The sequence below is a fragment of the Humulus lupulus genome, chromosome 9 (genome assembly GCF_963169125.1).
Source record: "Humulus lupulus chromosome 9, drHumLupu1.1, whole genome shotgun sequence".
NCBI lineage: Eukaryota > Viridiplantae > Streptophyta > Magnoliopsida > Rosales > Cannabaceae > Humulus > Humulus lupulus.
Genome location: NC_084801.1, coordinates 15,283,934 through 15,356,022, shown reverse-complemented (window position 1 = coordinate 15,356,022; position 72,089 = coordinate 15,283,934).

The window sequence follows — 72,089 nt, the reverse complement described above, 5'->3', positions numbered from 1 at the left end:
TAAACACGAAATTACACATTTTTAGCTAAGTTTGAATGGAGTAAACAGCCTTGACTAAGCCCTCAACGTATTCAAAGCTGCTGACTGACCCTATAACATTCAAACTTTACTCCTTATTAAATTTAATCCTCAAAAATACTTAATCCTTAATTACCATTCATAACATGTGCTTAAAATCCTATTGGTTGATGTCTAATCCTTATAATATAATAAATATAATCCTTAATATCAGTCACATTAATCAGACCTTAGGTTAAACTTAATATCCTTAAACTATAGATTAAACTTAGAAAATCTATAAGTACTACTACGAGTGTCCAAATAATTCCCGGTCTGAACCAAAAAAACAATGATAATACTATACATACTATCATAATACTATCTATCTTAGCTAAGTAAAGTTCTTGGACTCTACAACATGTCACCCATTATCAATAGAAGATCACTCGCTATTTCAATTCAAAAGTCAAGAGTCGTAGACTTGGGTTAGGCGACCTATCCGAAGGGCAAAAAAGGACCCCAAGGATGGTGTATTAGGCCCGAACTGGGAGGGACCATATCAGGTCTTTGAGGTTTTGCATGAGGGAACTTTCAAGATAGCTCGACTGAATGGGGATGTAGTCCCACAGACTTGGAATGCTCTACATTTGAAAAAATATTATCAATAGTACCACCATCCATGTAAGGCTTATTTATAAAAGCTATTCTGATTAAATAATAAATGGATTGCTAAATAACTATTTCTTAGTATTGTATTAGCTTGTGTTCTCATATTTGTAGAAGCAACTAAGAAAGTTTATACATTTTGGTTGCTTGGGGGGCACACAACCCGAGGTTGGCAAAATTAAGCCGCTCGATAAAATTAAAAAACCTAGAAGCTTGGAAAAATTTATTAATCACGACTTATTAGAAGCTCTAGTTTTCAATAAACCTAGCGCGAACTAAGTTTAAATCATTTAAAACCCTCGACGTAACTAGGTCCGAAACTTAGAAGCTTGGAAAAATTGATTATTCAACGGCTTTTTAAAACCTGAGTGTTCAATAAACCAAGCGCAAACTTAGTTTAAATCATTTAAAATCCTGGACGTAACTAGGCCCGAAACTTAGAAGTTTGGGAAAATCGATTAAAGGGCTTTTTAAAGCTCGAGTTATCAATAAACCTAGCGCAAACTAAGTTTAAATTATTAAAAACCCTAGATATAACCAGGTTCAAGGCCTGATTCTTAAAAATGTATGATACAAATAAGCAAACAAAACTTGGACATAAAAAAGTTCGATATAATCTATCTTGATCTCAAAGTCGATTCCTAAATTCTAGAATGTACAAGAGTCTGAGGATTCATAACCATGAGAAGTTAATAAAGGAAAGACAAATGGATCAAAAGTTATATATATATATATATTAAAAGAAGACAAACAAGTATATTGTCATGTCGAGGATAAAAAACCTCGAGCTAAGCCTGAAGGCAATTGTTTAATATAAAAAAAAATTATTAGACAATTGCAAATGAAACTAAAAAAAACAGAGATCACTGGGCTCCATTAGCTCACCCCGCAGAAGTGACCTCCTCGCCTCCCTCTGCCATTGCGGATGCCTCACCAGTCTTTGACTGTTCTTCTGAGAGCCGAGCCTTGAATTTACCAAGGTACAGATCCCACAGCCCGGGCTCCATAAATGAGAAGTTCCAATCCTAGTTGAAGGCTCAACAACTCTCCATGGCCGATGAAGACGCTACCTTTTCCTCCTTGGCTTTGGCTTCAGCCTCGAGTAATTTTTCCTTAAGCTCACCAATCTTGACCTGAAGATGTTCAATGAGATGATTCGCCTCGGCGGTTTGAACTTGGGAGGCAGATAGCGCGGTCTTTGCGGCCTGCTTGCTTTCCTGGGAAGAGGTGAGAGCAGCCTGGGCGGCCTGCTCATTATTTTGAGCATTTTTCAGGGCAGCCTTCACGGCCTGTTCACCTTCCTTGGCAGCATCTAGCTCGGCCCAGAGCTCTTCATTTCTGGCCCTGGCATGAGTATTATCAAGAAAATGATAAATAATCTTGGGGCTTGCTATCTAAGGAAGTCATATGCCCAAGCGACTAAAAGCATATTCTTGAGGCTTGTTATCTAAACAAGTCAAATGCCCAAGGACTACAAAACATATTATACATATACATATCATAGAATAAAACATATCATAACATAAACACATATAATGTATCCTATTTTCCTTACCAAAAACTGGTATATTTGGGAACAAGAACGAGATTAAAACACTCCTATAAAGCAACAGTAAAAATGGTGAGTTTCTAAAGAAAAAGGGATGAAAAGAACACTAAACCATCAAAGAAGAAACTTACCAAGAAGAACCTTAAATACCTAATCAAGAATCAATCTGAATAAAAGAAAACTAAAGAACCATAAAGAACTGAACTTAAGGATAAGAATACCTTGGTTGAACTTATGAATTGATCTAAACCTCAATACCAAAATTTCACTATATCTCACTTCCCAAGTGTTTAGAAAAGCTTAGAATGATAAAGCTTTTTAACCCAAAACCCATTTGTATCTCTCTATAGTAACCTTAGCAACTTAGAGGCTCTGAAGACTTCTTGAAGAATGAAGAAAATGGATGAGTACTAGGTCCTATTTATAGAGTTCAAGGAGTAAAACTAACCCCTTTTAATTTGAATAAATAAATGAATATAAAATGAAAAAGATTGAATTTTCGCTCAATAGACACCCAGAACTCAATCAAAATCGTTCAAAGGCAGATCCAAGTGGTTAAGGATATTTTAAAATTTTAAAATCATCAACATTCAAAAATACATCACCAGGGGCGATATATCGCCTACCCTGGGCGATATATTGGCTCCACCCTAATCTCGAGCCACGTTCGTACGTTCATCCAAAGTCAATGTGTTTTTCGTATCTTCTGTAGTCGATATATCAGCCCCTAAGCTGTGATATATCAACATATGTTGATATATCAAACACGTATTTGCACTTTTTTAGCATAATTTGAATTGGATAAACAACTTTGACTGAGTCTAAACATGATCCTAACAGTTTCTAGAAGGTTCTAGAGGTTCTAGATCTTTGTTTTATTAAAACTATTCATCAAAATACTTAATTTCGTAATAATCATGATTATGACAAGTGTCACACTCTTATTAGCTCTATGTAAACCTTAGGTTATAATAAATACATTTCTAGAACCAGCAATATTAATCAAACCTTATGTTATAATTAATATTCTTAAACTATAGGTTAAACTTATAAAATTCATAACTGTTGCTATGAGTTTCCAACTAAGTCCTGGATTGAACACAAATCCACGGTAACTAACATACTACAAACTACTACTAACTACTACTTCTATCTAGCTAAGTAAAATTCTGGAACACTACAATTCCCCCCCCCCCCCCCTTAAAAGAATTTCGTCCCCGAAATTTACTTACCAAAAAATTTCGGATACCGGGCTAACATGTCTTCCTCCAACTCCCACGTTGCCTCCCGTTCAGAACTATTACTGCATAGGACCTTGACCATCAGAATACTCTTAGACCGTAATTCCTTCATCCCTCTATCTAGGATGCTAACTGGTCGTTCCTCATAACTCAAGTCTTTCTGGAGTGCTATCGTATCATACTTAAGGACGTGAAATGGGTTTGACACATATCTACGCAGCATCGAGATGTGGAACACATTGTGGCTATCTGCTAGAGCTAGCGGTAGGGATAATCTATATGCAACCGTTCCCACCTTGTCCAATATCTCAAAGGGAGTTATAAATCGTGGACTAAGCTTGCCTTTCTTCCCAAATCGCTTCACACCTTTCATAGGAGATATCTTCCCAAATCGCTTCATTTGATCTCTGACTTTGAATTCCACATCATGCTGCTTGGCATCCGCATAACTTTTCTGACGGCTCTGAGCAGCGAGCATACACTTTCTAATCAACACTATTGCATCCTGAGCTTCTCTAATAGCTTCAAGTCCAAGAAGTTGCCTTTCTCCTACCTCGTTCCAATGTAACAGTGATCGACACCTACTTCCATAGAGTAACTCATAGGGTGCCATCCTGATCGTTGACTGGTAACTATTGTTGTAGGAGAATTCTATAAGCGACAAATACTTACTCCATGATCCTCTGAAATCAAGCACACAAGCACGCAACATATCTTCGAAAATGTGTATGGTACGCTAGGAATGACCATCTGTCTGAGGATGAAATGTCGTACTAAGACTTAACTTGGTACCCATGGCTTGATGCAAGCTTCCCCAAAATCTCGATGTAAACACCAATCCTCTATCGGATACTATGGTCTTAGGGAATCCATGCAGTCCTAATATTTCTCGGACATAAACGTTTGCGTACTGATCTGATGTATACTGTAACGCCCTACTTCCTTAGAGTTGTTACTAAGTGAGTTTTAAACGTGATATTAACTCGATAATCGAGGTTTTAAGGCAAACGTGTAATCAAACCATAACCATAGTCTTAAACTTTGAAAATAATTCCATTTACTGAAAATCGCAAAATGTTTAACATTTGGGATCCTAAAATACTGTTTATAAATATTTACAACTCAAAATATATTTAAAGTTGACTAAACGACAAAATAGGGTTCTTTACAAACAACCTCCAAAAAATACCCCTGGCTGTGGCAGCTAGGCAAACCAGACATGTACGCGCCGCCTCACGCTCTCCATACTCATGGTCAGTTGACTTTCTCTTTGCCCTTACCTGCACCACAGAGCGCCCGTGAGCCGAAGCCCAACAAGAAAATTCCACATAGATATATAACATATGCATATAAACCACTCAACATATAACAAATTCATCAACAAGCTAACATCTAGAGAGTACTAAATCAACCTTTTGAATCCTACGTGCCCACACACGTCCTTGTGTGTTTGAGGATTGGTCTGGAAGATCAAGGTGTGAGCTTTCAGTATCTAGATTGGAAGATCGTTGATTTATACAAAAATATTCGTGTATACTTGATAGGCTTCAAGATGTAATCTCTAATATATTTGTATGTGATTTAATATATCTATACATGTATGATCCTGGCTGGTATTAATAAACTTTTTGAAACCCAAATTTTTCTGTTGTGTATCTCTGATTTAAACTTTTGATACCAACACACACACACACACACACACACACACACACACACACACATATATATATTATTTATTATTGGACACAAGAGACAACATTATTGAAAATGATAGAATTATTGCTCTTGTGCTCTTTCTTTTCTTTTTTTCTCTTTTTCTTTTAATGAAGAACATAATAAAAAGGTTCTCTAATAGGATTCGTCTATAGAAAATATTATCCCTAAAATAGCATTGATTCATACCAAAATACCTTGTCTAAATAATTATAGGGTCCCTTGGAAAAATGACCTATTTTTTGAAGTTATTTTACACATTGGCATAGTTTTGATAATTTTTTGGAAAATGTCCTCTGACACTCCACATAGCTAGTTGAAATTTATCTGACAGCTGGTCGAAATTTTAGACAGTGACCATTTTGCAAAAAATTATCATAACTAGGTTAGAGTGCAAAATGAATTAAAAGAAAAAGAGTTCAAAAGTTATTTTCTCAAGTCTCACCTCTCATAGAAATGAATGAATTCTTAAACATGTCAAATTTCTAAGAAAATATGTGTTAACAACCATCTTACCACAATGTTTGGCATTTGCATTATATCACTCTAGAAAAACTCTTAGTAATAAAGATAACAAAAATTGACTAAAAAGTAATATTTTGTAAGAATAAATAAGAAATTTTTAAAAAATTGACCATGAAAATATTAATATGACAAAAATCAACATGAACATGCATGAATATACTCACCACCCCAACCAAAATCAGACAATTTCCTCATTGTTTAAAAATATATACATGAGAAGTATGAAATGAGAACACCTACAGAGTGAGCAAATGCAAAATGAAACGATATTGATTCTTATAAAAAGAAAAATACATGACAAGACAAACTAAAATTAAAGAGAAAAATAAAACAAAAATGAAAAATAATATTCTAATAAAGAAAGCAAGGAAAGACAAAACTTGATTAGTCTCGGCAAACTAGAAAAAAAAACGTCTCCTTAGGTTTGTTCACCAACTCAATATTTTTTACTATCCAGTATTAAAAATTAATTTTCTTTTATCCTGTGTCTCCTAAATAGAAGCATTTAGTTTTCAATATCGTGGAGGAAATAGTGTGATTGATTCTTTGAGAAAAGTTTGCAAATTTCGTCTGCAATAAGGTCTATCACATCAATATGATAACACTTGTTTTCATTCAAAGTTGTTAGAAGAATTTCAACATGAGAATATTTTTCACTCCAAATAGTAATGCATTCATCCTCATCAAATTTGTATGAAATAGGAATAGAGGTTGATGCCATGGTTTCCTCATCTGATTGGAATTGGCTGAAGTTACGTGAAATAACAATGTCGGTCAATTATGAAAGTCGAGTATGATTTTCTCTAAAGTCCTTTACAATGTGTTCATTAATATTTCCTTGATCCTCCATAAATGTGTATAATGTTTAATTTATTTGTCCAGACATTATGTTGAGGTTCATGGTAAGAGTTAGAAAAATTGTGGTCAAAATTCCAACCAGATGGTGTCAATTCCTAACCAATCAGTGCACAATTGTTGAACTTAGACTTCCTACTTAAAGCAACCGATTTTTTCCAGCTAAGATTATTGTTCTTGTAGTAAGAACAGAATTGAAGAGCTTCCTGCCCATCTCTATAAGACTTGAGTGATCTTAAGCTAAAAGGTTGACTCTTTCATAATCAATATATGGTTCATCATACTCTACCATTGTAACCTCGTGACTTTCTCGACCACACTTAGATTTTATGTTTTATTATTCTCTAGTCAAGAATTCTACTTAAGATTTGAGGTACTCTATTTTGCTACATTGGTGGGCACTTCAAAAATTGCTAGTACCCTAAGTAGAAATAGATTTTGGATTGTTTTGAAGAGAAGAAAGATATATTGGATAATAGTACTCAAAACGTTGATGATCTTCTTCATTCATTCTTTTTTAGGTTTAGGATAATAGTACTCGAGACTGCCTTCTACTTTCCTCTCGGGACTTAAGGTAAGAAAATTGCACCTGGGTTATGATCGAGGCTTGGACCTCTGCAAACAAATATGACTATGTGTATGATTATATGTGAGATTATGATTATATCTGTATTTGAGAATGTTTGGTTAGGCATGTTTGATTATGCTTCAACTGATTGCGTGTTATGCAATCTATTTATTTGTTTATGTTTGATCTGAATGTCTGACCTAAGGGACCTGAGGCTGACGATAAGCGTGCGGCATGCAGCCCAGCCTAAGCATGTCGAGGACAGCTATATAACCAGAGGACTCGGCCTAAGGGCGCTCGGCCTGAACGTTACTAAAGTAAACAGAAATGTCGTTGGCACTTAACTAACTGTATTGAATGCTCATATTAAATTATGTGTTGAGTTGAATGATCTAAATCTCCTGTTTATGTAATGTTGTTCATTTGTGTTTGTGATTTAAGTTTTCTTGTTGAGTCTTGGCTCACGGGTTCTATATTGTGCATTTGCAGCTACTCGACAGGGACTAGAGACAACTTAATTATTTTTCCCTTAGGCCGGCTTACCTTGTAATTATTTTGAAGTTGTATATGCCTTGTCAACACTTATTTTTGGGATCCCATGTACAAACTCTGACTTTTTAATAAAAAAACCTATTCCTATGATCAAAATATTTTAACCCTAATCTGTTAATTAACCTTAGTAACATGTTTGTATCCAAATTACTTGATGAGCAAGTCCATCACTATTTAAATTACACAGTATAATAGTCTTGGCTATCCAGAGCATTACAGTCACATAATGAGGTCACCAAACCAGAGGAAGTAGACCCAAGGATAGGTGAAGATCGATTCGAGCTCTAGGATTTAGAGAAGCTAGAAGAAATAATTCTCGATCCAAAGACACCTTCGAGAGTGGTAAAGTTTGGAAAGAACTAGGAGCTGAACGAAAGAAGTAATTGGTAGAGTTTTTGAGGAAAAACCTTCACATCTTCGCCTGGATACATGAAGATATGGTGGGAATCAGTCTGAGTTTGATTATGCACACCCTAAACCTGGACAAAAACAAGCATGCAAAGCAACAGACTCGAAGGCTTGTAAGGAAGGAGCGAGGAGAAGATTTAGAGAAAGAAGCGGCTCGCCTAGTGAAATGCAGATTCATTAGGGTGGCAAAGTATCTGACCTGGATTTCCAACCCTATTCTGGTTCCAAAACCAAATGAAAAATGGAGTACTTGAATTGACATCTTTGACCTCAACAAAGCCTGTCCAAAAGTCTATTTTCCACTACCGAGAATACATTAGCTAGTTGACGCAACAGCTGGTCGCGAGCTCATGTCCTTCATGGATGTATATTCTGATAGATAACTAGATCGCGATGAACCCTGCGGACCGAGGGAACACTAGCTTCATGAATAAATGCAATCTATACTGCTACAATGTAATGCCCCAAATTTCCTAATAAGGTTTAGGACCTTGATTAGGAGGTCGGGAGGGCCATAATTGATTTATTATGGTATTTAATGATTATATGCATGTTTATGTGAATTATATTATTATATGATGGTGAATGCATGCATGTGGGCTCATATTTTAATTGCAAGGGCATTTTGGTAATTTGGCCGTTGGGGGCGTGATTGTGTAATTTCATGCATATGGGTGAATTATAATTTTACCACATTATATGTGGATTGGTTCGAGCCATTCGGCATGAGACGATCATGGGAATGCAAGTTTTCGGTCTAGTCATAACGAGATTAAGTTCGAGGCTCGGGGTGAGTCTCGGGGTCATTTTGATGACTAGAACATTACCGGGAATAAAAGGATAATGGGTTATGATTTATTGATATTTGAGAATATTGGGAATAACGGGAATTGGAGAGTGTTAATTATAATTAACGAGATAGGTGGGAAAGGACGATTTTACCCTTGGGAGACTTTAGAAGCCTTTATTTGACCTAGGGGCAAAATGGTCTTTTCACCCCTAAGTTTTATATTAGCCTTTTGAGTTTTAGAAGGCTGTGGAATTGTTAAAAAACAGAGCATCAATAACCTTCTTCCTCTCCCTCACCCGTGTACCATTTTCCTTCTTTCTCTCTTTGGAATTTTGGAGCCAACTTGAGGTAACAAGCTAGGAGATCAAAGGTGGGAGCTTAGGAACTTGATTCAGCCATTGAAGGGGATTCAAAATCGAGTTTGAGGTAAGTTTCAGCCATGGAATCTCTGGTTTACTCTGTTTTATACTTTAATTTTTAGTTTGTGATTTCTTGGTGGTTAGTTGGAATTAATGGAAGTTTGATTGGTGTTTAACTTGGGTTTTGATGAGGGTTTGATATAGATGATGTTTAATGGTTGAATTGGATGTTAGGTTGAGGTTTGGGACTGGTTTGAAGGGTTGGTTTCGAGGAAAACGCAGGGGAGAAAAATCTGGTTCTTGCTGTTTTTGCTTAATGTGCCACGGCCTGGCTATGGTGAGCCGCGGCCTGAGTGTGCTTCTGGGAGAGCTTTTGCCTCTGTCTGAGGGTGAGCCGTGGCATGGCTATGGTGAGCCATGGCCCATCAGGGAAAATTTGGCCAAAAATAGGTTTTTGACTTGGGGATGTTGGCCTTAGGCCTTGGGGTCGATCCTACTACCCGGTTAAGTGTGGATTGATGTCCCGGAGGCTAGATATTGGTTTGGAAACCTTTGCTTTCATTTTCATTGATGGTATCCTATATTTTTGGTTATGACTAAGTGACCGTTAAAGGACCAAAGGACTGATCATTCTCTAAGGTCGTTTCTTTTATTAATTCTTGCTTAAACCCAAGGTAAGAAAACTGCACCCCATATGTGACATGCATTGCTATGATTGATGCATGTTGGATGTTGAATGTGAACATTGATAGCATAATGTATGCTTGGCAATTTTGCCCATTTGCGTATGGTTATTATTGAGGCATGCTGGATGATTAAGTATGATGCATGTGATCCACGAGAAACATGTGGTTAGGGCATGCCATGAATGATGAAGATGAGATTGGTCAGAGCTTGAGTCTCTGTGTTTGTGCTTGAGTCTCTGTGTTTGTGCATGATCATAATTATGCTAGCAACTATTTAGTAAGCATGCTGAATACCCTATTCTTGGATAATTGGCATATGATACACATTGATAGCATTGCTTACCTGTGCATGGTATTGACTAATTAGTCAGATTTGGCAAAGGTGCTAGTATCAACTGTGAAGCTGTGACTCATTAGTCAGGTTCGGCAGTGGTACTGGGCACTGTTCACGTTGCACTGACTCATTAGTCAGAACGGCCTTAGCGTGTATCACGCAAGCCAACAGAGATTAGATTTAATCGAATTTCTGCATTGAATGACTCAAAGAGCATTAATGCCAAACCGACCCCAAGGTTGATGAACATTATAAGTGCTTGAAGGCTAGAGGCTTACCCAACAGTTACCCTTCCATTCAAATTAGTGACTTGCTTGTCAGCCACTCAGTATGGTTTACCAGAACCTATTGAAGGCTAGAGGCTTACCCAACAGCCACCCTTCCATTTGAATTGGTGACTCGCTTGTCGATCACTTAGCGTGGTTTATCGGAACCTCAAGTGTTACGACACTCATCTGATTAGGATTGACTTGATAGTCCTCCAATTAGAAGGCCAGGATTTCTTATCCTGGATACCCCAGCATTTGTTTGAATTCATTTGCATGCTGAATAGAACTATGATTGCTAGGCATGCCAGATATGGTTTGATATCATGAAAAGACTGCTTATGAGCATATGAGTTTTCTTGCTGGGCTTCGGCTCACGAGTGCTTTGTGTGCAGGTAAAGGCAAAAGGAAGCTGGGCCATCCTTGAGTTGGAGAGCTTAGGTGATGATGTGTACATATGCAGCTGCTCGACCAATACTTGGGCGAGGTTTGAAAGTGGAACTAGGGCTGAACCCTGTTTTGCTGCTTAGAATGGCCTGCTGTAAACACTTTCTTGTAATAAACTCTGAAATTATTTTTTTGGGATCCCAATGTATACAGTAAATGTTCTAGTGAAACATTATATCTTAACCAAATTTTTTAACCCCTAAACCACTAATCATACTTAGTTACACGTTTATGGCCAAACGACTCGATTAGCGAGTTTAGCACTGTTTGCAATGTGCACTGTAGCGGTCCCTGGAGTTGGGGCGTTTACATACAAAGTCATGTCATTTGGACTAAAGACTGCTGGTGCCACGTATTAGAGGCTGGTCAACAAAATGCTCGTGGTCCAGATCGGGAATGACATGCCCGTCAAGTCAAAAACTTCTAGTAACCATGTGTCCAATCTGGAAAAGTGTTTTGGCGTACTAAGAAATTATTATATAAGTTTGAACCCCTAGAAATGTACCTTTGGGGTCTTGTCGAGGAAATTTCTAGGCTTCATAGTCAACTCAAGGGAGATCGAGGCAAACCCTGAAAAAATCAGATCGTTGTTAGAAATTCCATTACCCAAGTCGTAGAAAAAATTCCAAAGCCTAATTGTAAATGTTGCGGCCTTAAATCGGTTCATATCAAAGTCCATGGAAAAATTTCTTCACTTCTATAATCTGCTTAGGGGAAATGGACAGAAGAATGCGGACAAGAATTTCAAGATCTGAAAAAGCATCTTGCTGAACGCCCAGTTTTATCAAAACCAGTTGATGGGGAATGTCTATACCTATACCTTGCAATAACAGAGAACGTTATCAGCACTTTGTAAGTTCAAAAAGAAAATCGGGTGTAGAAGCCATTGTACTATATAAGTAAGTGGATTTTGGGAGCTGAATCATGATATCCTTTGATTGAGAAACTCGAGTGTTGCCTTATTTCAGCCTCGAGGAAACTCAGGTCGTATTTTCAGTCCCACACTATACACGTCTTAACTGATCAACCTTTAAGGAAGATCTTACAAAAGCCTGATGATTCGGGATGACTGTTGAAATGGGCTATTGAACTCAGTCAGTTCGAGATATTGTACAAGCCACGAACAACAAGAAAGGAACAGGCTCTTGCCGATTTGGTAGATGAATGTACTTAGTTCCAAGACGAACCTATGATGGAACTGATACAAGAATTGTGGAAACTCTTTGTTGACAAATCATCCAACAAAAACAGAACTGGAGCTAAAATAAACCTAATTGCACCTGAAGGACATCGTTTCCATATGAATCTCAGATTCTGTTTTCATGCTTCCAACAATGAAGATGGGAATGAGGCTTTGTTAGCTAGAGTTTGGATAGCAAGGGAGCTAAAACTGAAAGCAATTCAATGCTTCGGTGATTCTCAACTCATGGTTAATCAAGTGTTAGGGGAATATACGGCTCGAGGAATCAAAATGGTAGCTCATCAAGCTATGGTAAAAAGGCAAGTTGTTAGAATTTGAGTTCTATTCCATCGAGAAAGTCCCTCGCGAGCAGAACACCAACACTCACGCTCTAGCCTGACTTGCCACCACCAAAGAAGCGGACACATTGAGTGTATTCCTCAAGGAATTATAAGGAAAAATTCACGCATAGAAGAGAAGCTGAGAGAGGTCGGGATGATTTGTGAAAGATCGACCTGGATGACCATAATAGTAGAATGCCTCACGTCCAGAAAACTGCCTGAGGTATGTTATAGTCGAGGGGACGTATGGACGCACCAAAATTCTATACCAGGTCTCGAGGTATGTTATAGTCGAGGGGATTCTATACAGGCAAGGTCACTCCATGCCTCTTTTAAGATGTATTTCTGCTCGAGGAAGTGCAGACTATCCTTAATGAGATCCATGAAGTATTTTGCGGAGATCACGCAGGGGGAAAAGTTTAGCCTTAAAGGTTCTAAGGCAGGGTTACTTTTGGGCCACACTAAAAAAGACTCGACCTCATATGTCCTAAACTGTGAAAAGTTTCAACGTTTTGCCTCCATTTCCTGAGCAGTTCCCATGGAATTAACCATGATTTCCTTGCCTTGGCCATTTGCTATATAGAGGATCGATGTAATTGGCTTGTTGCCAACTGGAAAAGGAGGAGTTCACTACGTGATCGTCACAGTCAACTACTTTACAAAGTGGATTGTGGTCGAACCTTTGGCAAATATAACCTTGAAGAGAGTTCAGGACTTTGTAGTACAGAGCATAATATGTTTTTTTGGGCTCCCAAAGAAGATTGTGTTTGACAACAATTCTCAATTTGATAGCGATCTATTCACGAATATATGCGAGACTTATGACATAATTAAAAGTTTATCTTCTGTGGCATACCCACAGGTCAATGGGCAGGCCGAGGCCATAAATAAAACTCTAAAGGCAAGTCTAAAGAAATGATTAGAGGACAATAAGGGGCAATGGCCGAAACAACTCCCATAAGTGCTCTAGGCCTATAAGACCTCATGTCACGCCTTTACTGGGCATACTCCCTTATCTCTAACTTTTGGATGCGGAGATTTTCTCCCAGTCGAGGTTATGGGAACATCACACAAAAAGAGAACCTTTAACCAGGAACATAACCACAACTTACATAATGCATCCCTAGATGTAGTTGAAGAACGACGAGAAGAATCTCAGTTGCAGCTCGCACATTACCAACAAAGTGTGACGCATTATTTCAACTCGAAGGTCAAAGAGCAGAGGCTCGAGCTAGGAGATTTAGTGCTTCAAAGGGTATTCTTAGTCAACAAAGACCCTAAAGACGATGTACTCAGACCAAACTGGGAACGACCCTATTAGATCATGGAGATCTTATGGGAAGGAACTTTTAAACTAGATTGGTTAAATGGGGAGATGGTTCCATGAACTTAGAATGCCTTGCTTATCAAGAAGTATTACAAATGATAAGAAATCTTTGTTAGACTTTATTTATTTCATCTTTCGTAAGGCCTAAGTCTAAAAGCCATATTTTTGGTTGTTTGAATTTGTATAGTATAAGTTTGTTGTGTAATTTAAACACGGTGCCAGAATTTTTCAATTTATTCTTGTTATTTAGCACGAATTGATTATGTAAAAGTGATCTAGAATAATTTTTAAATTCTAATCGCTTAGGGGGCATATAACCTTTGATAGTCTATGAAATATTTGGCAAACAAGGTAAATTTTTGCAACTTATAATTTGGAAATTTGGAAAATATGCGGCTTTTTAAAGCTCGAGTTTTCAAAGAAATTTTGAATGCGAACTAAGTTAAGAAGACTTTGACCGAAAATAAAAATCCTAGAATTCAACTAGGTATAAAAATCTTTGAGCCAAACCAGGTCTGAGGCCTGAATCCTAACAAGTATGCTCAAATAGGCGGTCAAAACTCGTGCATATAACAAGGTCAACGACAAGAAATTAACTAGTCAAGCCATCAAGCACATGTCTCAACCTAAAAAGCACTCCCTACAACTATGCAAGTGTATAAAAGCTTCAACAGTTTATAAACGTTATAATAATCAATGGAAAGGGGGAGCAGAAAGATCGAACATAAAAAAACTAGCACATATAAGGAAAGTATGTATAGATTGAATAAGGATAATTAAACTCGAAGCAACGTCCTAAGGAAATTGTCTCGGCCTAAAAGGCCACCTTACAATTATTTTTAGTACCCCCAACAATAAAAAATAATAAATAAATAGATGTATGGAAGAGACCTCTCATCCATGAGCTCCAGAAGTTTGCTCCTGCGTTGACACCTCTTCCTCTCCTCCATCAGCCCCGACCCTAGAAGTCGTCTCCACTGTCTCCACGATCTCCTTCACCAACTGGTCCATAAACTTGGTGAGATAAAACCCCTTTATTTTGGCATCATGGAATGAGAAATCCCTATCCTGATTGTAATCCTAAAACCAATAGAACATTTTCTCCAAGGAGCTCTTTATCTGGGCCACGTGGTCCTTCACCTGAAGTTCAAGCTCCTCGATCCGGGTAACATCCTCCTTGGCCTTGGACAGGGACTTCTCCTTGACCTCCAAATTTTTTGTCTTAAGATCCTTGATCACCTTCAGAAGCTGTACGCGACCTTGAATCACCTCCAATGCTTACGCCTTAGAAATGTTTTCATTATTTTGGGAGGTTTCCATAGATGCATTGGCCTCTTCCACCTCAGTACAAATCTGAGCAATGCCACAGATCTGAGCCATGCAAGACTGCAACCAAAAATTAATGAGGGGTTAGTTCGTGAAAACATGGAACTAAAGAAATGTGGGGTTAGTTCATGAAAACTTGGAACTAAAGAAGAAGGACAAGGATAGGACTTATAGTCAGAGACATCCCCAGTGCGGAGTCGAGGATGGTAGCCAAGGGTTTCCCTTATATGGCCTGCAACTTTTTGGTACGGTTTTGGTTTCCATGCCCCATCATGTGGGTCGCCATCTCTTGGAGGAAACTGCGTGGGGGTTCTAGATGTTTCCCCACCTCAATGTGAAGGCCTGGGATCACAATAGTTGGGATTGCGGATTGGACGACCTACAGGATATTCATAGGATCATGAGGAGCTGAGGGAGGAGCCTCTTGGGTCGTAACCACGAACGACAGGGGCTTCTTCTGGCTGGAGCTGGTTCCTTTGGTTTTGGCTGGAGATCCAGCGGTAGCTCCAGTTCCAGAGCTCGAGTTGGGAGATCTAGTGCTTAGAATGGTTTTCTTGGTAAATAAAGATCCTAAAGATGGCGTCCTGGGTCCAAACTAGGAAGGATTGTTTCAAATCATTGAGATTATGCAAGAAGGTACTTTCAGATTAGCTCGATTATATGGAGAAGCAGTTTCTGCGAACTTGGATTGCTTTGCATTTGAAGAAGTATTATCAATGGTTGGGTTTATTTCATGTTCAATTTATGTTGTAAGGCTTATTTATAAAAGGAATTTTTTTATTTCCCTCATTTTAATAAAAATGATGGTTGTTGTGTAGTTTAAACATGGTATCAACTTTTTCTCAATTTTTGTATTATTACTATGTAAAAGGGACCTAGAATATTCATAAATTCTGATCACTTGGGGGCAGATGCCCTTGATAATAATTTGTTAAGTCTTTGAAAAAATCTGTAATTTAGAATTTGGAAATTTCATAGATTAAAGAAGCTTGAGTTTTTAGAACAATTTCAAATATTAACTATGTTAAACAAGAAATTTCAAAGAAAAAAAAACCCTGTACTAAACTAGGTACAAGACCTAAATACTAATAGGTACACTATTAAGCAATTAAATTCCTTGATATAACTGGGTCCACGACTTGAAGATCAATTGGTCATCTATAAAGCCTGAACTTCTAAAAACACATCGATCTAAAATAACTCTCTTTAACTATGCATGTGTATAAAATTTAAAAGTTTAAAACACAATAATAATAGGGAAATATACATAAAGATTAGAGGCAATAAAATTTAGAACGAGGATAAATAACCTCAAGCAAAGCCATCAAGGTAAATTGTCTCGGCCAAAAAGTCTTAATTAAAAGGGATGAAAGGCATCCAAAAAAAAATAGTTAAAAAAGTAGATAAAATGTTCTCAACATTGAGCTCCAGTAAATTGCTCGTGAGAAGAGACTTCATCCTCCCCGCCGTCTCCACCAGCTCCCAATGCTGTATCAAACGTTTTTTAGGGTTCCTTCACAAGGGAATCTTGAAATTTTTCTTAGTACCACTCCCACAACTCATCATCCAGAAAAGAAAATCACCTTCCTGGTTAAAGCACCATACCTTGTAGAACATCTCCTCGACAATTTTATTAATATAGGTTTCACGATCATCCACCTTTTCCTGGAGCTCATTGACTTTGAGTTGAAGCTCGCCATCCATTTCCTGGAGTTGATCCCAAACCTTGATTACCTCTAAGGCTTGCCCCGTAGCAATCCTCTCATTGGATCGGGACATCTCAAGGTCCGCTTCTAGCTGTTTGATCCTCTCATGAGCTTGTTCACGAACTAGTTGCCACTCCCATAAAAGTGGCATTTTCGATCTACATGCATTGATCACAGATATGTTCAAACTCCACGACAATTCACCTTGTGTCAGTAAGGATAACAAAGATCCTATCCCCTAATCGTGTCTGGTATAATTATTATTATCAATCAAAATAACGAAAGGGTTAGATCTTGGAAAAAAGACGGGATAAACCAAAAAAAGTGAGGAAACTTACGGTCAACATAATCCCTAGGGCAGACTCCATCATGACTTCAGGAGTTTCGCCCTCAATATTCTCCATCTCCCATAGGAAATGCTCCTTTATATGCCCAACTATGTGGCTAATCAAGGTCTGGATAGGACCCTGGAGATGGGTAGGAAAATTTCCCACCTCGACATGAGGAACTAGGATGGTGGCATAAGATCCAGGTGGAGCTCCAATGTGAGGAGCTCATGGATGAGCAGTTTAGGGAATCGGAGGTACGGCATCCTTATCCCTACCATGGTCTCGTTCTGAGCCCATGGGTGGGAGGAGGGTAGTTCCTTAGCCTTTGTTTGAACTCCCGTGGAAGCCCCGACCCCAAATGCGACCTTGTTCAAAAGTCTTTGTCTTTTGGCAGCTAAACCTGAACTACCCAGGGAAGCGGTCAGATCACCCATGTCATCTTTTGCAAAATAATCAAAAGAGGGTTATGAAAAGTCCAATTAAACTAAGAAAACGACAAGTAAAAGAAGAAAATCCTACCCTCCAAGTTAGAGGAGGAGACTACAATAATTCGTTTCGGATTTTGGACCGGGCTAGCTACATAAGGATTATCTACTTCTTGGACAACAAGCGGTGGAGGAGACTGTAACAAAACTATGTCAGGCACCATTTCTAACACAAGTTCTTTGTCTAAGCTCAGATCATAGTCTGGCTTCCTGGAGACGGAAAAAAGTTACAACGATTGAAAGGGAACCCAGGTTGGATGTTAGTACCATATTGCTCAAATGTGGAGCACCTAATATGTAAAATGTTGTCTACAACTATGCTCATCTTGGGGAGACTAGTGTCGTGATGGGGGACTAGGAGATCAACACATTTCTAGATGGTAATGTCCCTAGCTGGGCCCTCAGGGTATCTAGTCACAACCTTCCTTGGATCATGGCAAGCTAACATATAGCTGGCAGCAGCTCAGTTAATATCATTATCATTGCTACCTTGGCCAGAGGTGCGACAGCTGACCCCGACTCTGCCTGGTTTGGGTCACTATCTAGATGGCCTTGAGAAAGGCTTCTGCACATCAATGGCGTGACCTCATCTTCTTCTATGACCTCTTCTATCATGGCTAGGGTCCACTTCCTTGGAGGACCTTGAGATTGAACTGCCAAAGATTGGCCTTCCTTCATTATCCCCCGTGCCAAAATGTTGGAATCGGTTATTACTACTCACCAAACCTTTTCTTCGATAGAAGTAGAAGCGAGGATTGGGTATTGGTTATTACATATAGCAGAGCCTCAGACCTTTTGTAAATAGCTACAAAAACAAGTAACACAATTAGAATAAACAAATATTGTAAGGCAGACAGATATTTACAATATCTACAATAACAAAAACTCAAGCCAAATACACTTACGAGGTCGGTCAAAGTATCGATAATCGCCGGTCCTAAAGCCATTCGACATGAAAAACATGTCCTTAAAGTGTTTTGGACGGTTGGGGAGATCAATGAAGCTCACTATCTTTAGGATCTGGGTGAGGTAGTCAAATCCATCACCCCTTGTTATGTTGTCTAGGTTGGCTTAGACACAGAAAAAGAAAAAGACATCCTCTGGAGTGGGGTCCTCCCACTCATTTTTAAGAAACAAATATTTAAGCCCCACTAAGAGGCGATAATTGTTGGGGGGAGTTGGAATGGAGCTAACTTCATGAAGTTGAGGAAGTCTACGAAGTACGAGGTCAGTGGAAGGAAGGCACCCACCTTCAAATGCTCTTCACTCTAGGCCCAAAATTTGTCCTCCATGGGAGCACAGCTCCGGTCACCCTCCAGCGTTTAATAGGTGTAGAACTTCAAGTTCGTTTGGATTCCATGGCCCTTATTATATTACTTACATGGAGCATAGAGCTTAATCTAAATACTATTATTTCGACCTCATAGAAACTATTGGCCTTAACCTCAACATTCCTCTCCACCAATGGTTCAGAGTGGGGAATGAGGGTCTCCGCAACTTCCTGGCTCTGGGACAAAGAAACCACTACGTTCTTTTGTTTTTGCTGGTTCATTTTGAAGTTAATTAAGCTCGCCTGGGCATAGAGCAATGCTAATTGTTAGTGGCAACCTAAGGATATAGTTATGGATATAGGTCATCAAAGTCAAGAGAGTTAGTCCTGCTTAGAAACCAGGGGAGGGTCTCTGGAGAACTTGACCTAAGATTTAGAGGGAACATGTCTTACGAGATGAAATTCCTACGAACTGGAACATATTTAAAAATTTTATATGTGAATCAAAGCGTGCCCCTAATTCACGCACCCTAATCTAAGAAAGTACTATCACCTCAGAAATTACATGTTAGAAACTTAGTTTTGGGAAGCACTTTTTATGGAAAAGTGCCCAAGAAGCGTGACCTCTAAGATACCTAGTTTTGAGGTCAGAAACCCAGAATTTCGGCCTAAATTGTTCATCATTTAAACTTCAAAAACCTAGAAAATGCCTAGCAATTCGTCTATTTTTGTTACTCTCTCAACATATATGGAAAAATAAGCGTATACCACATGTTTTCCTTTCCAAAACAACAACATACATGCCTAACCTAATCCTTTGATAGAACTATTACGTTAAAAGAATTTTTTTTTTAAGAGTATCATAAGGGAAACACATAGCAAAAAAAATGTAGAAGTTCATGGTAAAGAAAGGAAAATACTTAAAGTTCTTATTGAAAGACGAAGTTTGAATGATTGAGAGAGTCAGAAAGCTGGAATGAGATGACTCGGGAAGAAATCACCTAAGTGTCTCGAGAACTTCATAGAAGAAAAGAGGAAACTTTTGGAATGAAAAAGTGGCAAGGATTAGTTCAGAGGCTATATATATAAGTCAAACCTGGGAAAGAATCAGAGCCATACGATCATGGTAATTCGAGATCTAAGGGCTAAAATTAAATAGTCAAAATGGTGGCAAAAATTTTACAAGATAAATTTCACTGTACTCGAAACTCAAACATAAGCCTATAGAAATTGAACATGTGTCCTATACTCAAGAGATTAGGTGGGCGAGGTCCCCATGATGGAAGTACAAAATCACCTAATGTGTGTCATATATCACAATGACATCATACACGAGTAGATGCTTGAGGGAAAATGTTGTACCTTAAAAACACGAGCCCAATCGTCTTGTTCGTAGTACAACTGGCTAGCAATTGATGGAAGTTCTTTGACCCTTAGAAAGATGTATAAATGGCCAAATCTATAACCCGAGTAAAGACTAGCTGAGATTGGGCATCGAGGAGGTCACCTAAGCGAGTTGATGAGATCACAAAGGGTGTCGTTCGACTTTCTTAGATCGTCGAATTTATAGTTCGAGCATCTCGATGATCAGGTCACTGAGGCTCTCGAATAACCTCCAGATTGAGAAAGGTATTAGCTCATTGCAGACCATTGGGGTACACAAATTTGAATTTCTACAAACACGGGGATTTTACGCAATGAATAATGTTTTGTAACTGTTGTAATGCTTGACATTTGGGAATTTACTCAAACAAGTACCTTATACACATCTCAAACGGCTATGCAATTCGTCCATTGAACCCCTATAAATTAAGGGGAAAATGATGGATTTGGGACCAAACTTTGTATGCAAAAACTCTACCAAAATTGTCTTAAATAGTTTTTCCAGAGACCAGGTAATAACACTGACTCGTAGACTAGGTGAATTTGAATCACCGAACCATGTAAAAATTCTTGATAAATCTTTACTTATGATTTACCAAAAAGCCTAATTCTTTATTTCGAACCTGTAAATCCACTATTGGTGAACAATCGCGTCAACGTGTACAATGGGAAGTCTAGACATATTAGTCTAAGATATGAATATGAGAGACAATCTCATATGTTAAGGCAAGAATGGATACAATTACAAAACCTCTTGTTTAAAGGTTAGTAAGTTCCACTTCAAAAGGGATAGGACTGATACTCCTAGAATAAAAGATTCACCATTGATGGCAACCCAACTCCAAACTTGTGAACATAAAGGGAAATAGTTCAATGGGTAAGAACAAGTCAATGATAAGTGAATGGTTTGAACACTAAAATTTTTTGTGAGTTCCATCCAAGATGGTTAGTGTTTGTTGCTATCGAATGAGGGTAAAGCCTATGTTTTTTTTATTGAAGTTCAGTTCAACAAGCACCTATAATGGTAGCAAAGATGATGTAAGAACTTCAACTATGTGAGCTTAGAGGTGGTGTCGCCTCTCATGGGAGTTGGAGTTTCTCCTCGAAAAGTTCATGAAGGGATGAGCACACAGACTTATGAGGGCTAAGCGAGAAAAATGGGGAAAAGAAAGATCTAGTGGAGGTGTGTGAGGTATCTATGATTTTATCATAAGGAATACTTGGTTCATGCTTTAAAGCAACCAATGATTTCGATAAGACTGTGGTGTTTTCACTAAATTTTGTTCAAGTCGAAAGGAACTTTACTTTAGACACTAATATTATTTTGAGCTATAGGTTGAGGTTAGTATTTTACCAAGTGGGGCAATGTTATGATTGGTTAAATACAAAGACAAAGTGTTGTTACACAAGTTAGGTGTAAAATACTTAATAATTTCACATAGTAAAGATGTGAAATTTGAGTTTTAATTGTAGGCACTTAAAAATTGTGTTCTTGGGTCCAAAGTAATTAAATGAGGTATCTAAGGATGTCAAGAAATATTAGGAGCGTTTGGAGGTGTTTAGGGTCAATTTTAGACATTTTGAGGGATACCAGAAACCATGGTGTTTCAAGGATGCCAGAAGGCGACGCGTCGCCTGATGTGTTCATATAGACACATATTTTAACTCCAAATGATGTGTTTTTGAGACTCTAATCCTATTGGTGAGAACTAATGAATGTGCCTACTCTATAAAAGGGTTTTCATAGAGTCTTGAAAGACTTGATCAATCTCTCAAATCTATTTCTAACCTCTCTCTCTCTCTCTCTAGGTTTCAAGAACTCAAGTTTTCCCCTGGAAACGAAAAAATAAATTGCTTATCTTTGTGAGTTTAAAGGCTTGTTCAGTCTCAATTCCCATTTCCTCATAGAAGGACCTCAAGCATTCATTAAGGGCTAGGAATGGAGAATTAGGATAGCGATACTTCTCATGTATAAGCCTTGATTGTGTTTTGTTGAAGAAGAAGAAATTCAAAGTGGTGTTCTAGCAAGGTTTTCAAGCTTCAAGAAGATCCAAGAAGTTGGTTCTACAAGCTAGGGTTTGCATCATCTAACTCAATCTTTTGTTGGCCTTTGTCAATGATAATTTTTTGTAGAGTCATAATTTTATGGTTGTGTAATATCACTCTCCCCCAACACTTGTAAGCTTTGGGATACATGATTCCTCCTACTAGGTAAGGCCCCTCCCAGTTAAGACCCAGGACCCCGGCAGACAAGTCTCGGGTATTGAAGAACCAATAGCAAAGAATAAGATCACCAACAGAGAACTTTCAGTCCTTAACCCATGAAGTAGTAAGCCATCTTTTGCTGGTAGGTTGCAACCCGTAGGTTAGCTTGTTTCAGTTTCTCTTCAACAAGAACTAGGGACTCTGCAAGTGCCTGATTTTTCTCTTTATCGTAGTTCAACCTTCTATGCAATGGGACATCTATTTTGTTAGGCAGCATAGCCTCATAGCCATAGACAAGCATGAAGGGTTTGTGTCCAGTGGATGTCCTGGTCGTGGTTCTGTAGGACCATAGTACCTCTAGGAGTTTATCTAGCCATGCCCTTTTTGCTTCCTCTGGGCGTTTTTTCAAAGTTTCCTTGAGGGTCTTGTTCACTGCCTCTACTTGTCCTTATGCTTGTAGGTGTACCACTGCTGAAAAGCTCTTCACAATTTCGTGGCGAACACAAAAATTTATGAAGCATTCGTTATCGAATTGGGTTCCATTATCATACACAATCTCATAGGGCATGATATTTTGTACGACAAAATTCAACACCTTTTTGGAAGTGATGGTCACCAATGGTTCAGCCTCGCACCATTTAATCAAGTAGTCAATGAAGACCACAACGTACTTCACTCCTCTACTGGCTGTAGGGAGTTGGCCTATCAGGTTGATCCCCCAAACTGCGAAAGGCCACAAACTTTGCATCTATTTCAGTTCATCTAGAGAGGCTCGTGGGATCTTGGAAAACCTTTGGCATTTGTCACACTTTCTCATGTACTCCATGGATTCCTCATTCATGGTGGGCCAAAAATAACCTTGTCGGAGTACTTTCTTGGATGGGCTTTGCCCCCCAGCGTGATTACAACAAAATCCCTCATGGATTACTTGCAATAAGGTCTAGTCCTCCTCCTTGGTAACACATTGGAGTAGTGGCATAGAATGACCCCTTTGGTATAGGCGACCGTCCAGTATGACATAGCGGGGTTCTTGGTAAAGCATCTTTCTAGCCAGGTTGCAATACGTTGGGAGAATACCTTCGCTTAGATATTTGATTATGGTAATCATCCATGTATGTTCTTTTTTTTTTTTTGATGAATAAGAATCAATGTATTACTCAACAGCCAAAAGGTTACAACTCAGCCAATTACAAACCAACCAAACCAATTACAAACCAACCAATCCAACCAAAAAGAAAACTAGCTCTTACTGAACTTAGTGACCCATTCCCTATCTATAGCTTTAGCCTTTTTAGGCATTACAAGAGAAATCCTAAACTGAATCTCTCTAACAACTCTTTGTACAGTATTATCTACATGCAATAATTTATTGCTCCAAAACACATCATTTCGAACTCTCCATAAGTGATAAACAAGAGCTGCAAGAACAGCATATATGATGCTCTTCTGAACAACACTCAACCTCTTAGCTTTATGGATCCAACGGATAAGATGCAACAGGTTTAAGGAGGCTGAATTCCAACCCAAACACTGCTTAAGCTTCTGCAAACAAATACTGCTATAGTGACAGTATGTTCTTTTCCAATAAACATCAATGTGCAGGGGTGATTTGCCTCATGGTCGCCACTCTTGGCGTCACCAATGTCGGGGTCACCATTTGAGTGGTTTCCATTTGGGTGCTTGCCGGTCGCCGAAGGATTGATGCTTGGTGCCACCAAAATTTCAATCAGGACGACGCTGAGGGTCTTTGAATCTCTTGTGCTCACAAATTTTTCCAATGCATCGGCATTGGAATTTTTATCTCTAGGAAGTTGCTCAATCTTGAAGTGATCGAATTGGGAAAGCATGTTTTTGGCTTTGAGTAGATAGGCTATCATGCGTATCCCACAAGCCTTGTACTTGCCACGTATCTGATTGACCACCAATTGGGAGTCGTTCCTGCTATTCAAGCACTTAGCTTTCAATTCCTTAGGCATGCGTAACTCCACTAATAATGGCGCGTATTCAACTTCATTGTTCGTCGCAGTAAATGTGAACCTTAATACGCAATGGATACAGTGACCTTCCAGGGTTATTAGGATTAGACGTGCCCCGACGTCGTGCTCATTTGAGGCAGCATCCACGCACACCTGCTAATAGTCCTCCCTTGGTCACTGGTCTTTATCTTGTGCCTTTGGTCGCTGATTGCACTTTATAATGAAGTCAACGAGTGCCTGTCCTTTTATCACCGTCATTGCCTGATAGGCAATCTCGAATTATCCTAGCTTAATGGCCCATTTCAACAAGCGACCTGAGGTGTTGGGTCCCTGCAAGACTTGTCTTAGGGGTTGATCTGTCATGACCTTGATTGGATGAGCTTGGATATATGGTCGTAGTTTTTGAGACGCCAACACCAAACAGGAAGCCAGATTTTCCCTCTAGGAATAACATGTCTCTGCATCTATTACTGTGAAAAATCCAATGCGCAAGTATATGCAATTGTTAACCAAGTTATATAATGAAACTAGAGTGTCAAACCCACAAGGACTGTTTACTAAGTACCGGAAATTAACTAATATTTCTAATTGGTCTAATGAAAAGCAACTTGCAAAAATTAATTAACTAACTAAAATGAAATTAACTTCAAGAAACTAGAAAAACTCAAAACAAGTTTAAAGAATAACTCATGGATTAAATATAGGGAAATTAATTTCATCAACTTTCCACTCTATGCTTCTCTAACACAAATTCCATAACTCCTTTCTCTATGGTGATAACGGATTTACAATTGCAAAGTATATTCTTATTAGGACATATAACTCTCTACTATATGTAAACTTCCTACATCTTTGTGGTAAATTAAACATATCACATGCATTAAGCATACAATCCCTAAGCTACATAAACCGTACAGGTACTCTCGTCCTATATCAAATTTGTGATTATTCAACTAAAGCATAATTAACCCTCACTTTTAAGATTTTAGGTTAAAATCGTATAAATCATGTAATTGGAGCCAATCAATCACAAGCATTAACACAAGAATTGAATAAATCAAAATATTGAAAGGGAATTAATAGAAATTGCATTTGATAATCATAATACATTAACACCATAATAGAAAAATTAGTTCACGATACACACAAAGAAACCTATAGAATTAAGTTTAAACATCACTATTGGAGAAATTAAGAAGAAGAAGTGCAATGAACAATGGCTGAATCTTGATTCTTCAATCTTTAGCCTCCACAAAGTGTAACTTTTGGTCTTCTCAGGTTGAAGAGTCCCTAAAGTCGAAATACATGATGTTTATATAGTGTCCCAGAATGTTCTACGCAAAATCCCACTTCTACTCTTGCAAAACTAACTTTCTTTACGCCCACTAAAAAAAGAGTGTCATGACTTAAGAAGTAAGCATCGTCGCTCTACTTCAAATGGGAAAATTTGGATCTCTCTACCATAACCAGGCACGGCAGCTCTTAAGAATGAGCGTCGTGGCTCAAAATAGCTTCTTTTAACGTCGCGACTCAAATTCCACTGCCGAAACTCTTATGCACCCAAGAAATTTTTCCCCTCTTCGTTTACCATGGTGCCACGACTCTTGAGGATGAGCCCCGTAGCTCAAAATCCAATTTTTCAAAACTCACTTTTCCAAGTTCTGAAACCTATTCAATCACCAACATTTCTCCATTAGAGATCTCTTAACTGCATTTTAATCAAGGTGGGCACTTTGCACTCAGAATTGCATGATTTCTCCACAATCTACTCCATTCCATTAGTTCACGCATAATCCTGAAATCATTAGCAAAAGCAAGTGTAATACTGCACAAAACATGACTTAAAAGACTTAAAGAATCCCTAAAACACGCTCTAAATCACTATGAAAACTAACCTAACATCTATCATTCGCTTACTAACTTAACAGTTACAGGCATAAAGTGTGCACCTTTTCCTCTTTTCGAACAAGTGTTGTGCTCAATGCATGGTCCAAGATTTCCAAATATAGGTACAAGCCTTTGCCATTGACTGGTTTGGATAGGACTGGCAGTTGCACCAAGTGTTATTTTATCGTCTGAAAAGGTTTCTCGCATTCGTCCGTCCACTCTAACTTCTTACTTCCTCTAAGGAGGATGAAGAATGGGATGCACTTAGCAATGGAATTCGAGATGAAACGGTTAAGGGTGGCGACTCTTATGGTTAGGCTTTGTACGTATTTCATCCGTTTGTGGGACTCCATATCAATGAGATCCTTGATCTTGTCTTGATTTTCTTCAATCTCTCCATAATCAACGATGGATACTTGTAAATTTTTGAAAGCGACTATGAATAAGCAACTTCGTGGGTTTAGCTTCATATTGTATCAGTGTAGGATGGAAAAATCTTCCCCTTAATCACCGACATGCCCCCAACCTTCTTAGACTTTACTAGCATGTTGTCAACGTAGACCTCAATATTTCTCCCGATCTGGTCCTTGAACATCTTATTGACCAATCACTTATAGGTGGCTCCTGGATTCTATTAGCCAAACAACATGACTTTACAATAATACAGTCCCATGTTTGTCATAAATGACGTATGCTCTTGGTCCAGGGGGTGCATCTATAGCATCTCAAAATTTTACTTAGCTATATAGTAGCAGTATCAGTAGCAGCAGGAGTAGCAGTAGGAGTAGTAGCAGTAGGAGTAGAAGTAGTAGCACTAGTAGAAGCAGCAGTAGCAGTAGCAGCAACAGCAGCAGCAGCAATAGCATCTCGAAATTTTACTTAACTAGATAGCAGCAGCAGCAGTAGTAGCAGTAACACTATCATTAGTAGAAGTAGTAGCAGCAGTAGTAGTAGTAGTAGTAGTAGTAGTAGTAGTAGTAGTAGTAGCAGCAGTACCACTAGCAGTAGCAGCAGCAGCAGCAGTAGTAGCAGCAACATCAGAAGAAGTAGTAGCATCTCATAATTTTACTTAACTAGATAGCAGCACCAGCACTAGCAGTAGTAGCATCTCGGAATTTTACTTAGCTAGATAGCAGCATCAACAGCAGGAGTAGTAGTAGTAGTAGTAGTAGAAGTAGTAGCAGTAGCAGTAGCAGTAGCCGTAGCAGTATTAGTAGTAGAAGTAGCAGCAGAAGCATCAGCATCAGTAGTAGTAGTAGTAGTAGTAGTAGTAGTAGTAGTAGTAGTAGTAGTAGTAGTAGTAGTAGTAGTAGTAGTAGTAGTAGTAGTAGTAGAAGTAGCAGTAGCAGTAGTAGTAGCAGCAGCAGTAGTAGTAGTAGTAGTAGTAGTAGGAATAGCAGTAGCAGTAGGAGTAGCAGTAGCAGTAGTAGCAGTAGTAGCAGAAGCAGTAGCATCTCAGAATTTTACTTAGCTAGATAGCAGTAGCAGCAACAGCAGCAGCAGTAGTAGTATTAGTAGTAGTAGTAGTAGCAGTAGCAGTAGCAGTAGCATGAGTAGTATCAGCAGGAGTAGTATCAGTAGCACTAGTAGTAGCAGCAGTAGTAGCAGTAGCAGTAGCATCTCAAAATTTTACTTTGCTAGATAGCAGCAGAAGAAGTAGCAGTTATAGTAGCAGCATGAGTAGCAGAAGGAGTAATAGCAGTAGGAGTAGTAGCAGTAGCACTAGTTGTAGCAGCAGTTGCGGCGGAGGCTGAGGCTGAGTTTGAGCCTGTTGGCGTTGTTGCTGCAAAAGTTCCTCGACTTGCTGTCGCAGTCTGGCGATCTCTGCAGTGTTGTCAGCTGGTGGTGCCGGCGCATTGCGGCGGGCAGTAGCACGCACTCCCCTTCTGCGAACGGGGTCGGAAGCGTTTCCGTTAGTGCGTGCAGATTTTCGGAGCGACATCGTAGCAGAGTTCTAACAGTTGAAAGAAACATGTTAGAACTTTACCTAATAGGCTCTAAGGCAAAAACTTATTCTAAAACAAACATATCTTGGACCTATTTATTATGACTTCTTTATGAAAAGTTATATAAGTCTTTATTTATTATTTAGAGTGGGTTTCTATACTTAGAAAAACAAGTCATCTTTATTTTCTAAGTCTGTTTCTAATTATCATATATGACTTAATTCTCAGGCTCGAAACTTATCTTTGTTCCAAAGTTAACCATATTGAGGGAGGGCTGGGATCAGTAAAATCGTTCCCACTACTATGGCCCCCTAACTCTCAATAAGTAAACTTGGTTCATTGATTTGTATCCACCCTCACCGAACTTAGTCATTATTCATTTTATTTATTACTTATTATGATTGCGAAAATAAAAATCAAACTCATACATGATAATAAAATAGCATGTTATTCATTTGGAAAAATAATTTTCACTTATTACAATCACAAAATAAAGAAAGAAATAAAGCAAACAATGAAAACTACTATTCTAAAAATCGGGATTTTCTACATCCGATCCTTCATCTAGCATATGATCATCTATCTCCTCATAATCATCATTGTCATGTGCATCAAAATGTCCTCTAGGAAGGTTTGTGAGAATCATATGTTTTTGCTCATTTGTGAATTGAAACTCGAATTTTGCAGTGAACCTAACTAAGAGGAAATAATAACGCATTGCTAATGGCAGTTCATCCTCATCATTCATTGTTTCCCATATTTCTTCTAAGGCTGCTATTACAGGATGGAAATCTTTAAATAGCCTAATTATTAATACATATTATTCCGTTGATCTTAACATTATTTGCTTAGACTCTTGAAGGTGACCTATCTCTTGGTGGAACAAAAGCAGTCTTCGTGTGATTCTCTCTAGTGCTCCTACAGTGTTTCTTGGCTCCCTTATTCATTTTAAGGCCTTAATGGTTCAGATATCTTGGTAGGTTAAAGCTCCGTTCATACTTAACTGAAAACATAAAGACTAAAGTTGTTAGCTATACATATAAGCAAAATAACCATAACTTAAATACTTACTTGGCGGTTAGATTCAGAGCTTTTGAGTGTGTGTATCGAGGAGAACTTCATGCGAAGGAACCGTTGCTCTGATACCAACTGTAATGACCCACCTACTCTAGACTTTTGGACCATTAACGAAACTATACATACAAATCCTTAATAAAACTTACATTTGCGAAAATACCATAACTTTATTAGAAACTTGTAGAAATAAGAGTTACATTCATAAAATATCAAGTAGGATATGGGATCCCATTGTCTTAAAAACAAAACATAATTTAAAATAAAAGGAGTTACATAGCAAGTGCGGAAAAATACATGTAAAACCATAAAACAAGACTACATCCTCGAAAATCGAACTCTCGACTCCTTGACTCCATTCACCACCGATACACATTCCCCAAGCATCCACGAATCTTACCGCCACTATAGCTATTTTCCTGCACATATAAACAAAAAGGAATGAGCCTAATGCCTAGCAAGGAAAATCTACCACATAGTTCATATACATAAATTTCATAAGAAACATAAAAACATAACATTACACTTATTTCATATACATACTATAATGGCCATTATTACTTGGGGTCCCATAGACTAAACAAGTCATATGCCCATGAGATTAGTGGGGTCCTACTAGCTAAGCAGGTCATATGCCCATAATCTATTTAGGGTCTTGTTAGCCATATGGGTCATATGCCCAAGCCTACAAACATACATATCATAACACTTATCATAACATAAGAAACATAAGATAACATATAAAACATATAACATATGAATTTCTATCCTATTTTCCTTACCAAAATTACCGGGATAAGAGGACAGAGTTGGGACTTGGAACACTCCTAAGAATCATTTGAAAAAGAGTGAGTATAGAGAAGAATAGAAATGAAAGGAATGGAAGGAATGAAATGACTAAACCATTGAGAAACATACTTACAAAAAACTTATGTGCAAGTTCTTAGATTTCCTAACCAAAATAAGAATAAGGTTAGAAGACTGAGTAGAAGACTATGAGAAAGAAAATAACATAATACCAATGAACTAGAGTGTGGAAATACCTTGAAGACTTGTAAGACCAATCTAAACCTCAACCGAAATACTATGAAACCTTACTTCCCCAAGTGTTTGATAAGCTTATGATGATCAAGCTTATGATTTCCCCACCCAAGTGTTTAACTCTCACACTCTCCTAGCAACTTGCAGCCTTTGAACTTAGAGTAAAAGGTGAATAATGGCTGGGTACTTGGTCCTATTTATAGAGTTTAGGAATGAAAGGATCTTAATTTTACTTGAATAAAAATAATGGCTTTTTAGGTGAAAATAATTTGAATAATCGTTCAGCAGAGGCTGAAGACTCGTTCAAAAAGTTGCTGGACTTATCAAGAGGTTGAATGGCTGAATGGAAAAATAATTCAAAAACTTTCAAAATAAGCTGAGAGGGGCGATATATCGCCTGGGCCAGTATGCCCGAGACAGTCGTGCATCGTTTCGTGTTTTCCGTATCTACGTGCTGCGATATATCGCCCCCTATAGCTGCGATATATCGGCACACGCTGATTATTTAAATACGAAATTACACATTTTTAGCTAAGTTTGAATGGAGTAAACAGCCTTGACTAAGCCCTTAAACGTATTCAAAGCTCCTGACTGACCTTAGAGCATTCAAACTTTACCCTTATTAAATTTAATCCTCAAAATACTTAATCCTTAATCACCCATTCATAACATGTGCTTAAAATCCTATTGGTCCTTATCTAAACCTCATAGTATAATAAATATTATCCTTAATCTCAGTCATATTAATCAAACCTTAGGTTAAAATTAATATTCTTAAACTATAGGCTAAACTTAGAAAATCTACAAGTACTACTATGAGTGTCCAAATAATTCCCAGTCTGAACCAAAAATCCACAGTCATAAAGATAACACTATAAATACTATAATACTACTATCTAACTAGCTAAGTAAAGTTCTTGGACTCTACAGTTGTAACAGCAGTAGTAGTAGTAGTAGCAGCAACAGCAGTAGTGTCTCGAAATTTTACTTAGATAGATAGCAGCAGTAGCAGTAGTAGTAGTAGTAGCAGTAGTAGTAGCAGTGGCAGTAGGAGTAGTAGCAGCAGTAGTAGCAGTAGCAGTAGCATCTCAGAATTTTATTTAGCTAGATAGCAGCAGCACCAATAGTAGTAGGAGCAGCAGCAGTAGTAGCAGTAGCAGTATTAGTAGGAGAAGTGGCAGCAGTAGTAGTAGTAGTAGTCATAGTAGTAGTATCAATAGGAGTAGGAGTAGCATTAGTATTAGCAGTAGCAGTAGCAGTAGCAGTAGTAGTAGCGGTAGTAGCAGTAGCGGTAGTAGCAGTAGTAGCAGTAGCAGTAGCAGCTGGAGTACCAATAGGAGTAGTAGCAGTAGGAGTAGTAGCAGTAGCACTTGTAGTAGCAGCAGAAGTAGTAGTAGCAATTGCAACCACAGCAGAAGTAGCATCTTGGAATTTCTTTAGCTAGATAGCAACAGCAGTAGTAGTAGTAGTAATAGTAGTAGCAGTAGCAGTAGCAGTAGCAGTAGCAGTAGTAGTAGCAGCAGCAGCAGCAGCAGCAGCAGCAGCAGTAGTAGTAGTAGTAGTAGTAGTAGTAGTAGTAGCAGGAGTAGTAGAAGCAGTAGCAGTAGCAGTAGTAGTAGCAGCAGGAGTAGCAGTAAGAGTAGTAGTAGTAGTAGGAGTAGCAGTAGCAATGGTAGTAGTAGTTGCAGTAGTAGTAGATGTAGTAGTAGTAGTAGTAACAGTAACAGCAGCAGCAATAGTATCAACTCAGAATTTTACTTAACTAGATAACAGCAGTAGTAGTGTAGTAGAAGTAGTAGCAGTAGCATCAATTGTAGTTGCAGTAGGAGTAGTAGCAGCAGCACTAGTAGCAACAGCAGTAGCATCTGGAATTTTACATTGCTTATAGCAGCAGCAGTAGTAGTAGTAGAAGTGGCAGTAGCAGTAGCAGTGGTAGTAGCAGTAGCAGTAGTAGCAGCAGTAGCAGTAGCAGTATTAGTGGTAAAAGTAATAGTAGTGTTAGTAGTAGTAGTAGTAGTAGTAGTAGTAGTAGTAGCAGTAGCAGCAGCTGTAGTAGGAGTAGCAGCAGTAGTAGTAGTTGTAGCAGTAGCAGCAGTAGCAGCAGCAGCAGTAGTAGCTGTAGCGCTAGTAGCAGCAGCAGTAGTAGTTGTAGCAATAGCATCTCGGGATTTTTCATAGCTAGATAGCAGCAGCAGCAGTAGTAGTAGTAGTAGAAGTATCTGTAGCAATATTAGTAGCAGTAGCAGTAGTAGCAGCAGTAGCAGTAGCAGTATTAGTAGTAGAAGTAGCAGCAGCAGCAGCAGTAGTAGTAGTAGTAGTAGCAGCAGTAGTAGTAGAAGTAGCAGCAACAACAGCAGTAGTAATGTACGCCCTAGATTCTCCACGGGCTATTAGCAGGCTTAAGAATGGCATAATTGTGTATCAGACACGAGGATGATGTGTATCGCGGAGCTGCTGCTCCCAGGTCCCACCTCTTTAGCTCGAGGTAACCACAGGTTCACTGGAGTTGCTAAGGAGTTGGGTCAGGAGTACGGACACCGCGGACTTAGAAGACGTCTAGTGCGAGGTACGGGCTTGAGTTGGCGTCTATGACCCCTTGTAAAGTCAACCACGCAATTTAAACGTGTATATATCAGACATCACGTGTCTGATATGTCCTTGAATTCTCGGATACGCACCCTAAACGTGCGTGTTCAGGCGCCTACGGCTGGGTTGGGCCGTGTGGCCCATTATCCCCCTTACCTATTGATTAGACCTTACTTCATTTGTCAGGTTTTAGGAATTAATCATGAATGTTACAGAGATGACATGATGGGTAAGAAGGTCACGAGATGACCTCCTTTTCCATCCCCCAGGTGCCCTCTCCTATAAATATGGAGAGCCTGGGAGTTGCAAAGGTATGGATTCTATTATGTAAAGGAATACTCTGTATATAATACCAAAGACTACCAATAATATTGGTTGGTGGAGTAGAAGGATTTTAACCTTTGAACCACCTAAAAAAAGTGTTTGCATTACCATTTTATTTTAAGATCACTCATCTGTTTCGGTTCAATACTTAGCTCTAACTCCACTCTCTTATTTTCTTAATTACTTGTTGGCGAAGAACTGCGTTAACAGTTTGGTGCTTTCGTTGAGAGCCTGTCAGATTGGTGCTATCCCATATTCCCAACGATGGTGGTCAGTCGCTCGAGACACGGTAACAAGGCGAACCAAGGTGATGGGCAGGAGGCTCATCATACCGCCATTTCGGATGACCAAAACCCTGAGGTTCAACAGCGGCCGGGCAAGCAGCTAATAGGCCAAGATGATACTGGAAGTTCGGCTCCCCGACCGCCTAATTCGTACCCAGATTTTTACACGGCGGTGGAAATGGAGAATGCTCAGCTGAGGAGTGAGCTGGCAAAAGCTAACCAGCAGATTAAGGAGGTGTTGGCCCGACTACCCCTCTTACAACCGACGTTAACGTCGGAAAGAGGCAAGGCGAGACTCATAAGTCCCGACGGGGTAATCGGTCAAGGCCTAGCCGGTCAGCCAGACCCCCGACATCCAACTATACTCCCTCATCGCACCGCCGAGAGGCAACCTTCGAAGAACTACCTAGGGCTGAGCAGCAGTATAGTCGATCGGTCCGAACTTCAACTCCCAGCTCACTACCACCCTCGAGTGCACCCATGAAGGCTCGAGAGAATTCTAGAAGGAGATCTGGGGGAGGCTCACAGCGACAGCCCGTCCTGACCAGCCGTCCTGCGCCCCGCTCAGATCGCCAAGCGCAATACCCGCAGGTTGGTAGATCCGAGAGGCCCCTACCTAACCTCATCCGCCCTGATGGGACCCGGATTACATCCCCAGTCAGGCATCCTCCTTCACCGATAAGGTATCCGTCTCCTCCTCGACCTGTCCGAGATGTTCCAGCTTATGGGAGTAGTAGGAGAAACCCACCATCCGCAGGACCTTCCCATCGTGGCAGGACGCCCAGGAAAATCCTGGATCTTCATCCCCAGAGGCGGGCAACAAGCTTCTCAGACGGGAGCTATTGGACCGGAAGCCGCCGCAGTGACCTTTCTGGCGGAGACCTGCGCCAACGCCTAAGCTCAGCGCAAAGTCCTCAAGCCACCCCGAGAGGCGATCTCCGAGATCGTCTTACCTCTCAAAGGGGAGGCCTATCAGGAAATGGCGGCTGTGCTCGCCCAAGGGAAGACCTGTCCGAGGTCCGCGACAGTGGGAATGTCCCATATAACCTATCACAAGATAGGAGGGACGATAACGCGCCAAACGCATACAACGGATCCGGAGCTGTTGAACAGCCCCGGAATAACCAAAGAAATCAGGACAAAACCCTTGAGCGCCTAGCTCAGATGGAGGAGCTAATGAGGAAGCTCCTGTCAGAGAAAGAAAAAGACGAATATGATTCAGGGGACGAACTTGAGCTCTTCGCCCCCAGCATAGTAGCTACGGCATATCCACCCGGTTTTCGTATGCCGTAGTTGTCCAAGTTCAACAAAGACAGAGATCCATCAGACCATCTGGGCATGTTCAATACCTTGATGACGGCCCACAAAATTGGTACTGAGTTAAGATGTTTGATATTTCCATCCACATTGACTGGGTCGGCCAGGCAGTGGTTCAAGCAGAGTAAAAAACAATCAATAAGCTCGTGGAAAACTTTCTCTACTGACCTCAAAAGAGCATTCCGAGCTTCCCAGGCTGCCCGTGTCAAAGCCGATTCCCTGGCGAACGTAAGGCAACAACCCGACGAGCCTCTGAAGGCTTAACTGAGCAGATTTGCAAACATAGCTGCTCGGGCCAGAGACGCGGATGACAGCTCCAAGCTCATGGCTTTGAGGACTGGAATCCTCGTCGGAGGGGGGCTCTAGAATGAGATACAAAGAAAGGGAGTCAGCTTCATAAACGAATTGCTGAATAGGGCCCAGGGGTGGATCAACTTGGAGGAAGCCCAAGCCCAAGCCTCAGCTGCGGGAGTTCGTCCCCGAGAGGCATTTGTCGAAGCAGCAGCGATTGGAAAGGCAACCAATCATTTTTACCGAAGAAGATGCCAGCCATGTTTAGTTCCCTCATAACGACCCTCTGGTCGTAACAGTGCAGCTCGCCAATCGGACGGTTAGGAGAGTGCTGGTCGATGATGGGAGCTTGGTAAACCTTTTATTCTGATCCACATTGGAGAAGATGGGATTGTCTATCGCCGAGCTGAAAGCAACCTCCATGATGCTTTACGATTTTTCTGGAGAAGGATCGGCGGCTATAGGGACGATTGAGCTGATGATCACCTTAGGAGAGGGACCTCGGATTGTCTCGAAACTCCTTGAATTTGTGGTCATCGACTATTCCGCTGCATACAATGCCATTTTGGGTCGACCTACACTTATAGCTTTTGAAGCCATCACCTCCGTTTGCCACCTCGCGCTGAAATTCCCTTCTTCCACAGGGATATGCACGGTCCGTGGCGATCAGCTTGCAGCCAGGGAATGCTACAGCATTTCCATGAAGGGAAAATTGAAATACGGGCAGTTAACAATGGCCATCCAAGGTGGAGAAGAGGAATCTCAGGAACCTTTGCCTAATCCTGAGATTGAAAAATCTCAGAGCGCCGAAGGGGAAATTATCGTCCTAGGTGAGGATATTGACCCTCGAATAGGCAAGGATAAGTCTGAGCTCCAAGCTATTGAAGAGCTCAAGGACGTAAATATCGATCCACAAAATCCCTCACGGATGGTTAAGCTCGGGAAAAACCTCTATGGCAAGAGGAAGCCGGAGCTGATCAAATTTCTGCAAGAGAACCTGGATGTGTTCGCATGGTCACATGAGGACATGGTGGGAATTAGTCCAAATGTCATCATGCACACCCTTCATTTGGATAAGAGCGTTCCTGCAAAGTCCTAGAAACAGAGGCGCCTGGGAACAACTCGGGCTGAAGCCCTAGAAGAAGAAGTAGCCCGGCTCAAGAAATGCGGCTTTATCCATGAAGCCAAGTTCCCGCTCTGGGTCGCCAATCCCGTGTTGGTCCCGAAGCCCAATGGGAAATGGCGGACCTGCATCGACTTTTCCGATCTGAACAAAGCCTGCCCCAAGGACTGTTTTCCCTAACTGAGGATCGACCAATTGGTAGACGCCACGGCAAGGCACAAGCTCATGTCCTTTATGGACGCGTACTCAGGCTATAATCAGATCGCCATGAATCCAACTGACCAGGAGCACACTAGCTTCATGACCCCAACTAACATCTATTGCTACAAGGTCATGCCGTTTGGACTGAAGAACGTCGGTGCTACATACCAGAGATTGGTGAACAGGATGTTTGCCAACCAGATCGGGAAAAACATGGAAGTGTACGTTGACGACATGCTGGTCAAGTTGAAGATTGCCAGTAACCATGTTTCCGACCTGGATGAATGCTTCAAGATACTAAGAGAATACGGCATGAGGCTTAACCCGCAGAAATGCACTTTCGGGGTCGCATCTGGAAAATTCCTAGGTTTCATTGTCAACACTAGAGGAATCGAGGCAAACCCCAATAAGATCAGGTCATTGCTCGAGCTCCCCTCATCTAGGTCGCGAAAGGACGTCCAAGGCCTGACAGGAAGGGTGACATCCCTAAATCGATTTATTTCCAAATCCACCGACAAGTGCCTGCCATTCTACAACCTGCTCCGGGGGAATAAGAAGTTCGAGTGGATGGAAGAGTGCGAGCGCGCGTTCCTCGACCTGAAAGCACATTTGGCCGAGCCACCCGTATTATCCAAGCCAATAGCTGTAATAGAAGATGTGGCTAGTGCCGTATTGGTCCGAGAAGAAGACCGGGTTCAAAAACTAGTCTATTACATCATCAAGAGACTTCTCGGAGCTGAGTCCCAATACCCGTTGATGGAGAAGATGGCATTCTGCCTTATCACGGCCTCCCGAAAGCTTAGGCCGTATTTCCAATCCCACTCAATACACGTCATGACCGATCAACCCTTAAGGCATGTTTTGCAGAAACGTGAAGCATCGGGACGTCTGTTGAGGTGGGCTATCAAGCTCAGCCAGTTCGCGATTTTGTACACTCCGCAAACTGCAATAAAAAGCCAGGCCCTAGCTGATTTTGTGGCAGAATGCACGGGATTCCAAAGGGACCTTGTGGAAGATTCACCCCAGGTCACCTCGGCCCAGCCGTCATGGAAGATCTTCTTGGATGGCTCATCCAATGAGAACGGCTCCGGGACTGGAATCATTTTGATATCCCCATAGGGGCATAGATTCCACTCGTTGCTAAGGTTCGGATTCAAGGCATCCAACAACAAGGCCGAATACGAAACTTTGCTGGCTAGGCTAAGGGTGGCCCAGGAGCTGAAGGCCAGCTCCGTTCAGTGATATAGCGATTCCCAGCTCGTGGTAAACCAGGTTCTAGGTGAATATCAAACACGGGGAACCAAGATGGTGCTTACTTGGCCAAGGTAAAAGTTGAGTTGTTCGCATTCGAATGGGGCTCGATCGAGTAGGTACCTCGAGAGCAGAATGCTAACGCAGACACCCTCACCAAGCTCGCTACCTCTGGGGAGACGGAGGCTTTGGGGTTAGTACCAGTAGAGTTCTTGGAGAAACCAAGTATAGAAGAGGTCGGAGCAGAGGTCGAGATGATCGACGCCAGACCGACTTGGATGATCTTAAGGCAAGGATATTACTGGCCCACTCTGTCGAAGGATTCGATCTCGTACGTCAAGAAATGTGACAAATGCCAGCGATTCACCACAATTGCCCGAGCTCCCTCGGTCGAACTGAAGATGATCTTCGTCCCCATGGCCATTCGCGGTCTGGGGAATCGACTTAGTTGGCACCCTCCCCACTGGGAAGGGAGGGGTCCGTTAGGCGGTGGTGGCTATCGACTACTTCACCAAGTGGGCTGAGGCTGAGCCTTTGGCAACAATCACTTCCAAGAGAGTCATCGACTTCGTGGTCAAAAGCATTATCTGGAGGTTCGGGCTGCCAAAGAAAATCGTATCCGATTCTCCACGGGCTATTAGCAGTATCCTAGATTCTCCACGGGCTGTTAGCAGGCTTAAGAATGCCATAATTGTGTATCAGCCACGAGGATGATGTGTATCCCAGAGCTGCTTCTCCCAGGTCCCACCTCTTTAGCTCGAGGTAACCACAGGTTCATTGGAGTTGCTAAGGAGTTGGGTCAGGAGTATGGACACCGCGGACTAAGAAGACGTCCAACGCGAGGTACGGGCTTGAGTTGGCATCTGTGACCCCTTGTAAAGTCAACCACGCAATGTAAACGTGTATATATCAGACATCACATGTCTGATATGTCCCTGAATTCTCGGATACGCAGCCTAAACGTGCGTGTTCAGGCGCCCACGGCTGGGTTGGGTCGTGCGGCCCATTATCCCCCTCACCTATTGATTAGACCTCACTTCATTTGTCAAGTTTTAGGAATTAATCATGAATGTCACAGAGATGACATGATGGGTAAGAAGGTCACGGGATGACCCCCTTTGCCATCCCCTAGGTGCCCTCTCCTATAAATATGGAGAGCCTGGGAGTTGCAAAGGGTTGGATTCTATTATGTAAAGGAATACTCTGTAAAGAACACCAAAGACTACCAATAATATTGGCCGGTGGAGTAGAAGCATTTTATCCTTTGAACCACCTAAAAAAAGTGTTGGCATTACCAATTTATTTTAAGATCACTCATCTGTTTCGGTTCAATACTTAGCCCTAATCCCACTCTTATTTTTTTAATTACCTGTTGGCGAATAACCTCGTCAACAAGTAGAATCTCGAAATTTTACTTAGCTAGATAGCAGCATCAGCAGCAGCAGCAGCAGTAGTAGCAGTAGCAGAAGAAGTAGCAGTAGCAGTAGTCGTAGCAGTATTAGTAGTAAAAGTTGCAGTAGCAGCAGCAGCAGCAGTAGTAGTAGTAGCATTAGTAGTAGCAATAGGAGTAGTAGCAGTAGCACTAGTAGTAACAGCAGTACTAGCAGTAGCAGTAGCATCTCAGAATTTTACTTGGCTAGATAGCAGAAGCAATAGCAGCAGTAGTAGTAGTAGTAGCATTAGTAGTAGCAATAGGAGTAGTAGCAGTAGCACTAGTAGTAGCAGTAGTACTAGCAGTAGCAGTAGCATCTCAGAATTTTACTTGGCTAGATAGCAGAAGCAGCAGCAGTATTAGTAGTACAAGTAGCAGCAGCAACAGTAGTATTAGTAGTAGTAGTAGCAGCAGCAACAGCAGTAGCATCTCAAAATTGTACTTAGCTAGATAGCAGTAGTAGTAGTAGTAGTTGTAGTAGCAGTAGCAGTAGCAGTAGTAGCAACAGTAGTAGCAGTAGCAGTAGCATCTCAGAATTTTACTTAGCAAGATAGCAGCTGCAGCATTAGTAGTACCAGCAACAGCAACAGTAGTAGCAGTAGCAATATTAGTAGGAGAAGTGGTAGTAGGAGTAGTAGGAGTAGTATTAGTAGTAGTAGTAGTAGTAGTAGTAGTAGTAGTAGTAGTAGCAATAGGAGTAGCAGTAGCAGTAGCTGCTGGAGTAGCAATAGGAGTAGTAGCAGTAGGAGTAGTAGCTGTAGCACTAGTAGTGGCAGTAGAAGTAGTAGTAGAAGTAGCAGCAACAACAGAAGTAGCATCTTGGAATTTCTTTAGCTAGATAGCAACAGCAGTAGTAGTAGTAGTAATAGTACTAGCAGTAGTAGTAGAAGTAGTAGTAGCAGTAGTCGTAGCAGTATTAGTAGTAAAAGTTGCAGTAGCAGCAGCAGTAGTAGCAGTAGTAGTAGTAGTAGTAGAAATATCAAAAGTAGCAGTAGCTTTAGTAGTTGCAGTAGGAGTAGTAGCAGCAGTAGTAGCAGTACCAGTAGCATCTCATAATTTTACTTGGCTAGATAGCAGAAGTACTAGCACTAGCAGTAGCAGTCTTAGTAGTACAAGTAGCAACAGCAGCAGCAGCAGCAGTAGTAGTAGTAGCAGCAGCAGCAGTAGTAACAGTAGCAGTATTAGTAGGAGAAGTGGCAGCAGAAGGAGAAGTAGTAGTAGTAGTAGTAGTAGTAGTAGTAGTAGTAGTAGCAATAGGAGTAGGAGTAGCAGTAGTAGTAGCAGTAGGAGTAGCAGTAGCATTGGAGTACCAATATGAGTAGCATTAGTAGTAGCAGCATGAGTTGAAGTAGGAGTAGTAGTAGTAGGAGTAATAGCAATAGCACTAGAAATAGTTGCAGTAGTAGTAGTAGTAGTAGAAGTAGCAGCAACAGCAGCAGCAGCAGTAGTATCTTGGAAATTTAGTTTGCTAGATAGCAGCAGCAGCAATAGTAGTAGAAGTAGTAGTAGTAGTAGTAGTAGTAGTAGCAGCAGTATCAATGGCAGTATTAGTAGTTGAAGTAGTAGCAGCTGTAGTAGTAGCAGCAGTAGCAGCAACAGTAGCAGCAATAGTATCATCTCGAAATTTTACTTAACTAGATAGCAGCAGCAGTTGTAGTAGTAGTGTAGTAGCAGCAGTAGTAGAAGTAGTAGCAGTTGCAGCAGTAGCAGTAGAAGTAGTAGCAGCAGCAGTAGCAACAGCAGTAGTAGGAGTAGCAGTAGCATTTGGAATTTTACATAGCTTATAGCAGCACCTGTAGTAGTAGCAGTAGTAGTAGTAGGAGCAGTAGTAGTAGCAGCAGCAGTATTAGTAGCAGCGGCAGTAGTAGTAGTAGTAGTATTAGCAGTAGCAGCAGTAGCAGTAGTAGTAGTAGTAGTAGTAGCAGTAGCAGGACCAGGAGCAGTAGCAGTAGCCGTAGCAGTTGCAGTAGCAGTACTAGTAGGTAGTAGTAGTAATAGTAGCAGTAGTAGCATTAGAAGTAGCAGTAGCAGCCGTAGCAGTAGTAGTAGTAGCAGTAGCAGTAGCAGTTGTAGTAGTAGTAGCAGCAGGAGTAGCAGCAGTAGTAGCAACAGGAGTAGCAGTAGGAGAAGTAGTAGTAGTAGTAGTAGCAATAGCACTAGTAGTAGCTGCAATAGTAGTAATAGCAGTAGTAGCAACAGCAGCATCTCGGTATTTTACTTAACAGGATAGCAGCAAAAGCAGAAGTAGTAGTAGTATAGTAGCAGCAGTAGTAGTAATAGTAGCAGTAGCAGCAGCAGTTGTAGTAGTAGTAGTAGAAATATCAGAAGTAGCAGTAGCTTTAGTAGTAGCAGTAGGAGTAGTAGCAGCAGTAGTAGCAGTAGCAGTAGCATCTCAGAATTTTACTTGGCTAGATAGCAGAAGTAGTAGCACTAGCAGTAGCAGTCTTAGTAGTACAAGTAGCAACAGCAGCTACAACAGTAGTAGTAGTAGCAGCAGCAGCAGTAGTAGCAGTAGCAGTATTAGTAGGAGAAATGGCAGCAGAAGGAGAAGTAGTAGTAGTAGTAGTAGTAGTTGTAATAGTAGTAGTAGCAATAGGAGTAGTAGTAGCAGTAGCAGTAGCAATAGGAGTAGCAGCATGAGTTGCAGTAGGAGTAGTAGTAGTAGGAGTAGTAGCAATAGCACTGGAAATAGTTGCAGTAGTAGTAGTAGTAGAAGTAGCAACAACAGTAGCAGCAGTAGTAGTATCTCAGAAATTTAGTTTGCTAGATAGTCGCAGCAGCAGTAGTAGTAGTAGTAGTAGTAGTAGCAGTAGCAATGGCAGTATTAGTAGTAGAAGTAGTAGCAGCTGTAGTAGTAGTAGCAGTAGCAGCAACAGTAGCAGCAATAGTGTCCTCTTGAAATTTTACTTAACTAGATAGCAGCAGCAGTTGTAGAAGTAGTGTAGTAGCAGCAGTAGCAGTTGCAGCAGTAGCAGTAGCAGTAGCAGTAGTAGCAGAAGTAGTAGCAACAGCAGTAGTAGGATTAGTAGTAGCATCTGGAATTTTACGTAGCTTATAGCAGCAGCAGTAGTAGCAGCTGTATTAGTAATAGTAGTAGTAGTAGTAGCAGCAGCAGTAGTAGCAGTAGCAGTAGCAGTAGCAGTAGCAGTAGCAGGAGCAGGAGCAGTAGCAGTAGCAGTAGCAGCAGCAGTATTAGTAGTAGCAGTAGTAGCAGTAGTAGCAGCAGTAGCAGCAGCAGTAGTAGTAGTAGTAGTAGTAGTAGTAGTAGTATTAGTAGTAGCAGTAGTAGCAGCAGTAGCAGTAGCAGTAGCAGCAGTAGTAGTAGTAGTAGAAGCAGTAGCAGTAGCAGTTGTAGTAGCTGTAGTAGTAGGTTGTAGTAGTAATAGTAGCAGTAGTAGCAATAGGAGTAGCAGCTATAGCAGTAGTAGAAGTAGCAATAGCAGTAGCAGTTGCAGTAGTAGCGGCAGGAGTAGCAGTAGTAGTTGCAACAGGAGTAGCAGTAGGAGAAGTAGTAGTAGTTGTAGTAGCAATAGCACTAGTAGTAGCTGCAGTAGTAGTTGTAGCAGTAGTAGTAGCAACAGGAGTAGCAGTAGGAGAAGTAGTAGTAGTTGTAGTAGCAATAGCACTACTAGTAGCTGCAGTAGTAGTAGTAGCAGTAGCAGCGACAGCACCATCTCAGAATTTTACTTAACTAGATAGCAGCAAAAGCAGCAGTAGTAGTAGTGTAGTAGCAGCAGTAGTAGTAATAGTAGCAGTAGCAGCAGTAGCAGTAGCACTAGGAGTAGTAGCAGTAGCACTAGTAGAAGTAGCAGTAGCATCTGGAATTTTACATAGCTTGATAGCAGCAGCAGCAGCAGCAGCTCCAGCATTAGTAGCAGTAGTAGTGGCAGTAGGAGTAGCAGTAGTAGCAGCAGTAGCAGTCGCAGTAGCAGCAGTAGTAGTAGTAGTAGTAGTAGTAGTAGTAGTAGTAGTAGTAGTAGTAGTAGTAGTAGTAGTAGTAATAGTAGTAGTAGTAGTAGTAACAGCAGTACCGCAAGCACTAGCAGCACTAGTAGTAGCGGTAGCAGCAACAGCAGCAGCTGTAGTAGCATCTTAGAATTTTACTTAACTACAAAGCAGCACCAGCAGTAGTAGCATCTTGAAATTTTACTTTGCTAGATAGCAGCAACAGCAGCAGGAGTAGTAGTAGTAGTAGTAGTAGTAGAAGTAGAAGTAGTAGTAGTAGTAATAGTAGTAGTAGTAGCAGTTGTAGAAGTAGCAGTAGCAGTAGTAGTAGTTGTAGCAGTATTAGTAGTAGAAGTAGCAGCAGCAGCAGTAGTAGTAGTAGTAGCAATAGTAGTAGTAGTAGAACTAGCACTAGCAGTAGCACTAGTAGCAGGAGTAGCACAAGCAGCAGCAGCAGTAGTAGTAGTAGAAGTACTTGTCGCAGTAGCAGTTGCAGTAGGAGTAGTAGTAACAGTAGCAGTAGCAGTAGCAGTAGTAGCATTAGCAGTAGCATCTCGGAAATTTACTTAGCTAGATAGCAGCAGCAGCAGCAGTAGTACTAGTAGTAGTAGTAGTAGTAGTAGTAGTAGAAGGAGTAGTATCAGTAGGAGTAGTAGCAGTAGCACTAGTAGTAGCAGTAGGAGTAGCATCTCATAATTTTACTTAGCTAGATAGCAGTTGTAGTAGCAGTAGCAGTAGCAGTACAAGTAGTAGAAGTAGCAACAGCAGTAGCAGTGGCTGTTACAGCAGTAGTAGTAGCAGCAACAGTAGTAGCATCTCAGAATATTACTTAGCTAGATAGCAGCAGCAGTAGTAGTAGCAGAAGCAGTAGACATAGCAGTAGCAGTAGCAGAAGCATCTCAGAATTTTACTTAGCTAGACAGCAGCAGTAGCGGTTGTAGTAGTAGCAGTATTAGTAGTAGAAGTAGCAGCAACAGTAGAAGTAGTAGTAGTAGTAGTAGTAGAAGTAGTAGTAGCATTAGGAGTAGCTGTAGCAGTAGTAGTAACAATAGTAGTATTAGTAGTAGCAGTAGCAGCTGGAATAGCATTAGGAGTAGTAGAAGTAGCCCTAGTAGTAGTAGTAGCAGCAACAGCAGCAGTAATAGTAGTAGTAGTAGTAGTAGCAGTAGCAGTAGTAGTAGCAGTGGCAGTAGCAGTAGCACTAGCACTAGCAGCAGTAGTAGTAGCAGTAGTAGCAACAGGTGCAATAGTAGTAGCTTCTCAGAATTTTACTTAGCAAGATAGTAGCATCAGCTGCAGCAGCAGTAGTAGTAGTAGATGTAACAGTAGAAGTAGCAGTAGCAGTAGCAGTAGCTGTAGCAGTATTAGTTGTAAAAGTAGTCGTCGCAGCAGTAGCAGCAGCAGTAGTAGTAGTAGTAGCAGCAGCAGTAGCAGTAGCATCTCGGAATTATACTTAGCTAGATAGCAGCAGCAGTAGTAGCATCTCGGAATTTTACTTAGCTAGATAGCAGCAGCAGGAGGAGTTGTAGTAGTAGTAGAAGTAACAGTAGCAGTAGTAGTAGTAGTAGTAGCAGTAGCAGTAGCAGTAGCAGCAGCAGTAGTAGCAGCAGTAGTAGTAGTTGTAGCAGTAGCAGTAGTAGTATCAGCAGGAGTAGCAGTAGGAGTAGTAGTATTAGGAGTAGTAGCAGTAGCACTTGTAGTAGCAGAAGTAGTAGTAGTAGTAATAGCAATAGCAGCAACAACAACAGCAGCAGTAGCATCTCAGAATTTTACTTAGCTAGATAGTAGTAGCAGCAGCGGCAGTAGTAGTAGTAGTAGTAGTAGTAGTAGTAGTAGTAGTAGTGGTAGTAGTAGTAGTAGTAGTAGTAGCAGTAGCAGTATTAGTAGTAGAAGTAGCAGTAGCTGTAGTAGTAGCAGCAATAGCTGTAATAGTAGTAGCAGTAGCAGCCGCAGCAGTAGCATCTCATAATTTTACTAGCTAAATAGCAGCAGCAGCAGTAGGAGTAGTAGTAGTAGCAGCAGCAGTATTAGTAGTAGCAGTAGCAGTATTTGTAGTAGAAGTAGCACTAGCAGTAGTAGGAGTAGAAGTAGTTGTTGTAGTAGTAGTAACAATAGTAGTAGTAGCAGCTGGAGTAGTAGTAGCAGTAGCAGCAACAGCAACAGCAGCAGTAGCAGTAGCCTCCCTCAATTTTACTTATCTAGATAGCAGCAGATGAAGCAGTAGTAGTAGTATCATTAGTAGTAGCAGTATTCGTAGTAGAAGTAGCAGTAGCTGTAGTAGGAGTAGAAGTAGTAGTAGTAGTAGTAGCAGTAACAGCAGCAGTAGTAGCAGCAGTAGTAGCAATTGCGCTAGTAGCAGCAGCAGTAGCAGTAGAAGTAGCAGTAGTAGTAGAAGTAGTTGTTGAAGTAGCAGTTGTAGCAGCATTAGCAGTAGCAGTATTAGTAGTAGAAGTAGCAGCAGAAGCAGCAGCAGCAGTAGTAGTAGTAGTAGTAGTAGTAGTAGTAGCAGCAGTAGCTGCAGTAGTAGTAGCAGTAGCAGCAGCAGTAGTAGCATCTCGGAATTTTACTTAGCTAGATTGCAGCATCAGCTGCATCAGTAGTAGTAGTAGTAGTAGTAGTAGTAGTAGTAGTAGTAGGAGTAGGAGTAGCAGTAGAAGTAGTAGTAGCCGTAGCCGTAGCAATATTAGTAGTAAAAGTAGCAGTAGCAGCAACAACAGCAGTAGTAGTAGTAGTAGCAGTAGTAGTAGTAGTACTAGCAGCAGTAGTAGCAGTAACTTCTCGGAATTGTACTTAGATAGGTTGCAGCAGCAACATCATTAGTAGTAGTAGTAGTAGTAGTAGTAGTAGCATTAGCAGTAGCAGGAGTAGTAGGATTAGGAGTAGTAGTAGTAGGACTAGTAGTAGCAGTTGTAGTAGCAGTAGCAGTAGCATCTCAGAATTTTACTTTGCTATATAGCAGCATCAGTAGTAGTAGCAGTATTTGTATTAGAAGTAGCAGCAGCTGTAGGAGTAGTAGTAGTAGTAGTAGTAGTAGTAGCAGTCGTAGTAGTAGTTGCAATAGTAGTAGCAGTTTCAGTAGTTGCAGTAGCAGTTGTAGTAGTAGCAGTAGCATTAGGAGGAGTAGCAGTAGCAGTAGTAGTAGCATTAGGAGTAGTAGGAGTAGCAGTAGTTGCTGCAATAGTAGTAGTAGTAGTAGCATCTCAGAATTTTACTTTGCTAGATAGTAGCAGCAGCAGCAGCAGTAGTAGCAGCAGCAGCAGTAGTAGTAGTAGTTGTAGTAGTAGTAGTAGTAGTAGCAGTAGCAGTAGTTGTAGTAGAAGTACCAGGAGTAGCAACTCGGAATTTTATTTTTCTAGATAGCAGCAGTGGCAGTCGCACTAGTAGTAGCAGTAGCAGTAGCAGTATTAGTTGCACTAGTAGTATCAATAGGAGTAGTAGTAGGAGTAGTAGCAGCAGTAGAAGTAGTAGCAGTAGCAGTATCAGTTGCAGTAGCAGCAGGAGTAGCAGCAGTACCGGTAACAGTAGCAGTAGTAGCAGCAGCAGCAGTAACAGTAGTAGAAGTAGAAGTAGAAGTAGAAGTAGCAGTAGCAGTATTAGTAGTAGAAGTAATAGTAGCAGTAGTAGGAGTAGCAGTAGTAGTAGTAGTAGTAGCAGTAGTAGCAGTAGGAGTTGCAGTAGGAGTAGTAGTAGAAACAATTGTAGCAGTAGCAGTAGCAGTAGCATCTCAGAATTTTACATTGCTAGATTGCAGCAGCAGTAGTAGTAGTAGCAGTTGCAGCAGTAGCAGTAGCATCTCGGAATTTTACTTAGCTAGATAGTAGCAGCATCAGCAGCAGTAGTAGTAGTAGTAGTAGTAGTAGTAGTAGTAGTAGTAGTAGTAGTAGCAGTAGTAGTAGCAACAGCATAAGGATACTCATAGAAATAGTTATGGATTTTATAAGTTTAACCTACAGTTTAGAAATATTAATTTTAACTTAAGGTTTGATTAATATAGATGTTCCTATAAATATTATTTATTATAACCTAAGGTTTAGATAGAATAATTAAGAGCGTGACACTTGTCACATGCTTGTTCATTAAGGATTTAAGGATTTTAGATGAATAAATTAATGAATGATGGATCTAGCAGCTCTAGAACCTTCCAGCAGCTGCTAGGATCACATTTTACTCAATTAAAGTTGTTATACAAAATTTCAAGGGTGCAGAAATTGTGCAAAAACGTGTTTAAAATATCATCATATGTTGCCTAAGGTTGATACGAAAAACATGTCCACTTCGTACGAACGAAACCGCGAAGGCTCGCGACATAGGGGCAGGCGATATATCGGCCATTTGTGATGTTTTTGAAATTTCGTAGAATCGAATTAGAAACAGCCCTCAACAACCTATATTTGCTCCTGAATGTTTTTTACCAAGTTCTAGGCATCCGTTGAATCGAAAATTCAAATTTATTCAATTATTATTCATTTATTTATTGTTCTTAAAATGGGTTAGTTTCACTCATTGAACTCTATAAATAGGACCTTGCACTCAGTCATTTCACTCATCATCCAAGCATTCTTCAGAGCCTCCAAGCTGCTAAGTTTATTCTAGAGATAAAACACTAGGGTTTGGGATTTAAAATCTTTCCATTCTAAGCTTTTCTAAACACTTGGAAGTGAGATAGAGTGATAGTTTGGTATTGAGGTGTAGATCGAAGTTCTAGTCTATCCAAGGTATTCTTATCTTCAAGTTTAGTTCATTATAGTTCTTTTATTTTCTTTCATTTTCTTTTAGATCCTAACTTGTTATTATGGTTTTGGTTAGGTGTTTGAGTTTCTTGAAACATAAGGTTTTTTGGTAAGTTTCTATCTTGATGGCTTAGATCTCCTTTTCATCTCCATTTCAATAGAAACTTATGATTCCTACTGTTTGGTTTTAGGAGTTTTCCATTCCTGTTCTTGTCCCCAATTGTGACAGTCAGAATCCCGTGATCTGTAAGGGGAAAGATCAGGTAAGCTGTGCAATCCCACACCGCCTGGGGAAGGTCAAGTGTAATGATTCTAAGACTGTGTAGGTATGGGACTACACAGTTGAAGATGGCTTAAATGGATTGATGGGTACTACCTATATAAGGAAGATGCATCTTCTGTTCGGTAGCCCATCACTTGAGAACTCCATGGTTAAGCGTGCTTGGCCTGGAGTAATCTAGGGATGGGTGACCTCCTCGAAGTTTTCCCAGGAAGTGTGCAAGTGAGGACAAAGCACGCTGGAAAGACTTGTCTTGGTTTGTAGGGCCAGTCGTCATTCCAGAAAGCAGCCATAGTGACGTGGGGCGTCACATAATGGTATCAGAGCCTTGACCCAGCCGGAAGTGTGGCCGACGGGGACGTCGGGCCCGTAAGGGGGGGTGATTATGACAGTCAGAATCCCGTGATCCGTAAGGGGAAAGATCGGGTAAGCTGTGCAATCCCACACCGCCTGGGGAAGGTCAAGTGTAATGATTCTAAGACTGTGTAGGTATGGGACTACACAGTTGAAGATGGCTTAAATGGATTGATGGGTACTACCTATATCAGGAAGATGCATCTTCTTTTCGGTAGCCCATCACTTGAGAACTCCATGGTTAAGCGTGCTTGGCCTAGAGTAATCTAGGGATGGGTGACCTCCTGGAAGTTTTCCCAGGAAGTGTGCGAGTGAGGACAAAGCACGCTGGAAAGACTTGTCTTGGTTTGTAGGGCCAGTCGTCATTCCAGAAAGCAGCCATAGTGACGTGGGGCGTCACATAATTGTAATGCCCCAACTCCAGGGACCGTTACAATGTGCCTTGTAAATAGTGCTAAACTCGCTAATCGAGTCATTTGGCCAAAAACGTGTGACTAAGTATGATTAGCGGTTTAGGGATTAAACATTTTGGTTAAGATGTAACATTTCACTAGAACGTTTAATATATACTGGGATCCCGAAAATATAATTTAAGAGTCAATTACATAAAATATTTACAACAGGCCGTTCTAAGCGGCAAAACAGGGTTCAACCCTAGTTCCACTTTAAACCTCGGCCGTGGTGGTCGAGCAGCAGCATATGTACACATCATCATCTAAGCTCTCCAACTCAAGGATGGTCCAGCTTCCTCTTGCCTTTACCTGCACCACATAGCACCCGTGAGCCGAAGCCCAGCAAGAAAACACAATAAAGCATGACATAATATCAACAATAACCATAATGCCAATCAGGACCAACGGTCCCAAAACAGATAGGTGACAATAGCCAAAAGTCACAAAAGTGGGTATAGCTCCCTCTAGCCATGTGACAAGGGTCACCAGGGCTTAATTGATAAGTGGTTCTTTCATAAGTTTGTTCAGGGTAGGTGCATGGTGATTGGTCACCAACATAACCATTCTCCCGACTCTAGAGTCGTAACTAAGGACAGCGTCCCCCAGCCATGTGACAAACAGTCACCGGGGTCATATACCTTGGCTGAAAACATATGGTCATAGACCAGGCAAGCGCTTATAGTTCTCATTGACTTTTTGATCGGTCCAGCATTAATACCCTATATGAGTCATTCAATGCCAACCTCGATTAGATCTAATCTTCAATAGGCCTGGCGTTCACAACGCACTACCACTTCTGACTCTTTGGTCGGTGAAACACGACCAGTGCTCAGCCCGTGGTGAACTTAACTAATAAGTCACAGCTTCACAGACGGATCTTACACCATTGCCGATTCTGACTAATAAGTCAGCGCCATACATAGGTAAGTCATGCCACCATACATATGTCACATATCCAATATCCATAAACAAGGTATTCAGCATGCTTACTAAACAAATACTAGTATAATTAGGACCATGCACAACCACAGAGACTCAAGCTCTGAACAATATCATACCTAGTATACAAAGCATGTCCTAATCACATGTTTCTCATGCATCATATGCAATATATCCAACAATCCAACATGCACCAATATTAGCCATGCATGTAACGTTTAATAGTCAACCAACATGCATCAAGAATAGCCATGCATGTCACATATACATAGGGTGCAGTTTTCTTACCTCAGATTCGAGTTAGAATGATTAAAAGAACGACCCTTGAGAACGATCAACTTTCAGTCCTTTAGCGGTCACCTAGTCATAACCAAATATAAGATACACACAATAAAAATAATCAACATAAGTTCCCAAACCAATATCTAGCCTCCGGGATATCAATCCCCACTTAACCGGGTACTAGGTTCAACCCCGAGGCCTAAGGCTTGAATCCCCAAGCTAAAAACATGATTATGGCCAAAATTGCCCTAAGGGCCGCGACCCTCCCCAGCTGCGCCGTGTCACAGGCCGGCTATTTGGGTACTCCAACTAGACGAAACGTGTAGCACTTGCAGACTCTTCAAGCTAGCAAGTCAGTCTACAACACACACCTACAGGCAAACAAACTCAGCGGTTAGCCACATACACATCTCGGACATGCAACGAGTGATAACGAAGTATGAGCAAGCACAAAGCAAGTCATTCCTAGGAACGTCCACACAACACAAAGCATACAACAAGGCAAGTGGCACACAATGGCCCAATGAAGGTAACAAACAAGTAACACATAAGCAACAAGGAAGCACACAGGGGCAAGTATGGATAAATGTTATTTCATTAATATATAGCCTTGATAGGGCAAGGGAGTACACAGCTTTGGCCCCTATCTGCTGATGGCCATGGTGCTTCCCTAAGTCACCAGGTCACCTCCCCCTAAGGAGCCTTCTAGGAAAATAAAGTCTTCCCAGGAACATATATGATTTTTGTCTGCGAGACATATGTAATATTACAAAACTGCCACTACCCTATCCCATGAGGTTGCTTGGTGCAAGACTTGACTAATGATCAAGCACCAAGGCATGCTCATTACAAAATGGCCCCATGTGGGTGTGCCAAAGGGGTAGCACGCCACACTCTCCCCCACTTAATCTTTCGGCGCCCTCGACGAAGTAGCTTGTAGATCTTCAATCTTCTGCGTGAGCTTCTTCAAGTCTTCCGCCCTTTCCCAGCTGATTTTGTCATCAGCGAGCCCCTTCCATTTTACCAGATATTCTTTATGCTTTTTGCGGTCAGTGGTGACCGTTCTTTTCGCTAGGATTTCTTCAGGTTGACGCTTGCTCCTTGGCTGAACACTGACTCCTCCTCTGGTTGACTGGTTGCGCTCTGGATTGGCTGGATCTTCATGATACGGCTTCAAGTTGCTGACGTGAAGGACCGGGTGTATCTTCATCCAAGCGGGTAGGTCGACTTAGTATGAAGTTAGGCCAAATTTTGAGATGACTGAGACTGGACCCTCGTACTTGCGAACGAGTATGATGTCTTTGTCCCCTCGGAATCTCAACTGTTCGGGCCTCAGCTTGATTAACACTAAGTCACCTGCTTTGAACTCCAGTGGTCTGCGCTTCTGATCTGCCCACTTCTTCATTCTTCTTGAGGCTTTTTCTAGATAAGCTCGGGCAATCTCTGTTGTTTTCTTCCAGTCTTTTGTGAAGTGAAAGGCTCGCGGGTTCCGACCGCGATATTCGTCCACTGTGTGGGGTAACAGTGGTTGCTATCCATTAACGACTTCAAAAGGGCTCTTATTCGACGAAGAACTCTTTTGAGAGTTGAAACAAAATTGAGCTACATCGAGTAGTTGCGGCCAATTCTTCTGATTGGCATTGACAAAGTGGCGCAAGTACTCCTCCAACATCCCGTTGAATCTTTCTGTCTGCCCATCTGTCTGCGGATGGTAGCTCGAGGAAATGTTCAGTTGTGACCCCAAGAGATTGAACAGTTCGGACCGAAAGGTCCCAATGAATCTTCCATCTCGGTCACTAACAATATTCTGGGGCACTCCCCAATATTTGACAATGTGTTTGAAAAATTTTCTGGCTGTCTCTTCTGCCGAACAGTACTTCGACACTGGGATGAATGTTGCATACTTCGAGAATCTATCCACGACCACCAAGATCGCACTTAAATCTCCTGTCTTCGGAAGACTGGTGATAAAGTCAAGCGACACGCTCTCCCACGGTCGGCTTGGGACTCGCAAGGGCTCCAACAACCCAGGTGTCTTGTTCCTATCGACCTTGTCTTGCTGGCAGACCAGACAGGTCTTGGTGTACTCCACTACATCGTCTCACATTTGTGGCCAGTAGTATCCCTGCTTCAAGAGGGCATGGGTTCTCTGCCACCCTGGATGACCTGCCCACAGAGTGTCATGACACTCGCTTAGTAATGTCCTTCGCAAATCTCCAGCTTTTAGAACATACAAGCGCCCTCCTTTAGCCCACAGAAGATCATCCTCCACCCAGAACTGGCGAGTCTTGCCTTCTTTTACGAGCTTCAGGATGGTCCTGACAACTGGGTCTTTCTCCAGGTTTTCTTTAATGCGTTCCTTGAGTGGAGTGTTCACCACGCTAGCCGATAAACTAGCCATGATCTTTAGTGTCGCCAACTCCGCTTTGCGACTCAAGGCGTCAGCTGCCTGGTTCAAGCGTCCTGCCCTGTGCTCAAAACGGAAGTCGAATTCCGCCACAAACTCCTGCCATCGAGCCTGCTTAGGGGTCAGCTTCGGCTGAGTAAGGAAATGACTCACAGCTGCAAGTAATGCCTCCACACTCGCAAGCCATGTATAACTGCGAGGAGCTCCTTCTCCTGGGCAGTATACCTCCTCTCAGCTTCAGACAGCTTGCGACTTTCATATGCGACCGAGTGGTCCTTTTGTACTAGTACCCCTCCTAGAGCATAATCTGATGCATCTGTCTGTACTTCGAAGGGCTTGCTAATAGTTGGCAAGGCAAGAACATGATCCTTCATCATGGCTTCTTTCAAACTTCTGAACGCTTCAGCACACTTGTCAGTCCACGCCCAAATCACACCCTTTTTCAGAAGCTCGGTCAAGGGGGTCGCCCTTCTTGAGTAGCCGTCCACAAATCATCTATAGTAGTTGGCTAGGCCCAAGAAGGAGCGGAGTTCTTTCACGTTTGTGGGGGCTTTCCATTCTTGGATTACCCTCACTTTCTCCAGATCCATACGAATACGGCCACGTTCCACCACGTGGCCTAAGAACTTGATGCTCTCCTGCACAAACGAGCATTTCTCTCGCTTCACATATAGATGGTTCTCTCTCAACTTCTGAAACACTTGAGCCAAGTGTTCTTGATGCTCTTCAATTGTGGCGCTATAAACCACGATATCATCCAAGTACACCACCATGAACTTATCTAGATACTCGTGGAATACTTGGTTCATTAGTGTACAGAAGGTAGCAGATGCATTTGTCAACCCACACGGCATTACTCGAAACTCAAATGCTCCATATCGAGTAACACACGTAGTCTTTGGTTCATCCCCATCTGCAATCCTCACCTGATAGTAGCCCGATCTGAAGTCCAACTTGGTGAAGTATTTGGCTCCACTTAGCTGGTCGAACAAATCAGCAATCAGAGGAATGGGATATGTGTTGCGAACTGTCACCTTATTAAGAGCCCTATAGTCGATGCACAGTCTCAAGCTCCCATCGTGCTTCTTCTGGAATAGCACCGGTGCGCCATATGGCGCCTTCGACGGTCTGATGAAGCCTGTCTCCAATAGCTCTATTAATTGCTTCCTCAATCCTTCTAGCTCAGGGGGTGCCATTCTGTATGGCGCTTTTGTTGGAGGTTTCGCTCCGGGCACCAGCTCTATCTGGTGATCAATCCCCCTCTTTGGTGGTAAGGCTTTGGGGAGTTTATCTGGCATCACATCCCCATACACCTTTAAGACCCTCGTAATTTCTAGTGGAACAATTTCTTCCACTACTTCTTCGAACACGGTGGGTACAGCTACATAAGTGGGCTCCTGCTTCCTCACACCCTTCTTGAAATGTAAAGCTGATAGAAGCTTCACAGCAGGGGGTGGTTTCACCTTTGCTGGTACCATTGAAGGAGTCTCTCCCATTATGAGTAAGCTTCCAGTGGCAGGTATTGGAATGGCACCTTTCTCGGTTAGAAAGTCCTTTCCCAAAACTACATCGAAGTCGTCCATATGGACGACCACCAAATCAGTCTGCCCTTCCCACGTGTCGATTTTCACTTTTACCCCATTAGCAACGCCAGATGTGGCCAAGGCTTTGGAGTTGACCGCTTTCATGTGGCCTGCATCTTTCTCCAGCTTTAGTCCCAGTCGCTTTGCTTCGAGTTCAGAGATGAAGTTGTGGGTGGCGCCAGTATCAATCATCACGCTTTTGGCAGGCTTGCCATTGATAGCGGCATCCACGAACATTAGCCCTTTCCCCAGGGTCTTCTTCCCTTTCTCGCCATGCTTATTGAGAGCATTCAACAGGCGGACAGGGCCCATGTGCGCGTACTCTTCTTCTTCTTCTTCCTCTTCTCCTTCACCCTGTTGTTCTTGGCCGATGAGGGCATTCAACTTGCCCCTGAATTGGCAAACTGCCGACTTGTGTGGGCCTTTGCAAATCCAACAAGCTAGCGGCTTCTTCCCTACAACAGTATCTGTCCCACTGGAAGAATTGGACTCAGCTGACCTCTTCTCTCCCCCACTCTTACCCTGCCAGGACTTCCCCGACTTCTTACTCCCGGCGCTACTTGAGCTGGCTGGAGGAGTAGCCCTTTTCGGCAGGCTACTCTCCGGAGTGTAGTCTGTTAAGCGTTCGGCAGCAGCTTGAGCGGTGGCCAGATCAGACACCCGCTGTCTTTGAAGTTCTTGCTTGGCCCATGGTTTCAATCCCTCGAGGAAGCAGAAGAGCCTGTCCACTTCGGACATGTCTTTAATAGCGAGCATCAGTCCCGAAAATCTCTTTACATACTCTCGGACTGTCCCGACTTGTTTAAGCTCTCATAACTGGCGACGAGCTATGTAAGCTACATTTTCTGGCAGAAACTGCATCTTTAATTCCCTCTTCAGGTCCGCCCAAGATGTGATGGTACGCCTGCCATTCTCTATATCATCATACTTGGTCCTCCACCACACCTTGGCATCCCCCGACAAATACATGGTAGCCATGGCGACCTTTCCATCTTCTGAATCGGCCTGCACGACTCTAAAGTAATGTTCCATGTCAAAGAGGAAATTCTCCAAATCCTTCGCGTCTCTGGTCCCATTTTAGGGCCTCGGCTCGGGTACTTTTGCTCGGCCATACTCCATACCTATCGGCCCTGTTGCAGGGGCATTCCCAACCGCTCGCATGGTGAGGTTTACCTTGGCAGATAGCTCAGCCATTTCTTCTCTGAGCACACCGACTGCCTCCCTGCAATCTTCCGTCGTGTCATTTATTGAAACTTCTTGTTCCTTTAGCATGCGCTCCATTGCCGCGATGCGTTCTTCCCACCGAGGGGAAACAGAAGTACTTGTTGGAGTGTTTCTTTTCTCCAACGCGATAATTCTGGATAGAAGAACATCATTCTCCTTCTCCAACGCAGCTATGCGATTGTTTGCATCAGACGATCCAGAGTCCTGACTTGCAGATGAAAGATCCCTGACCCTCTCGTCCAGGCCATCTAGTTCCCCTACTCGCTTCTCAAGAGCTTCGATCCTCTGAGTGTTGCTCACCATAGTGTGTTTTTGCCAAGCGCTTTCCAACTTGGCTCTGATACCAACTGTCACGGGCTGGCTATTTGGGTACTCCAACTAGACGAAACGTGCGGCACTTGCAGACTCTTCAAGCTAGCAAGTCAGCCTAAAACACACACCTACAGGCAAACAAACTCAGTGGTTAGCCACATACACATCTCGGACATACAACGGGCGATAACGAAGTATGAGCAAGCACAAAGCAAGTCATTCCTAGGAACGTCCACACAACACAAAGCACACAACAAGGCAAGTGGCACACAATGGCCCAACGAAGGTAAGAAACAAGTAACACATAAGCAACAAGGAAGCACACATGGGCAAGTATGGATAAATGTTATTTCATTAATATATAGCATTGATAGGGAAAGGGAGTACACAGCTTTGGCCCCTATCTGCTGATGGCCATGGTGTTTCCCTAAGTCACCAGGTCACCTCCCCCTAAGGAGCCTTCTAGGAAAATAAAGTCTTCCCAGGAACATATTTGATTTTTGTTTGGGAGACATATGCAATATTACAAAACTGCCACTACCCTATCCCATGAGGTTGCTTGGTGCAAGACTTGACTAATGATCAAGCACCAAGGCATGCTCATTACAAAATGGCCCCATGTGGGTATGCCAAAGGGGCAGCACGCCACATGCCGCGGAGCGCCCTTCAGACAGAGGCACACCACCCTGCCAGACGCCAAGGGCCGCGGCGCACCACAGCCGCTGCGCAGCGCCCAGCCCAGACTAGGCAAAAATGACAGCACGTACCTGAAATCCTTCCCCTGCGTTTTCCCTTGAAACCAGCCCTTCAAACCTGTCCCAAACCCCAACCTAACACCCAATTCAACCACCAAACATCATCTACAACTCACCCTCATCATAATCCAAGTTAAACCTCAACTAAACTTCCATTAATTCTCAACTAACACATTAAAATCCTTAACTGAAACTTAATAGAAAGAAATAGAGTATAGCTCAAAACTCAGGTTCAATTCCTTACCTTAAGCTGGTTTGAATCCTCCCCAATAGCTGAGCTAAGTCTAAAGTCCCCAAGCTTTGATCTCCCTAGCTTGTTCTTCAATTGACTCTCAAAAATTTGAAAGGAAGATGAAGGAGAAACCTTGTACGGGAGAGAGAGAGAGAGAAGAGATGAGGATGGGCTCTGTTTCTATTATAATTCCACAGCCTTCTAAACCCAAAAAGCTGATATAAATCCTTAAGGTCAAAAGACCATAATGCCCCTAAGCCAAATAAATCCTTCTAAACACTCCCAAGGGTAAAATCGTCCTTTCCTGCCTATCTCGTTAATTATAATTAACGCTCTCCAGTTCCCACTAATCTCAAAATTATCAAATACCAATAAATCATATCCCATTACCCTTTAATTCCCGGTAATGTTCTAATCATCAAAGTGACCCCGAGACTCACCCCGAGCCCCGAACTTAAACCCGTTATGACTAGACCGAACACTTACATTTCATGATCGTCTCATGCCGAATAGCTCGAACCAATCCACCTTATAATGTGGCGATATTAATTAATCATAACCATGCACCCAAAATACACAATTACGCCCACAGCGGCCAAATTACCAGAATACCCTTATAACAATAAATACTCCCATATGCATGCATTCACCATCATATAATAATATAATCTATGCAAACATGCATATAATCATTAAATACCATAATAAATCAACTATGGCCCTCCCGACCTCCTAATCAAGGTCCTAAACCTTATTAGGAAATTTGGGGCATTACACCAATACCCCGGTTTTTGTAAGGAAAATAGGTTAGATTATATGTGTTATGATATGTTTATATGCTATGTTATGTTTATGTATATATGTATATATGTATGTATATGTTTTATGTTGTAGTCACTTGGGGACCTATATGGTTTATCATATTCTATTTTGTGATCTAACCTACCTCGATTAGTAAACAGAGGACTAGATGGTTTTATCACATACTACGGTAATGAGTTAATGGTCATTAATATTGTATTCCTATGTTTATATGATAGTTTTACGTCATATGTTTTTATAGTATATGCTTTTAGTCTCATGATTTATGTTATGTTTTATTAGATTTTCCTTGCTGTGCATTAGGCTCATTTCTTTTATTTTAGATGGTTGAAAAAAATAAGCTTGGAAGTCAGAATGGATTCATGGCTTATGTGGCATGTGTATTGGGAGAGGGCTGAATGGATGGACTGCTGGAAAAGATTGGGGATGAAGTTTATATTTTGAGTCTTTTAATTTATGGATTTATTTTTTCCTCATTTAGTATTTGAACAATTAATTAAAGGTTATGTTTTCTTTATGTTTTTATCAAATAACAATAGGATCCCGTATTTTGGATTTTTATAATAAAGTTCTATTATTTTAGTCATGTCTTCCAAACTAGTAGCTATGTCTTAGTAGTTTTTAATTGTACGAGGTCTTAGAATTAGTCGGGGCATTACAACATCGCTGTTTGGTTATACCAGGAGTAAGCATCCATGAATGATACTAACTTGTTACCCAAGGTTGCATCTACAAGCTGGTCATTCTGAGGAAGTAGAAAGAAATCCTTGGGACATGCTTTTATGAGGTCATTGAAGTTGATGCAGACTCTCCAAGTACCGTTTAGTTTTCGCACGAGAACTGGGTTTGCGACCTATAGGGGTAGAAGGCTTTATGAATGAAACCATTCTCTTCTAGCTTCATCATTTCTGCTTTCAGCCCTTTGTATCTCTCGGCATCAAGTGAGCATCCCTTCTGCTGAACTAGGGGCACCTTCAAGTCTATGTTCAAGACATGGCTAATGACTACCATGTCGGTGTGGGACCATGCAAAAATATATTGGGTTTTCTACAAGAAATTGATCAATTCAAACTTCACATTTCCATTTAGTTTCTTGCCGACCCTCACCTTCTGAGTAGGGTCTCTTTCATTCAACTCTACTTCTTCAAGTTCCTTGACTAGTCCGACTAGTCTTTCTTCATCCCCAAATCAAGGATCCAACTCTTCCTTGCTTTCAGATTCACTTCATAATACATTAGGATTTGGGTCGTCATTGGAGGCACTGCTCTATGGTTTTGCCATGGTGAGCTCGTCAGGGGTGGACTCGCCTCCCCTGGCATCGCTAATCATGGCCTTGCCGTTCAAAATTTTCTCTATCGTCAAAATGAATTTTTCGTCGAACAACTCCTTGATTCCCTTGGGAACTTTGTTGATTAAAGCATTGTAACATTCTTGCGCCGCTCACTGATTTCCTCTTACACAGCCGATACCTATGCTCGTGGGGAACATGATGGTAAGGTTCCAAATCGACATTATGACTCGCAGATCAATGAGCATGGGTCGCCCCAATATGACATTATATGCCACGAGAAATCGATCACCACGAATGTTTCCCTGCAAGTTTCCATTCGAGGGGGATCACCTAGCGTCACTAGGATCTTGATGGACTTGATGGTGGACAAGCCCTCGCAATTGAACCCGTAGACTGTCGTTGATCATGGCGCGTAATGCCCCACTTTTTGGGTGCCTACTAGTAACCAGGTTGGGGTGGTGAATTTTGTATTGAATATTATTTTGATTAATAATATATGCTTGAGAAGCAAATTTCATGTTTTAGTGATAGCCATTGTGTGAAATGTGTGGTTTTGGACAAACCAATAATTTCGATCTCGAACTGAAATGAAAACCCTAACGGGGTAATTTCTTGGATAAAATTATGCTGGAATTAAATAATTATGGCAAAATAAAAATGGGCATAAAATTTGTTGGTATGTTTTATTCTAAGGTCAAGAACGTAAAATTCTTGTAAAATGAATTTTAAGTGCTTGATTTGCCCAAAATGGAAATTTTGGTAATTAATTTCATAGGCTAAAACATATAGGAGTGCGAAAACTTAAATTAAATGGGGTGACACGTTTAACTTAATTACCCTATATTAAATGTAACGACCCAAAATTGCTAATAAGGCTTAAAAGCCTTAATTAGTGTGCCAGGAGGGCATAATTGGTTTATGTATGATTAAATGATTAAATGCATGATTTTATGGCATGCATGATTATATGATTATATGGATACGTGAAATGCATGTTTATGAGTATTAAATATGCATGTGGGCCCTGTTTAGTTCATAAGGGCATATTTGTAATCTTGCCCTGTTGAGGGCATAAATGTGACTATATGAGATAAATTGTTGAGACCACATTATTATGTAGATATATTTGCAGTATATGGCTCGAGACGGTCCTAGTGAGCGGATTGGCGAAATAGTCACAACGGGGATTAATACTCGGCTCGGGGGAGCCTGGAGGTATTTTTGGGAATTTAGAGAATATATCGGGGATTATTAGAATTTGGATAAATAATTGGTAATTAGTTGAATGGCAGGATTTAATTGGTAGATATTAGGAACATTTGAGGAATTAGTAGGAATTGGGGGAAATGACCATTTTACCCCTAAGGGTAAGTTGAGGGCTAGCTAATTGAGAGGGGCAATAGGGTCTTTTGCTTAGAAACTAAAGATAGACTCATAATTATTTAGAACAAAACAGAAATAGGTTGAACAACTCAAGGAAAAAGCTCTCAGCTCATTCTATCTCATCTCTCTCACATACTCCCTTTCTCTCACTCTCCCTTATTGAGTTTTGAAGCTAAGGATCCAAAGGGTGCATAAGCTAGGCTTGGTCTTGAGATCTTTGAAGGAAAACAGAAGGAATTGGAACAGATTCAAGCTAGGAATTAAAGCTAAAACCTGTGTGGAATCAGCCATAGTTGAGGTAAGCTTTGGTCTCTTAATTTGCTGAAGAATATAGCTTAAATTGGGTAGAATTGGACTTAGTAGTTTAAAGCTTAGAACATGGGTTACTTTGGGATTTGAGTAGAATTAGGATAGAATTTTGGAGCAATGAATTCTGGTTGAATTGGGTTATTGGTTCTGTTATAATTGTTTAGGAGATTAATGTTTAAAGCATGTGATTTAATTATGAATTCGTAGCTGGGTTGGTGTGGAATTGAGGAAGTTTGTTGGGAAAAATTCTGGGTTTAATCTTGGTGTTCTTAGCTGGGAAGAAGGAGGAGAAACCCCATATTTTATGGGTTCGAAGGGGGCGCGCCGGGACCCAGGCTAGGGCGCCACGGTGCGTGTGGCCATTTTGGCCTGGGCGTGGCCTCTGACTTGGAGGCGCGCTGCGACCCACTAGGCCAAGTCGCGGCCTGCCTCCCCCTTTGGCTTGGGTCTTTGCTCTCTGACTTGGGGCAAGTTGCGACTCACTAAGCCAAGTTGCGACCTGCCTTGGGATTTTAGCCTTGGAATTTTTTCTAGAATCGGTAAGGCTCGGGGGTTCAAACCTAGGCGCTCGGGACCACTTCTACTACCCGATTTAGTACAAATTGAGCTCCTCGAGGCTAGTTTCTGTCTCCTAAATATTTTTTTGGATTGGAAGTTAGTAATTACTCATTGGACATTGTGACTAGGTTTATCAACAAGGTTTGGGGCTGGGGATCGTTCTCGGAACCATTTCATTATCTCCGATCGAAATTAAAGTAACGAAAACTGCACCCTTGTGTGGTTATGTTGGAAATGAGATTCCTTATGTTTGAATACAAATGTTGTATGATTATAATATGCCATGTGAGCATGAAATAAGCGACCTAAGAGAGTCGGGGCTGATAATTTGCGCATCGGCGCGGCTCGGCCACTGACAGTTGGGATCGGCTACATAAACACTGGACTCGGCCTAAGCGAGCCAGAGCTAGTGAGTTAAATAGAGGGTGCGGTCTAAGGGCATGGACCTTGAGTATTGTATGATGATTATGATAAACTGTTGAATATAAACATGTTTACTATTGTTAATATGATGCTTATAGCTTTTCGAATATCTTGACAAATGCTTGGTGATTCATTGACTGTCATCACTGATTATGTGTCTACTATGGCTTGCTAAATACCTTGTTAACTGCCTTATGAATTATTTGATTATCATAATTGATTATGCTATTTTATAATGGTTTTCTTATTGGGCCCTGACTCATGGGTGCTATGTGATGTAGGTAAAGGCAAGGGTAAGATGGATCAACCTGTAAGTTGCTCGTCTGCCATGACCGAGGGATTTGTACAGGGACAGAAAACCTAAAATGTGTATTTTTCCATTAGCGTGGCTTTTGGATTGTATATGACCTTTTGTAATTTTAAATTGTCCTTTAAACTCTGTTTTGGGGATCCCATGTTCTAAACATTTATTTTAATAAAAAAATTATCTGTTTATGACCGAAATCTTTTAACCCTAACATGTTTGTGAATTTAGGATCACATTCTTATTCAAATAACTTGATTAGCAAGTCTTGCACTATTTTAAACATACAGTGTAACGATTTTGGTCATCCATGGCGTTACATTGAGAGTTTAATATGGTGAGTTAAGAAAATTTTGGGAAAAAATAAAAATTGGGTAATTATTTAGGGTAAATAATTTGGCTCTAATTAAGTAAGAATTTTGGAAAAATTTGAGGGTAATTGTACAATAGGGGAATGTCATTTAGAAGGGTAGAAGGGTGATTTTTAGTAAAAATTTTACACCTAGTACTTATGTGAAAAACTCAAGAGAAAGCTTATTTTTCCTTTCATTTTTTTTTCCTTCTTCTTACAAACTCTCAATCACTCTCTCCATGCTCTCTAACCCCTTGGTTAAAACCCTCTCTCGCTCTCTCTGGAAATTTTTCTCTCAAACACTTCTCAGCAACTCAAGCCTACATATCTCCCTCATCAAGCCTAAAAATTATGAGAAACCTCATTAAAGCTCATGGAAACTTAAGTTTTCATTCATCTAGGAAAAACAAGAGAAAATAGGTAATATTCATGCCCTTATTCTTGTTTTTCCTTTATATATTTTTTTATTTATTTTCATGGCTGACCATGGGGTGTTTGGGAGTGTGTGTGTGAAGGTTTGTATGCTAGAGCAATAGTGATTTGAGGAGCTATAGGCAAACCACCGAATACTAGAACTTCAAGAGGTATAAAATGGTCACCGTTGTTTGTTTGTTAATATTTTTGTATAGCTGTGTTTCATATATAATTTTTATGGTTTATATTTATTCTTGGTACTTTAATAATGTATATCTAGTGGTTGATCATGCATGCATGCATGCATGCACAATTTGTTGAATAGTTAGAAGAGGAACCCAACATTCTATACTGTTCAAGTCTTAATTTCCAAGGGGTCAAGCAAACTCTATATGTATTAGTTTCTGAATTTTCTTATCATGATTGTGTTATTTAGGAAGATTAGATGCTCATATTGTAGAAGAAAGTCAAAAAAGGTATAATAATTTATGGCTTTTTCAAAAATATTGTGTAATCTGTAAAATTTGTTTTTACAAACTATGCATGCAACAAACTTTGGACAACGTGTTCCATAAGCAAAATAAAATATTTTTAGCTGAATTTTGAACTAAACATTCTTTATAAATTGGTTATAAATCTGGTTTTGTTTCATGGAAAAATAATGAAAAATCTAGGAGTTTTGTTTTTCCAAAATTTAGAAAATAGAAGGATTTTAAAATAATGCTCTCTCAATTGTTACTTTTGGGAACATTTTTTACTAAGTAAAAATTATATTTTTGATCTAACTTTTCTTGTGGCATTCTTAGCATATCCTAGTTTGGATATAAGAAAAATTAGAGAAAAATAATAAAACATTTGTATTTTATGCTTTACCAAAGTTTTAGAAAAATCACATTCCAAAAATGGACAATTTCAATCAACACATTTTGAAAATAGTTTTCACCAAGTAAAAACGTGTACATTTGCCAAAAAATGAACAAGGGACTTCTTGGTATAGTCATGTTTGATTCTACAAAAGATGGGAATTTTTGGAGAAGGATTTTAAAATATAACCTTCTAAAGTTGAGAAATTATCACAAAACAAAACAATTTTGACACTTTGTAAAATTAGGAATTTTATAGCAAAGGTTAGGTTTTGGTTTATTTTTAATCATAATATATGGGCTTAGATTTTGTACACTAATTAATTATTAGGGTTAATTTATAAATAAGAAATAATATTTTTATAAATTAATGAATTTTATCTATAGTAAATAAAAAAGGATCCAAAACCATAATTTTTAAGAAATTAATGATTTTGCCATTTTAAGCAAATTAAACTTTCTTTTAGACTTCTAAAAACAAATTGACTTGTAAAATCATATTTTTAAATTATTTTCTCACTTAAGAAAATTTAACTTATTTTGAAAGGTTACAAATTAATTACTTCCACAAAATTAATAAGTTTATTAGTAAGTTATCAAAAAAGGAAATTTTGTAAAATTAATATGTTTCCAAAATAATTAGTCCGGCTAGGATCGATAGTGGAAAAAGATGTAGGTAATACATGTGATGGTAGATTTTCAATAACGAGGCCTAGGGTTATAATTTTTCATGGAACTTAGAATACTACCTAATGCTCTAAATCGTGACTTTTATACCCGTATTATGTATTCTACAATGATGTTAATATCCAAAGTAGTTTAATAAATTAAATTTTCCATAATTAATCTGAGTATACTATATGCTAACTACAATTTTGGCAAAATGAGACGGGACTGTCTGTGGAAAGGATTTTTCCTGCATGCAGCAAAGGACTACTTGTAAGTCAAATCTTTGATTTACGTGACTACAACATGAAATTAACTAGTGTATTTTTTTATAGAAATAAGACTTCTACACTAGTGATAGAAGGCTCATTGAGGAACAATGACAAGGGGGTACTTATGTTCACCATGATATTTAAATGTGGACGGTATCCACTTGCAAAATTATTATTTGATCCGATTCAAGTTCGTGACAATGATTATTATTCAATCAGCTTAAATTCTGTGACATTTATTATTATTCGCCCCAGTTCAAGTCCATGAAAATTATTATTTGGTCTGGTTCAAGTCTATGACAATGATTATTATTCAGTCTCGTTCAAGTCCATGACAATTATTATTCGGTCTGGTTTAAGTCAGTGACAATGATTATTATTGATCTGATTAAATTCCATGATATTTGGCCTAGAGAAAAGTACGCCGGCAAACCTAGGAGTCTCGATTAGCCAATGTGATTTCACTTACACCTGTGATAATATTGATGTCATTGGTAACCCATTAGTTACGTTGTTGGGATTTATGACTATGATACTAGTGTTGAGACTCGGGTCTCCACTTCTAATTATTATACTAGTGTTGAGAACAAGGTAGGAAGCAACAGGCGGATGCTAAACCACACCAAGTAGAAATGTATTAGACATTGTTGTAGCGACTCCCTCCAGCCCCCAACAACGCCACGAATAATCAAGTACAACTTGTAGTTGAAGTACAAAACCCTAAACAGCAGGCGTGTAACGACCCAAATTCACTAATAAGGCTTAAGGGCCTTGATTAGTGTGCCGGGAGGGCATGATGAGAATTATGTGTGATGATTATGATTTTAAGCATGTTATATGATATGTGAATTATATTATGTGATAATTATGATATGTGAATTGTACTGTGTGGGTGCTGTGATACAAATGTGATGCACGTGCCAAGACGGTCCTAGGAAACTAGATAATGGTAACTGGTGATTTGGTAACCTGCGTAACTGTTAGTAACTATAGAGAGTAACAGGTTTCTTTGGGAAAGTGGTAGAATTGCAAAGTTAGGGAAAGGACAAATAAGCCCTTGAGGTCTAGTTAGTAAGTGATATTATTGGAGGGTTAAAATGGTAATTTGGTAGTAAATAGATGAGTTTGAGCTGAGGGAATAACATATACGTATAATATTTTGGAGAGGGGTTTATGCTGAATGGTGGAAACCTAGAATTAGAACAAACAGGAGATAGAAAGGAGAAGCAGAAATCTAGACTCTTGGAAGGAGAATCAAGGGATGTCTGAAGTTATCAACCAAGTTTAGGCCAAGAAAACTCAGAGGTAAGATTTTGATTATGCTATATCCAAGTTTTAAGTCTGAATTTTAGTTAAGGAAGGTGAATTGAGATAAGTTGGTGGCTGGTTTTATGTAATTTCAGAATTTGGAAACCAAGGGGGAAGAAGGTCAAGAGCTGGAGGTTGAACCTATCACTTAAGGTAAGGTCTCTGTATGTTTATTAGATTTGTTTTGTTAAGGTTTAGGAAGTTTGAAGTGTGGGTTGTGCTTGAATTCAAGCTGTGCATAACTTTTCTGGTTTGAGTTGTCAAGTGGGAATTCAAAAGTGAATTTTAGGATTGAAGGTGTGAGTGAGCTTAGGCATGATGTCTTTGGATTGTTGTGAGGTTTGTTAGGGGCTTAGAGTTGGTTTTGGGACTTAGGATAGAGTTTGGGGTGAATTGGTGAGGTTGGAGCTCGGGAAAATGCGAAGGAAAACCCAGAAATCTGGGTCTGCGATGGTGTGCCGCGACACGGCTTTTGCTTGCCGCGGCCTAGGGGTCTCTGGAGGTGGGTGCCGCGGCACAAGGAATGTGGTGCCGCGGCACAAGGCAAATTTCAGGGAGTGATATTTTGCAATTTTTGACCTTTGCTCCGGGGGTTTGGGGGATGTCTCCGGGATGTTGTTCTAGGGTTTTGGGGGTTCCGAGAGTGTGGATTAGGTATCGGGAAGGTAGTCTTGGATTGGTTAATGACAAGGAATATTATATTTGTGTTTGATTAGGACTTTGGAGAAGCTCGGGATAGAGGACCGTGCTTGTGGCTACGTGATATCGGAAACCAGCGAATTGAAAGGTAAGAACACTGCACCCGAATGTATGATTGTGATGGGACTAAGTGCTCCCGAGAATTGTTTTGTGTCATCGTTGGTATTATGCCAAGGGACACGTGTAAGCGGTCTAAGAGTACCGTTCATGAATTTAGCGCATGGGACGCGAATTGGCCACTGGGAGCCAGAAACGAAAGGATAACAGAGGGAGCAGCTTGTGAGCGCTAGCCCTGGTTATCGTCTGTATATTGTGTTATGAGCTGATATGCTTTGTATATGAGATACTTGACTATTGATATACTTTGTATATGAGATACTTGACTATTGATATACTTTGTATATGAGATACTTGACTATTGATATGCTTAAGTTTATGAGATACTTGACTATTGATATGCTTAAGTTTATGAGATGCTATATGTAAGATTGACTTGACAGCTAAATGTGCATGCTCTATTATTGATGTGTGTTCTTGCTGGGCCTTGGCTCACGGGTGCTACGTGGTGCAGGTAAAGGCCAGGGCAAGTTGGACCAGGCCTGAGGTGGAGAGCTCCGAGGTGAAATGTACATAGCCAGCCGTTCGACCACCACGATCGAGGAGTGTGTCAGGACGGAGATCACCTAACTGCTCATTTTGCCTTAGTATGGCTGTTAATGTATATAAACTTTGTAATTTTTGTAGTATGGCTTTTAAAATGTCATGTTTGGGATCCCATGTACATAAACAATGTTTAGCAGTGAAAATGTATCTTTTGAGACCAAAACGCTTTTAACCCTAGTTCCTCTACTGTTTCAATAACACGTTTTTACTTTAATGACTTGATTAGCGAGTCTGGCACTTTATAAACACACAGTGTAGCGGTCCTTGCTATCCAGGGCGTTACAAGGCGAGGCCAAAAATGTTAATCGACAAGTAGTAGTAGTACTAGGAGCAGTTCAACCAAAACCAATCTCCAAAATATTCGGTAAGTAGAACCCACTAATCTTCGAGGGAACTATTGATCCTATGGTGATCAAAGAGTGTATTAGTATCCCGGAACGAATCTTTAAGTTTATCGAAATCTCTGAACAAGAAAATGTGGTCAGCGCTGTTTATATGTTGAGAAAGGATGTTAGAATCTGGTATGACGCAACAAATAAAGGGTACAATGTAGTTGAGATACAGTGGCCAGAGTTTCTGGTTCTGTTTAACTCCAAGTATGGACCATAAGGTGGTTGAGTTCTCCAACCTGAAGCATAGGATGATGAATAAACAAGAATATGTTCAGAATTTTGACAAGTTATCAAGAGTCTCATCAGATTCGATCAGTACTGAAGCAAACAAAGTTCAGAGATTTATGAAAGGTTTAAGGGGCGACAACATCCAATTTGTGGAGACCAAGAGAAAGGGCAGAGAAACTTACGCATAAGCAGTATAGCGAGCTATCAGCCCAGAGTCATGGATTATACATGATAGAAAGGAACCCCAGAGAATCCAAGAGACGAGGTGTACTCCAAACGACCAAGGGCAGTTTCAGGCCAACAGAAACGGACCAAGGGGAAAGTTCACTCCCAGGTTCAACCAAAACTCAGAAAGATCAAACAGTCAGGGTGGCCCACAGTTTAATAATAGTGGAAATAATAAGAGGAAAGCAGGACCTCCCAGTCGGGGGTTAATTTTTAATAAGAAACCCAGGTCTAACTTTAAGAATTGGCCTGTATATACCAAATGTAACCTGTGCCATCCAAACGAGTGTGACTCCAAAGCCTCATACACGTGTGGCAACTACAGTCACTTTGCTAGGGATTGCTCAAGGTCTAGTCAGAAGAGCAGAAATGGCCATAAGAAGCATATAGGAGCCTTGCACAGATTTTTTCACTCACTTAAGGTGATAAGGGAGACGAACCATGAGAGTTAGTGTGAGGTTATATTCTTATAGCCCAAACCTTAGCATATGCATTGATGGACACTGGTGCATCAAATTCTTTCATATCAACTTCCTTTGTTGAGAAAATAGATAGAAGGCCTGAGCCTAAGTCTAAATGTTTTTTAGGTATCCTTAGCTTCGGGAGAGGACATGCTAGTACAATCATAGGTTAAAGCCATACCAATTTGGGTAGAAGGTCATGAGCTAAAAGTCGATCTGTTATTTTTAGACTTACATGAGTATGATATCATATTTAGCATGGATTGGTTATGATTTTGTGCTGCCAATGTTTTAGTCTTGACTTCTAAAGGGTCAACTACACTCCATATGTGTTTGAATCTGGATTTTCTTACCACATCCAAAAAGGTGTAATATATTGATCAACTTATGTCTTTTTCAAAAAAGTTGTGTAATCTGTAAAATTGGTTCTATAAGAAGAATAAGGTATTTTTGGCTGATTTTTAAACTGAACACTCTTGATTTATTGGTAATAAAACTAGTTTTGTTTCATGGAAAAATAATGAAAAAGTTAGGAGTTTTATTTGGCAGGTATGTAAGCATGAAATTAAGAGAAACATTTAATATCACATCATACATGGTGTGTTGCTCCACTGTCTATAATCCATTATTTAGAAGAATAGGGAAAGATTTTACTAATAAAATTGGTTGTCACTAGCTGCTCGGAAGTAGAGCGAAGAGCATGTAACACCCTATTGATCCAGGTCTGTTACACCTTGTGTTTAAAACAGTGCTTAACTCATTAAGCGAGTCATTTGGACTCAAAAGTGTAATTAAAGTTAATCTAAGGATTAGGTACTAAAATTTTTTGTTAAAAATATAAACTTTTATAGAAACTTTAAATATTTATATGGGATCCCAAAACGAGCTTTAAAAAAAAAAAAGTAGTTACAATAAAATTTACAAACATAGCCGACATAAGTGGAAAAATCAGATTTGTAACGTAAGCCTCTCGAATAACTCGACCGTGGCGGCCGAGCTGGCTGAATATGTATGTGTCACTCCAAAGCTCTCCAACTCATGGCTGGTTACCTTTAGCTTGCTTTTACCTGCACCATAGAGCACCTATGAGCTGAGGCCTAGCAAGAAAACCCCCACAAGTCATAATAATAATCCAATTACTCATAAGCAATAACTACATGCTTCACAAACACTACATGCATTTACTTCAATCATATAAATCGTAAACATGTTTCACAGTTTACAAATATCTTCATTCAAATCACATGAATCATTTACCTGACCCAAGAAAACAGCCATGCTGAATGGTACAACTGAGCGAGGTGTGTATTCCACCGCCAAGCTTACGGTCCTTGCACTCTCAAACTGGACTCGCCTTGCATTACACATGTTTGCCGATCGACCCCACGTTACACATGATGCCAAATATAGATTGCGCCAATCTTTCACAAATAAGACAATGCTAATATACATAGCAAACAGTCTGCTCTATGTGCATATGCCATTTTACTTAACTCGAGTGTGATCCTCTTTCTCGAGCCCCGCGAAACTCCCAATCACAGCAATAAATTGTAGGCTTATGTTAACAGTCAAACAAATAAAACCAGAAATCAAAACGTTACTAAAGGATGGTTCAATTTCCTAGTCTATAGGACTTCTCTTTTATTGTATTTATGCTGTATTAAAGATGGTTTGATATGAAAAATTGTATATAAGCTCAATTTCTAAGTTGTAAATTTACATAGAAATAAGAAAGATTTATTTTTCCTCACCATTTTGCTCATGGTATCATAGCCGTAAGGCTTTTTTTCCTTCTCAGTAATTTTTCTATCTTGCGCTAACAGCTTCTGCAACTCCAGGTGACATCTCCAGCGTTCGTAGCGGCTTCTACAACTCCAGGCAACATCTCCAGCGCTCCCGGTGGCTTCTGCAACTCCAGGTGACATCTCCAGCTCTTGTGGCATCTTCAGCAACCTCTATCAGACATGAAGAAGCACGTTATCGCGTCATGCTCATTACTCCAGAATTACCGCCCGTAGAGAGTTTAGGTCTTGTCTCAAAGTCTGGTCCACCATTATTTGGAAAATCGAACCCTGATCCTTGACCTAATAACATGGGTGAACGACCTAGGTGTGATCACTGTCAATGTCATGGTCACACTCACTCCACTTGTTGGGAAATTCATGGCAGACCACCAAATTGGACTCCCCGTCGCCAAAATGACAGAAAGACCAACCAAACCCAGACTAAGAGTAACATTACTCATAGGAGTACTACTGCCCCTTCATTTAGTAAGGAACAATTCAAACATTTATACACACTCCTTAGTCAATCCTCCATAAAATCCAAGTCTGGTCCCAAGTCTCATAGTGCTTCTATTGCACGCTCTAGTAATTCTCTCCTGCTTCCTATACACAATGGATCATCAATTCAGAGGCAACTGATCACATGACATGTTTACTTTATTTTTTTTATTCTTATATTCCCTGCTTTATTGCCTCTAGTGTTAAGATTGTAGATTGTACTCACTCACCTATTGCTGGAATTGACACTATAAAATTGTCTACTGATTTATTTCTTAAATTAGTTCTCTTTGTTCCTTCTTTACAATGAAACTTAATCTTTGTTAAAAAATTAACCTCGAATAATCATTGTCTTGCTAAATTTATTTCTGATTCTTGTCAATTTCAGGATCTATCATCTGGGAGGTAGATTGGTAATGCAAGGATTCGTGACGGACTTTATTTCTTTCAGCACTCGAACAAAGAGCAACCTTATCTGCACTGTTTAACTTCAATTTCTATTTCTAATTCATTTTTTTATTCAACTTCTCAAAAAATTATGTTGTGGCATTGTTGACTTGGACATCCAAGTTTTTTATATTTAAGACATTTGTTTCCTTCTTTGTTTTTCAATAAAAATGTTGCTGATTTTCAATGTTTTATTTGCCAACTTGCTAAACATACTCATGTTTCATTTCCTCACAGACTGTATACCCCCTCTATCCATTTCGCTCTTATTCATAGTGACGTATAGGGACCATCCAAGGTCACTACTTCTTCTGGTAAGTGTTTGTTTACTACATTCATGGATGACCATACACGAATTACTTGGGTGTATCTTCTTAGGCACAAATCTGAAACTTATCAGGTATTCCAAAACTTTCACAAAACGATCCAAACATAGTACCAGACATCTAGTCGAACACTTTGTACCGGTAACGGTACTGAATACTTCAATACCACTCCAGGTCCCTATCTTCTACAAAATGAGATTGTTCACCAGAGCTCATGTGTGGATACACCGCAACAGAATAGAGTATCCAAAAGGAAAAATCGTCATCTCTTAGAAGTAGCATGTTCTATCATGTTCAACATGCATGTTCCAAAATATCTTTGGGGCGATGTTGTACTGACTCCTACTTATCTAATAAATCTCCTTCCCAGTCGGCCTCTTCAATTCAAGACACCATATTCCATTCTTCAGTTTCTCTATCCTCACATTTCCACAAATACTGTGCCAGTCAAAGTCTGGGTGCACCACCTTTGTCCATGTGCACTCCCAACACCGAAGTAAACTTGATCTTAATGACATAAAAATAATTTTCCTAGGATATTCTCCTACATAGAAAGGTTATCATTGTTACTGTCCCCTCACCAAGAAAATCTACATCTCCAACGATGTAACCTTTTTCGAAAATACTCCATACTTCACTCCCACTTCGCTTCAAGGGAATCA